The sequence below is a fragment of the Camelina sativa genome, chromosome 4 (assembly GCF_030686135.1).
Source record: "Camelina sativa cultivar CO46 ecotype springtype chromosome 4, ASM3068613v1".
NCBI classification, from domain to species: domain Eukaryota; kingdom Viridiplantae; phylum Streptophyta; class Magnoliopsida; order Brassicales; family Brassicaceae; genus Camelina; species Camelina sativa.
Window position 1 is genome coordinate 17,011,315 of NC_141883.1, and position 60,082 is coordinate 17,071,396.

A 60,082-nucleotide genomic window follows, 5' to 3' on the forward strand; every position below is an offset into this window, starting at 1 on the left:
AGAAATTGGAGACTCGAAGATTTGTTGGCCCCTGAATGAATACATAAAGGGGGAAGAAACTACAGATCTTCTTGGGCTCAACAACGAAATGCAAACTGAAAGCGTGTGGACAAGGCTAGATTTGGACTGGGGATCTCCGAAAGCATGACCAAATATCCTTGCAACAAAACTGCAAACAAAAAGGCCACTGAGTTAGCTTAACTACTAAATAGGTTTCAACATATTCAAGAGTAAGACATCCTACAAACCTTGAACTAGAGAGTTTGGTAGCCAACGGTGACGGTGCATTTTGAGCGATAGTGCAGAGTGTTTCAGCAGCATTTGCATGAACTTCAAGAGAGTTCTAATCCAACAGAAAATGAACACAAACTTTTAGAATATTCATGTCTGAACTAATCAAAATTTAAAAAAATGCAAGTCTTGTTGTTATTTGACCGAAACAATAACCACACGCAAAAAGGCTCTCTATACTGCATTCAGGAGTTTGAAAGTAGGAAATCAACAACCGCACCAATAAGATAAAACAGAGACGTGCAAGTGCAGGAGAGTCTCTCCAACTATTCTATATTGTTTTATAAGCAATCAGCTTTTCAGTAACTCTACAGTAGCAGTTACATGAAGAACCAACAGATCCCACATTTTATTTACACAATAAAAACGAGAGGAAATCAGACGTAGCTTAAATACGTCCATGGTTCCTATATTTCAATCATTGGAAGCAAAAAGAAGGGGAAGGGATGCATACACGCTTTAACAAATAATACTTACTGTTGGGCTAAGCTTATCCACGATCATTTCAAGCAGATTGCTATCAGCTAACCATTGCATCACATCTAGGTGGTTGGGATACACATGATCATCCGCACCAACCAACCGAATTAGAACCTACGCAAATCACATATAGATGAGCTTAAAAGTGACTACCAGAATCAAATTTAAGGATAGGAGAAGAAGGACGGTTTACCTCCATAATGGACGTAATCCCTATCAAATCAACCAGTTGCTGGAAAACATTCTGATGGGCCTATATATGGTATTTGAAAAGATTATTTGCTACTTTTCTATCGAGTGTACACCACATAATTCACACAGTAACAATTTTCAAAGAACAGGTGCATCTCAATGATATGTCAGTCTATTCAAGGAGTTTCTGCCACAGTATAAGTTTACATCGACTTAGTACAATTATGATTAACGGTAGGTTGAAAAGGAATTATTGAACATAGAAATTAGAAAGACAGAGCACATCCCCTTCGTACGCTTTCTACCACACAATCTCATTTTCAATCAGAAAATAGGATGATTTTCGTGCTATTTGCAAAAATTTCAAATAAATATCCAAATAAAACTTACTTTTACATAGTTCATCAGCGGGACTGTCTTCCTCAACATGAGGCATATGACAACCTTTACCCGAATGTGATAATATACATTGTTAGTAAGTAACAAACTTGTGGAGACATCAAAACTAAAAATCGTTTAAGAACTAGAATTCTAAAATGAATTATTAACAGTGTACAAACCTTGCTGAAATACCCAGCTAGCATCACACTGTGGGAACGATTTGGTTCCAAAAAGGAGAAAAGTAGGTTCATAAGCTGCAACAGGAAGTACAAACCATTAAATGAGACCAGAGGAATAGAAACATCAAACTCAAACTAACAAGGTTCCGCATTCATCACAATAAAGGAAGAAGAAAATTAGTACACTACCTCCTCCTCGTCCACTAAAGTCTTAAGAATAACATCAATTTCACAGGTCAAAACTTCAGAGGAGATGAAAGGAAACCTAATAGAAAAACATGCTTTAGAGTTAATCAATCTGGGTTCAAGATAGTTCGCAGAAATATTCTAAATCAGGTATAAAGTAAATAAGCAAAAGCAAGGGAAGTTGTCCACAATGCACATACTTGAAAGCACGCTTGCTATCAGCATCTTCAGGAGATTCTTCAACAATAAAACGTAATAACTGTTCCACTTGAGCTCTTTCTCTCAGACTGCCAATGAGCATATAAAATTAGAGCATAAAAAGCCAACATTCCAACCCCTGCTACTACTATGAGAAACTAAAACTTCCATAGTAAACCAGGGTGGTCCTGCAAAGAAAACATAAAGAAGTATGCAGTAATTCTATCTACTTTTCGTGCAATATCTGCTGGATTGCATATCTTCTCCGATCTTTTATAAGAAATGGTAAATATAAACAGAAGAAACATGTCATAGTACAAACTAAAAACATAACAAAATCTACAGATAAACAACAACAAGGTTAAAAGAAAAAGAGGGGACGCCTAAAAATGAATTTACAAATTTATGAGCCGGCTGTTCAAAGCTCTGCATTCCTGGATTATATCTTCTTCATCCAAGAGTTCTTCCAAAGTGAAGTCGTCCTTGTCTAATATGGATTCGACCTGTCAATCGCAAGTAATAAATAAGGAAAACAAAAGACTGAAAAATGAATAAGAACTCCACATTCACCGCCGAAACTTTACTGTTCCCTATCTGATTTCTCTCTTCTCTAAACTACATTACCGGCTTCCAAGAACTGTTTCCCTCAGAACCTCAATAGAAATGAATCATAATGAAGCAATAAGCAAACATTTGAAAACCGAAATCAGACATCACCATGACTATGAAAACAACAAATTCGAAGCAGTAAACTTAATCAGAAACCAAAACGGAGTAAGCAGTTACCAAAACAACTAACATCCACATCAAATCAGTTCAGAAAACGAAACGAAATCTCAAAAACAATCTCAGCCAATCTTCACTTTGAACAAAGCAGATTCAGAAACGAGAGAATCGAAGTCAGAATAACAAATTCCGAATTCATAAGTAGAGAGAACTTGTTGAACTCACCGGAGAAGCAGCAGAGAGAGCAGTCAACTTCCAGAACATGGTGAAAGAGAAAAACAAAGAGGATGATGAAGACGAAGAAGAAGAAAGAACACGGGAGCTGCTAATTAGATCTCTTTCTTCTTAGAGCCAAACTCAATCACTAAAATCTCAGGGCACTCGTGAAAAGAAAAATGAAAACTCGCCTGAAAAAACCCTAATTTGTGGTGGTGGTGGTGGTGGTGAAGAAGAAGGAGAGGCACAAATGAGAAATCACATAATTTTAGAAAGCGTCCAAAAAAAAAAAAAATTACTAATCTCGGAGAGACATGATTCACCAAAAAAATAATAATAATAAAACGATTAAGAAAAAAATATTATTATTTTGGTGTCTCATCGAATTAGATTATGATGACGACTAACTTACAATAACCGAAAAAGTCGGTTTAGTTTGCCTTCATTCCCGGTTTAAAACAGACATTAACCGAAATTTTAAAAATTATGGTTAAATTCGAATAATTCGGTTCAGTTAAATTCTCAGGTAATAGTCAAATCGATCTAAGTTTTTGAAACAAAATGATCGATTTAATTTGATATAGTCCTGTTAGTGTTGAAAACAATAACCGAGAAGTCGATGGTTTGATGGTACGATTATTATGGTTACGGTTTATTAACTACTAATTATGGCAAAACATTTTGTTTAACTTTAACCGTAACCATTTAATAAACGGTTACGGTTAAATACGATTATTTGATAATATAATACGGTTGATATTATTTGATAATATAATATAATTGATATTATTTATTTATAATTAATATATCATTTTTAGTGTACTCATATTTCTATATATCATATGATCACTTTATTAGACTACAACATAAGATAAAACACTTTTGGCATCACACAGGTAACACAACAAAAGAGAAAACAAAGATTTTGTTTTGCTTTAATAGATCAATTAGATAGGTTTGTCCTATTCTTATACTTACGAGCCCAAATGTGTTTCCCGTACAACCCAAACCTTCTTTTCTGCTCGCCATTGAGTACGCGATCTACAGTAGCAACCGAATCCAAGATAAGCCTCGCGAATATTGATTGTTCCTGCTGGCAGATGCTGATATTCACATTTGCATTATTGAAAGCGTTTATGTTGTCGTGTTGCATGATAACGCTCTCAACACAATTTTCTCCGAATTCCTTAGTGAAGAGTTCATATACCTCTGCATGAGTTACTGGAAACCCACGAGAAAACGTCAGAAACAAGGTGCGGTCATTCACAGTTGCGATGCAGTTAGCATTCCATCCCCATAGACCATGAGGGATGAAAGATAAGTTGTTGTCAAGCATTACGTTGATGCTCCCAAAAGTCGGATGAGGGAACCCAGGAATGCTAAGAGGTTGGCGAAGTCTTGTACTGCGGAAGGAAGATGATGATGAAGAAGATGGGAGAACTCGTTGAAGGATGTCAGAGAAGATTCTAGAACAAACGGTGTTCAAGAAGTTCTTGATTCCTGTGATAGCGCTATACCGATTCTTGTGGATTAGTTCGATCGATATGTCGTTTTTAAAGTATTTTGTACTGAGAGGGATTTGACTTAAGCCATTTGGGGGATCGGTAGATTCAAGGCACTGAAAGCATGAGACAGCCTCATCAGCAAGAGCCACAAGGAGTGGATCTGTGAGAGCCACGATGATTGAGAAGATGTTTTCAAACCCAAAGTCCTCAAGCCAAAGCCATGTGGCCATGACAAGAAGAGACTCAGCTGGAGGTCTTGAGTATTTCAGGACCAATTTAGAGAATATCTCTCTATCTTGAGCATGAAAAACATTGAGTTGTTCGGTGTTGAGAGAGGACAACATTGTCGAATTTGATTGTAGAAAAATTTGGAGAACGTGAAAGCAATTGGAATGAATGTATTATCTAACCATCTCGTTTTATACACATAAAAGGCTCATATTTTTTAAAGGTTATTTAAGATAACAAATGCAATGATAAAATCTCACTAGCCCCCACTAACAAGATTTTCTTCTAGTTTTGTTAACTATGCACATTGAAGCATAACGACTAAAATAAAATAAAAAGTTAATTTATAGGTTTATTATATATATATATATGTGTGTATAATACTATAATCCTATAATCTAAGATATTATTTTATCTTTAGTAAATCATTCTTAGTGTATGGGTCTCACTATAAATAGACACAAAACTTTTTTTGCTTAATTAAGTTGGTCAATGAGATTTTTTTACTCATGCCTTTGTTCACTGTATGCAATAATGCATTGTTTTTTCCATTTTGAGATAATTTTTTATATCTATAATGTACTAAAAACCCTATCTATGGTATCCTTTCCTTATATCTCACACCCCCTTTCTTTCTTTCTTTTTTGGTCTAAATGAAGAAAATATAATATTTTAATTTATATGTACTTTTATAGTGGACTATGAAAAAAATTAAAGTTGGTAAATATACTTTTAATAATTTTGAAATATAGACAAAAATATTAAAAGATTATATAATTATTTTATATACTATTTACTACCCTCTTTGGTAGATTTATTACTCTTTTTATAATTCATACTAGATGAATATCCGCGCTATGCGCGGGTTTATTATTTTATATATTATTTATTAATATTTTTGGTAGATTTATTACTCTTTTTATAATTCATACTAGATGAATATCCGTGGGCTTATTATTTTATATATTATTTACTACCCTCTTTGGTAGATTTATTACTCTTTTTATAATTCATACTAGATGAATATCCGCGCTATGCGCGGGCTTAGGCTTACCGTTTTTTATGTAGAGTTTATCTTTTATATAGACCTTATCTTTGTTTTTTATGTACAGGTTATCTTTGTTTATATTTTTAATTGTGAAAATCTTGAATAATATAATTTAATGTTGATTGTTTTAATACTTCCCATACGTTTTCTCATTTTGTAATTGAATTATTAGATATATGCATAAACAATTTTTTGAAGAGATTTAAACATTATATATTTTTTGTCTAAAACTTCAAAAAAATATATTTTAAATAAAAGTTTGATCTAAAGATGCATATTTCGTAACAAAGAGTTTTTAGTTGAATAAATTTTACATTCATTCAAAAGAAAACATAAGTATTTAGATATATTTATACTTAAGCTTCTCAACTAAATACTATGAAATACTAACATTTTCTTTTATCAATGATTGCAGCTTGGCTAACTCTTTAATAGATATAGTTAAGATAGACATCTTCCTTTCATGATAGCTCTTCAATTTTTTGAATATAACTCTAGAAGTTGGTTTTTAATAAGATTTCTTCAGTTTTTTTTTTACAACTTCTAAATATTAGAATATGAAAACCAACAGTCATGAATTTATTCAACTATATTCTTTTTTGTCTCTGAATTTTTATAAACCAACATTCTACAGTTTTATTCAACTATCTTCCATTTGATAGTGAACCAAAACCCAAATCTTCTTTATATATAAAAATTTATTTGTTTAGGGACAAACTTTCATACATTTCTTTACAATATTAATCAATATATGTATCATTTGCAACTTTTCAAACTATTGACAAAATTTTAACAATAAACCATATGCCCATATATTCATGGTTTACTGAAATGACCGCACCCAAATTTCCAATCCTCACATAGGATCCACGGGAAACGATCTCATCAGAACCCCATAATTCCGACGAGACAAACGGCGTAGAAATCGCTCCTTACAAAAACTCTCACAAGTACATGAAACCCCACCTCATATAGTTATTGAGTCGCACAACCAACTACCCCTAGCAACCGAGTAACAAGAGAGGTGGGTTGGGATATTTGATTCCGTCCAGCCACGGACAATACTTCCCTAAAAACACTCCAATTCACTATCCACTCCTCTAGTGTTGAACGTCACCCATCGCACCACTTGCGAACCAACACACATGGTGTCAATCGACACTCTCCTAGTGTCGCTTGACACCAACACCCACGACATCACTTCCACCGATCTCCCCTTATCCAAAACTAACTCCAGCTGTCCTCCTAAGATCCAAACATACAACAACATATTGGTGCCGCCTGACACCCCAACCTTACCCAAACACCGTCTATACCAGACCACAATACAAACACAAAGCTATAGCACCACGAAGCTCCCCACCAAATTTCACAATCCCACCATTGGATACTAAGCCTATAGCACTACGAAACTCCCCACCATATTTCAGCCAAATCGGACTTTGTTTCATCCTCCAAACGTTGCTCCGAAATAGCCATCTTGAACCAGTCCGCACAGCCCATCTGTAGGTGTTGGTGTCGACTAACACCACAATGGTATCAAATGACACCAACCTAGAAATCACGATCTGAGCCTCCCTTCAGGCTCCTTCTCACCGCAAAACCCTAATCTTTCACAACCATCTATTTCCTAATCGATTAAACATTAAACAACACGACTTACCTGGATAACAACCATGAGAGAGCCTCCTTGTCTATCGTAATCCACCACCAAGCTCCCATCCTTCCCCTCACACATGAAGATTATGGAACTCCCTTCTCCTCCTCTTATGCCACAAGCACAAGCTCTTCCTCTAGCATCCTTGATGCACGACGAAGAAGAAGCTCCACTCAAGCCCACTGCTTTATCTCCTCTTCTCCCTCACACCCAGACGTCCTTCCTTTTTTCGTCCATTGTCAAATCATCCCCTTTCTCCGCCATATTTCTGCTCACACAATTTTGTCTACTTGATGATTGTTGGAGTAGTTGGGGTGCGGAAAATAGAATGCATGTTAGGAAAGGAGTATCCAGCTCACTAAGTAATCTTATAATATTTTGTTTTGCAGGAAGCCTAGGTTGAGCTTGGAGTAAACACTAGGGTGCCAGATAGGAAATTTTATGTATTTTTGTAAAAATTATATCTTTCCTAATATGTATTATTGTATTCTTTGAAAAATATCTGACTATATATTTCTTGGGGTAACTTATTTGATTGTAATAATTTACTATAAGTAATAAAGATGATTTTTGGGGAACATAACAAGTGAATTTTATATTTGGCCTTGTCTGGACTAACACAACGCACCAGACCGCGAGGGATGCAATGCATAAGCAGTCTCGGTTGTGGGTGGAATTACTTCGAAGGAAAACCGGTTGGAAAGTGACAGCTTCTATCCCTCGACCGGACCTCCTAGGTGCAGTTCCCATCGTAGCATCCTGTGTTTGTCCGTTTGCTTGTCCGGTCATAGGACGGTTTGGGGGCATTACAGTTGGGGTCGAGGACGAGGACGTTCTCGACTCATACCCACACACACCACCAAAAAGTGTCCAACCAACATAGATTCCTCCCAGTCTTGCTGCCGCTTTCAGAACAATACTCGTCCAAGATCCAGTTGATGGCAATTGGTACATGGACACAGCCGCCACATCCCACCTCACGTCAAACCCAGGTCTCCTACATTCTCTTTTTGATTCGAGCTCCTCCCCATCGATTGTAGCCGATAATGGATCCTTTATTCCCACAAATTCTTTTGGTCTTTCATCTTTCTGGTCTAAAATCTGACCTTGGCATCTTAGACATGTGCTTGTTTGTCCTTTAATTATCAAAAACCTTGTCTAGGTTCGCCAATTCACTAAAGATAACTCTGTTTTTGTGGAATTTAACCTGTTTGGTTTTTGTGTTAAGGACCTTTATTCCCAGACTAGTCTTCTCCGATGTAACAGCACCGATTCTCTATACTCCACCACTCGATGTAACAAGCCATGATTTCAACAGTTTCCAACACTTTGTTGTAGCATTGTCGTCTTTGACACATGGGAAACACAACCCTTCACTCTTTTATTTCTTCTCGTTTAATAAATTGTTCTAAAACTAACATTTCTCTTTGTCATGCTTGTGAGTAGAGGAAACACATTCAATTACTATTTGATTATGTTATTTGTCATGTTTCTGAACCTTTTGAAATTGTTCATTCTGATGTTTGGACCTCAATGGTTCCCAGCATCACATGAATAACATACTACGTTATTTATCTTGACCACTTTACTCATTTTCTCTGGTTTTTTCCTCTACGAAAGAAGCCCGACATTTTCTCAACATTTTTAAAGTTCATGGTTTATGTTTCCAATCAATTTGGCCACAACATGAAAGCATTGCAATGTGATAATGGTGGTGAATATCAAAACAAAACGATTCTCAATCATCTCTCCTCTCATGGCATCATCTCTTTCTTCTCTTTTCCTCATACTTCTCGACAAAACGGCAAAGCCGAACACTTCACAACTTTACTCGTTCCATCCTTTTCCAAGCATCAATGTCATCTCCATATTGAATCGAGGCACTTATGCTGGCAACTCACCTCTTCAACATCCTCCCATCTTCCTCCATCAACAATAAAACTTCATACACCAAACTCTTTAACAAACCACTCATCTATGATCATCTTCAGATCATTGGCTACTTATATTACCCAAATCTCCATTACGTTGCACCTCATCAACTTTCTCCTCGTTCAACAGCTTGTGTCTTCCTCGGATATCAAACTAATTACAAAGGATACTGCTGTCTTGATCTTAACACACGCAAGGTAATTATTCCTCGACATAGTTCAGAGGATACACCTTTGATGAGTCAAATCTTTTTTCTCCAACATAGTTCAGAACTCTCCCTCCGTCACTCAGAACCATCCGTGTCTTTGCCGAGTTCACCCTGTAACATCCGGGAACCGGAATCCCGGTTTGAGAGGGTTTTGAATGAATTGTTCTGAATGAATTTTTCTCTTTTATTTCTTCTCTTTTAATAAATTATTCTAAAACTAACATTTCTCTTTGTCATGCTTGTCAGTAGAGGAAACACATTCAGTTACTATTTGATTATGTTATTTGTCATGTTTCTGAACTTTTTGAAATTGTTCATTCTGATGTCTAGACCTCAACGGTTCCTAGCATCACATGAATAACATGCTATGTTATTTATCTTCACCACTTTGCTCATTTTCTCTGGTTTTTCCTCTACGAAAGAAGCCCGACGTTTTCTCAACATTTTTAAAGTTCATGGTTTATGTTTCTAATCAATTTGGCCACAACATGAAAGCATTGAAATGTGATAATGGTGGTGAATATCAAAACAAAACGATTCTCAATCATCTCTCCTCTCATGGCATCGTCTCTTGCTTCTCTTTTCCTCATACTTCTCAACAAAACGGCAAAGCCGAACACTTCACAACTTTACTCGTTCCATCCTTTTCAATGCATCAATGTCATCTCCATATTGAATCGAGGCACTTATGATGGCAACTCACCTCTTCAACATCCTCCCATCTTCCTCCATCAACAATAAAACTTCATACACCAAACTCTTTAACAAACCACCCATCTACGATCATCTTCAGATCATTGGCTACTTATATTACCCAAATCTCCATTACATCGCACCTCATAAACTCTCTCCTCGTTCAACAGCTTGTGTCTTCCTCGGATATCAAATTACAAAGGATAATACTGCCTTGATCTTAACACACGTAAGGTAATTATTTCTCGACACGTTACCTTTGATGAGTCAAATTTTTTTTTCTCCAACATAGTTGAGAACTCTCCCTCCGTCACTCAGAACCATCCGTGCCTTTGCCAAGTTCATCCTGTAACATCCGGGAACTGGAATCCCGGTTTGGGAGGTGCATTGGTTGATGCACTATGTGCATCAGTCGATGCGAGGCTGGTTTGTCACGAAACGTGTTAAGTTAAACGTTGCATTCTGAGTTAGGGAAACCCTTGATGTCGAGCATAAAAGGAGGTTTGTCGTATTATGGCCGAGTTTAGCCGCTTTTGAGAGAAATGAAAGAGAGAAAAGAAGTTCTTAACTGTTCTTGAGGATTTTGGGAGTTTGGTGGCTGTTTTTGGGAGATATGAAGCTAGGATTGTTGTAGGAGCTTGCTAGGAGTGTAGATCTGTTGGTTTTGAGTCAGATTCTTCTTTGGCAAAGGTGAGTGCAGGATCATGGCTTATCTAAGCTTGAGATTTCTCTGATTTTCGTGTTTATGTGTTATGTGTATTCCATGGCTTGTTAGAGTGTTTATGTGTCACTTGAGGCTTGGAGAAGCTTCTTTGTGGCATTGGATCGTGTTTTGGTGGTTTAGGAACAAAGATCTGGCGAGGAGCTTCGGGGAAGATGATGCTCGGCATGTGCATCAATCGATGCAATGCGAAGACAACGCGATTTGACCTAGGAGCATCGGTCAATATCATGCGGTGGTTTCTATCGATGCAATTAGGGATTTTTTGAAATGTCGAGCATGCATCGGTCGATGCAGTGTTGGTGTCGGTTGATGTAGTGTTGGTGTCGGTCGATGCAACCCCAGTTGGTGTCGGTCGATGCATGGGTTGGTATCAGTCGATGCATTTTTCCTGGTTTGTTGTTTGTTTGTTGATTGTTGTTTGATGGTTAGGGATATCTCAATTGCTTGTGTGTATAGCCCAGTAGATGGAAGGATTGCCTCACTGAGTGTTTATAAATTACTCACGCATCTCATATATGTTAGGTTGTTAGAGCTGGGTCATTAAAACATTGCTATGTTGTTGGTTTGATGTTTTAAAAATTTTGTTAGTTGGTTTCCTATTGCTATTGAATTATTGGTGTATTACTTATTGGTTTAATGGTATCTTTCATTATGTTATTTATGCTGTTTGGTTTGATTGTGGTTAGATGGCTAGTGGGTATGAGACCACTAGTTAATTGTTATATTTAAAAAAAAACAGGTCGGTTGTTTCACACCCCTTCTTTGAATCATCAATACACAACCATCAGATACCTTGGAAAATCCACAGCCACCGCCCTCTCCAGAACTGGTACCCCCGGCGGCTCTGGCTCCACATGTGGCTCCTCCACCTGCGATATTTCATTCTATGATGACACATAGTAAATGAGGTATCTCCAAACCCAAAATACACTCTCTCTTCATACTACCATCCTTTCTCCTCTCCCTTCCTCTCATCTTGAAGCCTTACAGGATCCAAACTGGAATCCAGCCATGCATGAGGAGTATAGCACTCAAATTAAAAAGAGATCTTGTACCACGGTTTGAAAACATTAATATTGTGCGTTCAATGTGGCTTTTTAGGCATCAATTTGGTGCAAATGGCATTCTTTCTAGGTACAAAGCACGCTTGTTGGCGAATAGAAAATCACAAGAATCTGGTATCGATTATGACAAAACTTTCAGTCCCGTCGTCATGCCAGCCACCATCCGCCTTGTTCTCGAACTGTTTCTCTCTCGACAATGGCCAATCCACCAACTCGACGTTAAAAGCGCTTCCCTCAATGGTACCCAAGAGGAAACGGTGTACATGCATCAACCACCGGATTTTGGTGATCCAGAAAAACCTGACCATGTCTGCTTACTATGGCGATCCCTCTACAGTCTCAAACAAGCCCCAAGAGCATGGAACCAACGCTTCGCTCAGTATGAATTCCGTATTGGTTTTGTCCAAAGCATATTCGACTCGCCCCTTTTCATCTACCATCATAACACGGGCACGACATATCTTCTTCTTTATATCGACAATATTTGAAAATCCATAGCCACTGCCATCTCCAGAACTGGTACCCCCGTCGACTCCAGCTCCACATGTGGCTCCTCTACCTACGACATTTCATCCCATGATGACACGCTATAAACCAGGTATCTACAAACCCAAAAAGCCACTCTCTATTCATACTACCATCCTTTATCATCCCATTCCTCTCATCTTGAAGCCTTAGAGGATCCAAACTGGAATCCAGCCATGCATGAGAGTATAACGCTCAAATTAAATAGAGAACGTGGGATATTTTACCATGGTTCGAAAACACTAATATTGTGAATTCAATGGCTTTTAGGTATAAATTTTCGGTAGATGGCAACCTTTCTAGGTACAAAGCACGCTTGTTAGCGAATAGAAAATCACAAAAAGCTGGTATCGATTATGACAAAACTTTCAATCCCGACGTCAAGCCAGCCACCATCCGCCTTATTCTCAAACTATCTCTCTCTCGCAAATGGCCAATCCACCAGCTCAACATTAAAAACGCTTTCCTCAACATACCCACGACTAAATAGTGTACATGCATCAATCACCTGGTTTTGGTGATCTGGAAAAATCCGACCATGTCTGCTTACTACGGTGATCCATCTAGGGTCTCAAACAAGCCCTAAGAGCATTGAACCAACGCTTCGCCCAATATGCACGTCGTATTGGTTTTGTCCAAAACAAATTCGACTCGCCCCTTTTCATCTACCATCACAACAAAGGCACAGCATATCTTCTTCTTTATGTAGACAATATTGGTCTCACCGCTTCATCAGTGCAACTCTTTAACCATATCATTTCTTCCCTCAGCAAGGAATTTGAGATGACCGACCTTGGGGAACTTCACTAACTTCAAATGAAAATCATATGTCCTCTTTCTCTATCAACACAACCATGCGGCAGACATACTACATCGCGCTAACATGACACATTGTAATTCTTGCATAACCTCGGCGGATACTCGCACAAAACTCGAAGGCCGTCATTAGTCTCTCTGTTGCTAACTCCACACTCTACCGCAGCCTTGTCGGTGCCCTCCAATATTTGACCTTCACTAGACCGGACATCTCTTTTGCATCCAGCAAGTTTGCTTATTTATGCATAATCATTGTGAGATTCACTTTAAAGCACTAAAACGTATTATTTGGTATGTTAAAGGCACACTTGACTTCAGGCTCCAGATATACCCAAAAACGTCCACTGGTTTAGTCGCTTCCCAACTACCCGACGTTCCACTTCTGGCCATTGCATCGTCCATGGCGACAATCTCATTTTATGGTCTGTAAATGCTAGCACATCGTCTCCCGTTCCAGAGATGAAGCGGAGTACAGAGGTATCACCAACACTGTCGCAAAGATAATATGGCTCTATAACGTTCTTCTTGAGCTCCACCGTCAGTTGTTAAAAGCCACCTTGGTGTATTATGACAACGTCAATGCTGTGTACCTCTCTTCCAACCTAGTCCAACATCAACGCAAGAAATATGATGAGATCGATCTCTACTTTGTTCGTGAGCGTATCGTACCTCGACACCGTTAAGGTTCTACACGTTCCATCTTCACAACAATATGTTGACATCTTTGCTAAAGGGCCTACTAACAACTCTGTTCATCACAATAGTCTCAACATCATTCGAAATGAAACTAAGACTGAGGGGGAGTGATATACAAGATAATACATATTATTTACTTCTCATAGATGTATAAATATTACTTGTACAATAATTCTACTCTCGTTTGTATATTGTGATGATAATTATTACTACTATTAAAAGAGATAATTTGAGGCTTCTCCATGTGTCAACACAGCTTTTTTAACAATGCTTCTCCAGTTTGCCATGTCATCAACGCTGAAAAAACAAATACTTAAATTCTTGACTTCTCATAGTTTTTAGGGTTTTCTGAAGTTGAGCCGTTTTACGTTCCATCCATTTAATCAGTTCCTCTTGACTACATCCTCCACTCTCATCTCAAATCTAAGCCCACAAAACTTCTACTATTCCTTTCCTCAGAAAAATCAGTCTCCATGATTGATAGTATATTAGGATTTATATCTGACAGAAATATGAAACAAAAGACAACACAAATTCAGATTTTGCTTTTCTCAGATTTACATTTTTTACATACAATAATGGATATTGATCAGTTTTCTTATTCATTAGCTTATTGACTTTGTCTATTTTGGTTTAATTATATCAATCAGAAAACGAGGAGACAGATCCTACGTCGGTGAATAAAAAAGCCTGGCGATGTTGAGAATGATGATGAAGAGGAACCAAACACAGTGCATAAAAGCCTATCATAATGGTTAATATTATTAAAAATCTGCTTCTTGATTTTATTATTGTTTTCTTGTAGTGATGGGAGATGGGATGGGAGAGTTGCTTTTTCCCATATTGAGGAAGAGATTTGCTTTTTAATCCCCCCTATATGAGGAACTCACTGATCACCTTATGGAGAGACCTCAGGTAAGTGTGTAGAGGGCTTTAGTTTCTACATCTTCAAGGTTTCAGTCATTTTTGATCCACTTTTTTGGCATATGATCTCTTCATATTCCCATCTTCTATGTAAAGACTGAATACAGTCTAGGATCTCACTTTATAAACTGGGTGATTAAGTGCATGTGGTGGTCAATTTCGGTATTGTTAAAAACTGGTTATATTGTTAAGTAATCGACGCTAGGATTTTGGTATCAAAGCATTGCTAGTTCATGTATTCATGCGGGATGGAGAATTAGACACCTTGGATAATATCATTTCAGCAAAACTAAAGCGTGAGAAATTTCCATATATATATATATATATATATATATCTTTTCAAACCCAACACCTATCTATGGAAACTTAAATACCAAGGATTGGAAGATAATTAATTTATGTTGTTGAGACTCGCCATTATATGAGAATTGTGGCTGAATGGACCATGGAAAAAAATACCAGAGAAAGGAAAGCAAATGAGAAAAGATGGGAAATGGAAGTCACAAGCATGCTACTGTGATGGAAGCAAAGAAGAACAAATGTTGGCCTGAATTGTGAGTAATCATGGCTTCCTTTACAAATTTTGGTTTATATTAAATTTGCTAGATAGTATGTAAAGCCTAGACATTGCCATTAAAAGTACTATTAGATTCTTTGTTAATACTTCCAACGAAACAAGTATTAAATATTACAAGAACACTAAACTAGAAGAAAGGATGATGATGCAGTCTAGCAGGGATGATGATTTTCCACCATTGAGTGTTGGCGTTGCTCTCGAGTCCCATGTGACAAGCCATTTACTGAGACCTTTTCACAGAGAAGCCTGTGTCATCTCAAGCTGGAGACAGAACTAACATCAATGCCACTTATGTACTCAATGTTCGAAATCAAGAGTTGTCTCCAAAACACAAATGTACTTTCTTTGCTATTTGTTCATGTTTACCTGAGGAGGATACTAGGTTTACAGCCCCAGCCCACTCCAACAAATACCAGGTCCAGTTCAAAACTCTTTCTATCCAACGCTTGCTCTTAATCCCAGAGGTCGAAGACTCCTCTTGGACAGTAAATCGAAGATTGTACTAGGGTTGTATAAACTTTCAATAAGGTATCTGGTATTTGCTCTAGATGTGGTGATCTATATATCCCCCTACCTTTTGAAGTCCCTTGGTTTATTTGCTCTGAATTCTAATTGGCATCCATTTTATCATGGTCGTGGTTGGTACTCGATCAACAATCATTCCAAGTCAATTCTGACTAAGGACTTCTACCATCACCCAACTGTCAACACTCCTATCTACCGTGTTGTATCTGAGGTACCATTGATTGCCCACACCCAACTTCCAATTTCAGTTTGGCAGCTCAGGTATGATCTATCTATGCTCTTGTTGAGCCGGCTACAAATATTGTGTGGATTTCGTAATCTCCATGGCCGAGGCCCTTATGTGAGAGAGAACCCATCTAGTTTACGGCTCTACAAACTTTCTTTAAGAGTTATGAGGCTAGTTTCAATGGTTATCTCGTTAACTTCCAAGTCCCTGAAGTGTTATAGCTCTTCAGTCGAGAATGCAACTTGTCGAAGGTGTGAGCTTGGTTTTAGTGAATTCTTGACCAACAATTTCCCCTCGACTTGTCTAGCTAACTACTTCAAGCCTCATCAGTTCGTTATGAACACCTTTTCAACGTCATTAAGTTTATGCTTGACAATGACCATCATATCTACCATCGAGCTTCTCGTGGAAGACCGCTCAACAAACCTTGACCTCACATGGCAAACTGCTATCTAGCTTTTGCTTCAAAGCTCTCTTGGATTCTTTGTTGAACTTTTTATCTATCTTTGTTTGGCATTGGGGAATGTCTCTTTTATTGTATGGCTTAAACTTTGGATCTTTGCATCTTTTTCCTTGTATTTGGTTTTATGATTGAATTGAAATCAAGGGTTTGACAAGAAAAAAAAGACTCTAATTTTTTTTCCTATAGAATATTAAATTATATTGAAGAGAATATTAACTTTTTACATTAGCTAGATTTAAAAGTTTTTGCTTTTTTAGAACTGGAAATAGAGAAACAAAAAAAAGAAGCATGGTTACACCAAATAACCATGCCTCAAAGATAATTCATACCAAGTATTCTCTGTAGAAATCCTTCAATCATATGAAACAAGAAGCTTTGTAATTAAAAAAAAAAAAAACAACAACAACATTTCTAATTCAGTTTGTGCATTTGCAAACTAAGAACCAAGTTAAAATTTGTGGAACAAAACCAACGCTATTTTAAAATATGAATTACATATATACCGGACGTAGCCCGGATTATAATCTCCTAGTGTAATGAGAAAGGCATCAATATTAACATAAATAATTGTAAACAATTATTAATGTAAATTCGGGTGGGCTTTATAAGTGAGCTCTTTATCGATGGTAGGTCTTAGCCCCTATTTTAAAAATCGGTTTAAGCGGTCGTATAATCACCGATTATACGATCGGCGGCAAGAGGCCACCGCGATTTCACCATAATCGTTCAGAAAATCGGATGTATCAAAAAAAAATTTGAATTTTGAATTCTAACTATAATTATTGTTAGGGATCTATCATAAGAGGACAGAAAATATAAGAATAACAAGCTAGAACGACTAATAGTTGTAAAAAGAATGAAGAGACTGCTTAAACTAGGGTTTAGAGATCGACATTTCTGAGGTAGAAGACAAAAACATTTTGGTCATTTTACTGCATTAAAGAAAAATCGTAAAACAAAACCAAAACGAGAGTAAGCCCAGAACTTGGATTTGTGAGCTTTAATGACAAACGAAAACAACTGGACTACTCTTAAATCTTTGTAATATCTTACATATTTAACATATTATACATATTTAACATATTATACATATATATAAGGATAAAACCCCTAAAACTAGTTCCCGATTAATCCTTGATTTAAAACCGATTTTCTGATTAATCGCTAGGTCCACTCTCACCGTCCAACTAACGCCTAACGATTTTTAAAACAGGGGTCTTAGCAATGATTTATTAACAAAAAAATTTACGGCAAATAAAGTGATCGTAGTGTTTATTTATCTTTGATTTGCAATCGATTAATCTTGTGACAATCCGTCCCGTAGACCCCACTAGTCTACTCGCTAGCTTGCCCTCATAGGCCCCAATCCGTCCCGTATCAAAAATTAAATTAATACCCGATACTCTATCCTTACTCACAAATTATATAATTATAATACCTTTCACCCGACCCTAAAGCTGCGAATACCCTTTTTTGGGACGGAAACAAGCCAAGTAACGGATCGAATACGGGTAACGATACTAGTTTCTATACCTACCTATTAGTAGTTTAATATGACTCAAAACTCATCATATAGTACTATATTATATAACATGTAAATGAATGATAAAACATAATCATAATCTTAACAAATAACGAAATAAAAAAAATTCCCGTGCTACCAGTGCGGGTGATTATCTAGTTGAAATTATTATCCTTCCTCTATTTAATTTTAAATATTTCTTTGAATTATTTTTCTTAATTTTTGGTGATTACTTTTGTGTATATATATTTTCTGTTTAAACTTTTACTCAATAGCATTGCGATATCTTAAAATCTGATATATATTTTAAACAGGTTTTGCTTACAAGAATATAATTTAAATATACATATATGGAATTTATTAGTGATAAATAGTTGTAAAAGATGAAAAATAGAGTCATTAATAGTAGGTTTTAGAGACAATTGACATCTTAAAAAAAATTAATATGTCACTTGACTCTATCAAAAATAGTGTGTAGCTCACTTGACTTCTTAAAATTTTTTAATAGATCGACTTTTATTTTATTTATTTTTGTGTTTACGTTTGCATATTAACAAATAGAAAAATGTTTTTGCTACCAAAAATAAAATAATAGACCTATTACAATTTTTTCGAATATGGCCATTATTTTGATTGAGTTGAGCCGCTATGGTGGACACTTTAGAGTTTAGAAGAAGAAAAACAACTTTATTATATAATATGATGATTATGGAATTAATGAGGATCCAACAAACTTGTGAATGATCAAGGGTCAACAAGCGGCCACAAATATGACATATATATAGCTGATCAAATGATACACATCATTGGATCAACCGATTTGCAGTTTCTTAGCTTAGGTGACACATACCGGAAAGAAAAAGATAACGTAGGACAGATACAATTTACTTCATGCTTTATTTATAATTCTCTTCCAACTTGTATTGGTCACTTAATTAATCAAGACCATCTATACATTTCTAATTAATAGTCAAGACTCAAGACCATACATTATCAGCAAAACCAGTTTATGTGAAAATGGTTAGAAATACATCAAGATTTGGTTGTTATAGTGAGTACCAAAGCTTTGACGATAACATACTGTCCTGGTCATCACCTTTAAAGTTTAAACTACAACAGTTGGTCTTTCCGTATTCTAAGAGTCGATTTTTGTCCAGTGAAAATAGAAACAGAATAATACTTTATTCATCATCATTCGAAGTTAAAGCTGACATGAAGTCTATAAGTCATAAGAAACAAATTATACTACAACTACTACACTCGTTTTTAGTTTGATTTCTATGCTAATATCCACTTTGATGGTCTATGCCGAGATTGTCAATGACCTTATCGTGTGTTCGGTGGAACAACGTTCAACAATCAACATGGTGAAAACAATATAAAACGTGTATAGAAACTAGAAATTGGTCAATGGGTATATGTGAATCACTAAGATCATTAAAAAAAAAATATCAAAAGAAGGGTTTTGAAAATATCTTATGGAATTGTGTTTGTCTCTACATTCTCATTTTTACATCTTAATTAACGTATTTTAAAAGATATTTTCAATGAAAAAAAAAATCAAGCAAAGTGATATCATTCAACCATTGGATCGAATCTGTAAGAGTATACTTACAAGTCAAAATCACTTTTGTCCTCCTAGAGGCGATATTATGGCTTAGACATTCTATAATCATCAATCATTATCGTCTTTCTCGTTTGAAATAAATTAACGATCGAAAATTTTATGTATTCTTTTGTATGTGTATGTGTGAGGTCTCACTTTGTTTAGACCATTCTTATCCACTTTCATAATAAATTCGGAACTATGGATGTTCAAACTATTCAAACTATCAAATTATTGTATTACCAAAACAACAAAAAAAAAACTATCAACTTATTTTTTTTTTTTGAATTACTAAGAAGTTTTGGACTTTAAGGCAAAGACCAAAACATTTTATAAAATTTTCAAGCGCCGTCCTCGAATCCGCGAACTCTACACTTATTGGTTAATTCATTATGCTGTATGTGACTATAGGCTACGTTGTAATATATATATATATATATATATATATATATATATATATATATATATATATATATATATAATTATATGTATGTTGAAAATATATTATAATATAATTTATATGGGTTCTTACGCAGAACTTTAACACGAAAATTTAATCTTTGATTGTTAGTGAAAGTGGTTAGTAGCAACATCTAAAATTAATGATTTGTATTGTTACATTGAACATAGTTACAAAATGTTTTAAGAAAAAATTAATTTTCTTTTTGCAAACAAAAATAGAACACAAAAAAATAAAATTAGATTTTTAAATCTTAAAATAAAAAGTGGTCGAGAAGACAAAAAAAAAATTTCCTCCCAAAAATTATTTTTATGCTTTAATTAGAATATGTCAATACTAGGGAGGTACCCTTGCGTAAGCGCCGTAATAAGATTTTAAGAAAAAAGATTTTGATATTTTAGGATATGCTGCTTTTTTATATTTAATATGTAATATGTAAAATATAGTGTTTTATCTTTTGAAAAAAGATTATAATGTTTTATTTGATTGTCAATAACTTTTTGTATTTGCACATATACAAAAAGGTTTACTTTCTAAAGATTCATAATATTCTCAAGGGTTGATTATGGTATACTATCCCAACTATACTACTTCTTCAATAAACATCCTAGACTTTTTGCCGCTTTTCTAAACACATAAGCTATATTTTTCTCCATTATACATCATAAACTATACATTATCTTACAATTACAACATAACAATTCTAAATTGTGATTAGACTTAATAAACCAATAATCACGTTTTGAAAATCACATTTACATTAAGTAAACCAAAAAAACAAAGTCTACGATCAGTCTCCTTCTTCTTCATATCAAAATCCCAAAATCTTAGGGTTTATACTTCCATTAAAATTTCTTGAACGCTAACAAGTGTTCTGAAGTTGCTTTTTCAATATTAAAGTAATCTAATGTTAAGATGTATAAACGATGGTTTCAAAAAAACAAAAACTATCACCAAAATAATAAAAACTCGAAAAGGTATCTTTCATGTTTGCAACACTAAGCTAAAGGAAACGTTCATAGCTACGTTAAAAAGTTTACTCATAAACCACTATGTCGGTGATTGTTTGCGATGGTTGCGTGAGAAAAGAAGGAGAATGATCGTGGACTCTGTTTTTTTGGTTCACTTAATGTAAACATGGTTTTCAAAACGTGATTATTGATTTATTATAAGTCTAATAAAATTTTAGAATTGTTATGTTGTAATTAGAAGATAATGTAACGTTTATGATGTATAATTGAGAAAAATATAGCTTATAGTGTTTAGAAAAGAGGCAAAAAGTTTAGGATGTTTATTGAAGAAGTAGTATAGTTGGGGTAGTATACTAGAGCCAACCCTATTCTCAATGTAAAATATTAATTAAGTCTTATAAATAAACAATTAAACTGTAGTAAATAGATATTAAGATTCAATAAGTAAATTCATAAAAAATTTAAGCGTAAGCAAATTCTAAAAGATCAAATATTATAATGTGTTATCTCAGTTACAAAATAAAGATGAAAGTAATCAATATTTAGATTTCAAGTAGCGGTTTAGTTCAAACATTCAGAACTTTTTAGACATTCAGATATACAAAAAAAAAATCTTCAAGGCTCCATTCTTTACATCTGAGTTCCTGAGCTTTCACCTTGATGCTCCATCACATGATTTATGTAATAACATCCAACGAATTTAGACCTGTAAATATATAAAGTGTAATAAACAATTTTTCTTTAACATCATAGACAATTTTACATAATAACATCTTACATAGCCTTGTGATGCTCCAGTCCTTCGAACTCTGGTTTTATAAAGATTTTTGAAGAGACTAATGTGTTTTCAATACATAGTGCACCTATAGACATATACAATTTGAAGTGAATATATTGGTTACCTTTTGATGATTATATCAGAACTATTATATGTTACATACCTTCATATTCTCCCATATTCATAAACTGCATTACACAAAACACAAGTACTGATTTATATATGAGATGACAACCATTTGATTCCCATGAATACATGTATTCAGAAGCGTAGTTGTATTTGGCACGACACTTCAAAGTTTCATTCCTACACGTTTAACAAATTTTTAAAATCTTAACAAAGACCACTTGAAAATGTAAGTGTCTTATAGATAGAGTAAATGTCCTTTACCTGCCATTTAACAGCGTGATGACAATTTTACTATTATTGGCACTCTCATGTTTTCTTTTGTCTTCCACATCTATTATACACCCACAAACATCTAATTCGAGAAGAAGACAGAATTTAGCTTTCCAAAGTGTTGCATATCTATTTTTGGTAAAAGTTTAATTTGTACTTTCATATGGAAGGGACCAATACACAAAGTTACAAAATACCTAAAAAGATTAAAGATTTCCGAACACAAAGATACAATTAACTATATTCACGGATTGGAGCAGCTTCATCTTGGTATCATCCGTAAATTTACTAAAGAAACACTTACCAAAAGAGATGGGATGACTTATTCTTCCACGATATATATCAACCAAATCCTCGAATCGAAAGTAATTATTTGGATTCAATGGTTGGAGCAGCTTCATCTTGGTATCATCCGTAAATTTAATTTGATAAGGATGATGAGTATTCCTCTCCTTTAGGGTTGGATTGATTAGTTTGAAACTTCTAATATCATACCTGTAGTGACCCTCACTACGAGATAAAATTTCTTAAAGAATTTACCCGGAAAGGACTCAAAAGGGGAGAGAAGAGGATTGTGAGACATGCCGACCAGTTGGCTAGCGAACGTGCGTACAGGTATGCGCGGTACGCGCAGGACTGGAACGGACAAGGGGACGTCCATACAGATAGTACCGAGAACCAGAAAGGTTACGGGAAACGGGAAGGAACCCGCTAAAATAATATTTTAATTCCCAGGAAGTTAGTGGAATTTAAATATTATTTTAAATAAACATTAGTGGATCTTGCACTGAGTGTTTATTTAATCGCCCAAGAGAGAAGTGGAGAGGAATATTCCTCTTCCACTCGTTTTTGTCTCTTGAGTGAGTGGAGGATTTTTTTATTTGGTTAAGAGTGAAGTGGGGAGGAATATTCCCCCACTCACGCATGGGAGAAAGAGCGAGGGAGTGACACCTCAACACTTTGGGCAAGTGTTCACTTGGAGAAATGTGGTGATGACACCTCATGAAGGAGGCTACTCGCCCACACCCCCTATAAATAAGTCTCTCATTTCTCACTTGGAGAGAAAAAGAGAGTGCTACGCCCAAAGGCTGTTGGCGAAGAGAGTGAAGAAGAAAAGAGAGAATTTCTTCTAAGTGTGAGAAGAGAGAGTTGTGTGTGCTTCGTCTACGGGAAGAGATCTTGAAGCAAGGAAGAGATCAAGCTTGGGAAGTTGAAGATCTGTGAAAATCAGTGAGTTTCAGGGAGCATATCTTCGATCTAGCTTGGTGTTGGTAGACCCAAGCTAGGATCGATTTGCATTTGCATATAGTTGCATTCTTCTTGATTTCTTGTTAGTTTTCTTGAAGTTTTGCATGTGGGGTTAAGGGATTCCATGTTGGATCTTAAGCGTTGATGGGATATCCGCTTGATTGATGTGTTGCATGTGAGGTTCCATGGTAGATCTCAAGCGTTGATGGGGATATCCGCTTGATTGATCTATTGTATGTGAGGAATTCCCTTGTTAGATCTCAAGTGTTGATGGGGAAATCCGCTTGAATGACGTGTTGCATGTGAGGTTGTCCATGTAAAATCTCAAGCGTTGATGGGAAATCCGCTTGATTGATTGTTGCATGTGAGGTTGTCAATGTAAAATCTCAAGCGTTGATGGGAAATCTGCTTGATTGATTGTTTCATTTGAATTTTGTGTTGTTGCATGTTGTTTGTTGAGGTTTATGATTCTTTAAGATCATAAACTTATAACTTTAATTGTTGGAGTGGTCTTAGTGCGTGACGTTCATGACGGGGAGGTCCGGGCAGCCATAGGTGCACTAAGAATGGAGATATGTCCGTCCATACCTGTAAAGCCGTTTCAACATGCAAACTAAAATAGTCTTGCATGTAGTTGCGAGGAGCTCGATGTTGGCTCGCTACCTTGATCGATGCTATACACGACGATGTATTGGAGTTTTTATTCTGGTTGCATGCCTTTGTGGTTGTATTCAGAGATAAAAAGGGAGAGGAATGGGAGACGGAATGTCTGGGCCCTAGTAAATCTTGTTTAAAACTTCTTTTTATTCAAGTTTTGCATGTTGCATTGTTTGCTTGTGTGTGTTTGTTGCTTTGCTTACTTCCGCATGCTTGCTCTGATTGCTTGATTGATTGTTATGTGTGGTGATTGATTGATTCCTTGTGATTTGGGGTGGGGTTGAGAATCTAATCTTCTGTAGGAGCCCCTGAGACTCACTAAGTAATCTTAGATTACTTATGATAAAATTGTGTTGCAGGTAACCATTAGAGGGACTAGAGTCGTGTTGTTCGATAGGAGCCCGAGTAGATTTATTTTGTGCCTTTGTGTAAAAAGAAGAAGTATGTTTCTTTTGTTAAAAATTATTGTAAGATCTTTGTGGCAATAGGCATGGCCACAAACATTATAAGTTTTGTCTTGTGACATATTAATATTAAATAATATTCGGTTTTATATTCGAAAGCGAGTTATGTCTGAAGTGGCCTAGTCCGGGTTGGCTCAACACTTGGATGTCTCGAGGGTTGAAAAGCCTAAGTGATGGCTAAAGTGGTGGAAATATCATTGATGGACTGGCTAGGGTTCAGAATGTGTTTTAGAACCTCAGATGGATCGTTGGTGAATATTTCTTAATGTAGCGTCCGGAAATGTTCTGGCCGGGATGGCTTAGGAATGGTTCAGGGGCGTTACAATACCACTCACCATTGTCGATATATTTTCGGAGTTTAGCGAGTGTATTTGGTAGAAATGCAGCTTCAATTGTATCACCCTTCACAGTTATATACAATTGTGTAAGAAGCCTTATATATAATTAAGAACTGTTAAATTTTGAAATTTAAGTAAAACATCTTGTTCAATTTACGACACTAACCTTTTCATCCACAAGAAGCAGAACTCGTTTCGTGAAGAACTCGTTGATTCTCCAAGAATGTAAGACCTTAGTGTGGATACACCAATTAGTTCTTCCAGGACGAAGATCAGCAATATAATCGAATCTCATGATTTTCTCAAACTAGGTTTTTTCTTGTTTCTTCTCTGTTATCGAAAAAGAAAAACGGAATTGAGATTTGTAAGAATACAAAGAGTCACGATTAAACATTGCGTCTTAATCGTTTTAGTGTCTCAAATTTGGTCTGACTATTAAATTGTTAAAGATTATATAAATAAATACAGTTTTAATATAAGGTTTGTCACCCTTGCATGTCCAACATAAAATTTGAGCTAACATATTGAAGATGTTTTCACGTTTTCATTTTTTAAAATTTAAGACTTAGATATAGATATGAAAAAGATAATATTATTAAGAAAAAAAAAACTCTGATAATCGGATAACAAATGTATGAAATGAAACGTTATAGTAGATATTAGATGCTTAAAACAAAATCATATATTTTCAAATACTTCTTTGAAAACCACATTAAGAGTTTTGTTTTGACATTTCCCTTCTTCATCTGTAATCAAAATCTTCAATCCTTTTCTGCTTGTCACTCTAGAGAATGCAACGTATAGTTGTCCATATGTAAATACGGGTTTGGGTAGAAACAATCCAACATGTTCCAACGTCTGACCTTGGCTTTTGTTTATAGTGATCGCAAATGCAAGAGCAACGGAAAACTGACGACGCCTCATACGAAAGGGAAACTTTGCATCCGGTGGAGACACAAACATCCTAGTGATAAGAACTTAATCGTTAACGTTTCTTTTACCTGTTACAATCCTTGCTTCAATAACACGATTAGCCACTTGAGTGACAATCAATCTCATACCATTGCATAAACCTCCCTTAGGATTTATATTCCTAAGCAACATGATAGATGCTCCCTTTTTCAACGTCATAACATGGTTAGGTAATCCAGAAACGTGAATATTGTTTAAGCATTCCTGAGTGTCGATCATATCGTCGTGAAGTCTCAATACTATCTAAACTCAAAGATTCTCTCTCTTCCCTTGGATATAATAAAACCAAAATAAGAAAACGTTTATATTGAATTTTGTATACAAAAATAAACTCTAAATATACCTGGAACTTGTGAGAGCATATATTGATTTATTTTATCAACGTCATCATTTCTTAGACTAAGAATAACTCTTTCGCAAAAGATTTTTGCATCGGTTCTTCTTGCAAACTAATTACCGTAGATCTCATTAACAATTGCTTGTACAGGATCGTCACATCCCATAATTAATAAATCCATGGGTATTTCAATTTTGACTTCTCCATTGTTAGGCTCGTTGATTTTGCCATCCCCAATATTGAGTAGCCATTTTGAAAACGTAGAGAGAGCATCCGCATCTTGACTATTAACTGCCCTACAAAGTCTCATGTTTTGTGTAAGCTGAAGTACTCTACAACTATCCCAAAACAACAATGAGTTTATAGAGGCTAAAATTGTCCTAACTCTACCAGCCTCTGACACAACCGATAGAATCTGTCTAAAATCACCCCTTAAACAAAAATATTACCTCCAAAAACTCGATCACACTTCATAATATCTCGCATACTCCTATCCAACATTTCGAAACAAAATCTGTTCATCATTGGAGCCTCATCCAATATAATGAGCTTTGCTTCTCTAATTAACTCGGTGAGATGGGATTGACCATCTATTGAACACGTTGTATATTCGTCCACATTGATGGGTATACTAAATCTAGAATGAGTTGTCCGACCACCTTCCATAAGTAAAGCAGCTATACCACTTGATGCAACATTAAGAACAATATCATCCCTAGATCGAGAAGCATATTCTCATTATTATCTATCAAAGAATTGTCTGGTTTAGGCATATTCACAATAGTTGACTGATTGGTTGAACCAAGTTGGAGAGATTTTTCTTCCCATAAACACAAGATTCTAACCCGGATTTTTCATTCGTATTTTGAAGGATTCAAACGTGAAACCCGATCAGTTGGAGAATACATGACCATAATATAACCTGCACTAAACAAATCAAGTAATTATATTCAAAATTAGATTGTCAAACATATAAAAGCATTGAATGAAGAGAAATTTTTAAGAACCTTACAATATATTCGAGAGTTGGATATTAATCATATACTCTGACCGATGTCTATATATATAACCTTAGAGATTGCTATATATTCCTAAATTTATAAAATTAATTAATAATATAAAATTTATGTATTTATAATAATAGATATGTGTAAATATATAACATATATATCTCTAATATATGTTAACTTACTTATTTAAAAAATTCTTATTTACATCTTAATCGTATCGATTATGTAAAATTCTGATAAATATATTTTTATTTTATTTTTAAAGATAACCAAAATATTTCCATTTTCATCTTTATCATTTTAAGTTCATAATAAATATACTCATGAAGATAATCATCCATTTAAGTAATTATATATAACATATATATGTATATATATATATATATATTATTTGAGATATGTTAATTTTTTTTCAAACAATAATTATTTCCATCTTTATCATTTCAAATTTGTAAACTTTTAGTAAATCGTAAGTTTTATCCTTTGCGAGTATGGTTTTTACAAATAAAGGTACATAATAAAACGTTCTTATATTATTGGTCATTTTTGATTTAGGAAATTACATAAGTTTGAAGATATACACTGTCATTCATTTATGTATCATTTATTAATCTATTATAAAATAAATTAAAATTTTATCAGAAACATTTATGAATAAATATTTTCACAAACTCAATATTTATTAAAAATTGACGATTCTATTATACTAAAGTCATAAAAAGTGTAATATTTTTAAAGATCAAAGATCAATTTATTAATAATTAGATTATTGTTACATTTAAATAAAGAAAAATTAAATTAAAGGAAAAAATGTTGTAGGAATATTGTCTTCTCTTTGATCTTGGCTTCCATATCATCTCTTTATGACAATAGACGGATCGAATTGGAATTTCAGCATATGTATTTTTTTGGCTTTAGGAGCTTGTGTATTGAATATAATCCAATCCAAAAATTTAGTTCTTTTAGTCCTCGAAGGAATCATAACATCATCCTCAGGACCAGCGTCATTGTAGTATTCTTTAGGTATATCCTGTTCAATATATATATATTAAAAAGTAATAATTAAAACATGTAATTATTTCAAATAGTTATATAACATGATTATTTAAATAATTTGAATGAAATTAAACAATTTTGTTTCCACATACCCGAAAATATGCATGGCTATTAACGATCACAGTTTTCCTGCAAATATGGCAATCCAAGTAAAATCAATTATGATAAAAGAAATTATAAAGATTAGAAATAATTTAACACGTCGATCATTCCGATTATATAAAATAATACCTGATACTAATTAGTAATTAGAAACAAATTTGTTGATTGATTCATCTGATCCATGATCTTTACGTCAAATAGTTATTATCTATTATATATACAGGAAAATAAAAGAATAATAAGATTCTTATGCAATATCTCTCTTTAAAAATATGGAAGATAATTATAAGAATATAATATAAATATTCGATTGAAAAAAAATTCTATTTTTTAAAATGTTAATATAAATATAAGAACATAATAAAATAATTAAATTTAAAATCTCATCAAAAAGCATAATTATTATACTTTTTCTGAAAGGTGAACCAACAACAACCAAAGCTTTATGATTTATGAATCTTGCTTTCTATTTATGGATCTTGCTTTCCAAGAAACCACTATACGAACAAGTAAATAAAAAGAATCAGTCGATTAATCATAAAAATAGAAAATTAGAATACAAAAAAGCGTTTCATGAATTTGAGAACATGATTAAAGAATTAATGTAAAATCTCAACCAAAAAACAACAATATTATACTTTTTTTGAAAGATGAACCAACAACAACCAAAGCGTTATGATTTGTGGATCTTGCTTTCCAAGAAACCACTAGATGAACAGAAAAAATAGGATTAGTCGATGAGTCATAAAAAACAGTAAGATAGGAATACAAATATAAATTTGAGAACATGATGAAAGAATTATTGAAATTGATAAAACTATAAATTCAAGAGAAGAGAGTTATTTTTTCTTTCTTTGTTGAGTTATGGTGAAAGCAAATGATAGCATTGTATTTATAGTTGTAAATGACCTATTTTTTTAGGGTTTCCAGTAAGGAGGTGTATTGTCGTCGGTTTTTTTTTTCCTCCAGAAGCCCATTAATTTTTAGATTAACGTCAATCTATCTATAAACAATCTAAGCCCATTAATTATCTCAAATATGTAGAATAGTATAAAACAGAACCATAATTGTAAAGAGGGTGCTTTCCAAAAAATATAGGGATATATCTAGCAAATTCTAGTTTTGTAAATATTTTTTTGTGTAAATAGATTATTTCTGTCAATTTTTTTGATTTAATTTTAATGCAGAAAATATGGAAATTTACGTTCAGGGGCAAAATATTTCAATGCTAGGGGTATATTTCATTAATGGCAAAACGGTAATCTGTGTCTGAAAGTGAATGTTGGACGTTTTTTTCTGCTTTAATATAATAGATGACTAAATGGAAATCGAGTTTCTTAAAAAATATTTGAGTTCTAAGTCTTATTTTCTCTAGATAAATTTAATTGAAAGAAAATTTTATATGTTGTTTTTATAATATTATATTATATACCTCTACAATTGTTTTGTAAATCATTTTATTTTCAAGAATTATTAAGGAATTTCAAGTTAATTTGTATTCTTCTTCGTTTTAGCTATCTATTATATTTTAAAACAACTAGCTTGAATATTTTCTAATGTAATCATAATAATCCTACAAATTTTTAGCAAAAAAGAAAAAAAAATCCTCAAATTCACATAAATTGCATTTCCCTTTGCTAACTCAACAACAAAACCCTTCACATCATTTGCATTCCACAACTTCAAGTCAAATATCATTTACATCCACACTTCAAAACAAATTTATCAATTACGAATTACATATCTAAAACTATTAAAAAAAAACATATATGCATAGACAGAGGATTATTAGTCCTCTGTCAGCAAGGTATTTCCTCTATTTTTGTTTTGGTTGGTTTTGATGTGGGTGTAGTTAATAGTGCCATGTCCGCTTTTACTCTAGGGGAATAGAGTGGTCACAGACGGAGGATTATTAATCCTCATGTCCGAAAAGGTGTTAGTGGCTCTAGGATAGCTTCTTTGGCTTTGGCTTCTCCAGGGAAACGTTTCTTAGCTAAGGCTTTGTCTAAACCTGCAGATGAAGGGAATAAACAGAAAATGGTGAGGAAACAGGCCAATTCTACAATGAACGGTAAACCATCGGATGGTGGTCGTCAAGGCAAGAAAGAGATGGTGGCTCTCGCGAAACCACCGGCGAAACCGAGAAAAATTTTAAGTTGAAACTGTCAAGACATAGGAGCTGACCTGACAGAGGATTACTTGGGAGATTTGTGGAAGAAACATTGGTTCCTTTCGTGTTGATCTTTGGTTTATGATTGGCGATTTTAATAAACTTGTTGGGAATCATGAGAAAAGGGGTGGATATCTACGTCCAGCCTCTTGCTTTGTGCCTTTTACATCAATGATTCGACATTGTGGCATGCTCGAGTTCCCTTGTTACAGGAGCAATTATCCCAGAAAGGTAATCGATGTAATAATCTGGTTGTGCAGTGTCGTCTAGATCATATTTTAGGCAATGAGGATTGGCATGGTTTTTTCCCAAACTCGAAGGTAGATTTTTCGGAGATGGTTAGTTCTGATCATTGTCCAATTTTGGCAACTTGCCTGAAAACAGTTCTGCGACGGAATAGGCAATTCTGTTTTGATAAGCGTTGGTTGGGGAAGGATGGTTTATCAGGAGCGGTCGAGTCAGGGTGGAGTCGCACTAAAAATTTTGGATACCGGGTTTTGTGGAAAAGATAACGAATTGTAGGAATTCGATTTCTTGGTGGCGAAAGAATACTATTTGTTCCGGTCCCTCACTTATTTCTTCCTTGAAGGCGGCTTTGTAGGAGGCGAAAATGGATGATTCGATTTCTCAAGAAGAAATTTGGGGCATCGAGTGGAAATTAAAAGATGCTTATCGGGATGAGGATTTTTTTCATGCTTCTACTAAGCAGCGAAGGGCGAGAAGTAGGATTGTTGGTTTATTTGGTTCAGATAATGTCTGAGATGAATCGGTTTCGGGTATGGAAAAAATTGCCTCAACATATTTTGAGGACCTTTTTAAGAAATCTAATGTGAGTGGTATCTCAGAGATGATTCAGGAGATTTCTCCAGTCATTACGAATAATATGAATAGAGCTCTAACTAGGGAAATTTTGGAGTCGGAAGTTTGAAAAGCTTTGTTTGCTATGCACTCCGAGAAAGCCCCAGGACCCGATGGATTGACGGCTTTGTTTTTTTTTAACGGTTTTGGCCCTCTTTAAAAGGGGATTTAGTGGCCTTGGTTTAAGAGTTCTTTCAAAAATGAGACGAAGATTTGTCTCATCCCTAAAATTAACCGACCACAGCGTTTGGCGGAATTTCGGTCGATCAATCTTTGTAATGTAAGTTATAAAATTATTTCAAAAGTTCTGTACTTTAGGCTTAAGCAGTTTTTGCTATCTTTAGTCTCTGAAACTCAATCGGCTTTTGTTTTGGATCGCTTGATTACAAACAATATCCTTGTCGCTCATGAAATGTTTTATGGGCTTAATACTAACAGACGTTGTAATTCGAAGTTTCTGGCTTTCAAAACGGATATGAGTAAAGCGTATGATCGTGTTGAATGAGATTTTCTGGAAGCGGTTATGCTTAAGTTAAGATTTGATATGAATTGGATTTCATGGATCATGTGGTGTGTCTCCTCTGTGTCGTACCAAGTCCTTAGGAATGGTCAGCCTCGGGGTTCGATTTTACCGCAGAGGGGCTTACGTCAGGGAGACCCTCTCTCTCCGTATTTATTTATAATCTGTACAGAGGTTTTAATAGCGAATATTAAAAAGGTGGAACGGGAGAAGAAACTCACAGATATCACGATTGCTCGGGATAGCCCCATGATCTTGCAATTGTTGTTCGCGGATGACAGTCTATTTTTTTGTAAAGCAAAGGCAACTGAATGTAGAACGGTAATGGAAATAATAGGTAATTATGGAAAAGCTTCAGGACAAGAGGTTAATTTGGAGAAATTTTATATTATTTTTGGTAAAAAAGTCCCGTCAGATATAAGAGCTCAATTGAAATCAGTTATTGGTATTTCTAAAGAAGGCGGTATGGGTTCTTATTTGGGTATTCCTGAAAGTCTTCAGGGTTTGCGAACTAAAGTTTTTAGTTATGTGAATGATCATCTGGATGAGCGAGTCAATGGTTGGTCAACAAAATATTTCTTGAAAGGGGTAAGGAAATTATGATTAAATCAGTCGCGTTGGCTCTCCCGACCTATGTTATGTCATGTTATAGACTGCCGCAGGAGCTAAACTTACGAGTGCTATATCAAAATTCTGGTGGAAGTCTAATGATAAGGCACGAGGCATGCATTGTGTTGCTTGGGATAAAATGTGTAATGACAAATGTGAAGGAGGATTGGGATTTCGTACTCTGGAGCAATTTAATGACGCGATGCTGGCTAAGCAGTATTGGCGGTTCATTATCCGACATCCTTAATGGCTCGAGTGATTCGTGGTCGATATTTCATGAATAAACATCCTTTATTGGCCAAAAAACCATATTCCCCTTCGTTCGCTTGGAGGAGTATTTATTCAACTAAAGGACTAGTGGAGCAAGGGGCAAGGTGGGCGGTAGGTTCTGGCTCTAATATCTTGGTATGGAGTGATCCCTGGATACCGGATCATCAACCACGACCAGCTAATGGTAGGGGGCGGTTATTACATCCTAATTTGATGGTTAATCATTCAATTAATCCAGTTACGAGGGAATGGTATTTGCCTATTCTTGAGGAGTTTATGGATCTAGTGGATATTGCGCTTATTCGGAGTTTGACGATTAGTAAATTAATTAAACTGGATCGCTAGATTTGGCATTATACTAAATCTGGGAAGTATTCAGTCAGATCGGGATATCGATTAGCACGGGAATTGCTCATGGAAGTTGAATACGGCCCGTCGTGCACGGCTCTTCGGGCAAAAGCTTGGAAGCTTGAGGTCCCTCCGAAGGTGCAATTCTTTTTATGGAAGATTGCGTCTAGTACCCAACTTGTGATGGACCAACTTGCTCACTGGGGGGTCAGATGCGATGTTATGTGTAAACGGTGTGGATCACAGGTGAAGACTATAAATCTCGCTCTTTTTGAGTGTCTCCGCTCGCGGCAGGTATGGGAATCGTCTATGATTTTGTTAATTCCGGATGGATTCCCCTACGGCTTAGTGTACTCGAACTTGGATTTCATTTTTTTGGCGGGCATCCTCCTAGTCCGGGACTTCGGACATAAATTACCACCTACCTTAGATTTTATGGTCAATTTGGAAGGACAAGAATAAAAAAGTTTTTCAGGGAATAGAGGTAGAGCCAATTGATATTATAAATCATGCGGCAAATGATAAAGCACTGTGGGAGGAGGCCAAGTCCTTCTCTGCGAGATACTTGGATTCACCGCCAACTTTGGAGGTATGGATTCGTTCTCCCTGATGTAAAGTTGATGGTTCCTGAAAGGTTCAGATCCCCTCGTGGGTCTGGAGTGGTGGTATTGTAGCAGTGAATATACACACTACTCCTAGGAGCACAAAGTCTCAGGCGTAGCCCTACACCACTACACTCGGAGTTACAAGCATTGATTTGAGTTATGGAATCCCTCTTGGCGACTAGTGTTGATTGTCAATTTTTTGAGTCGGATTGTTTAGAGTTAGTCGCGATGATGCATTCTTCCAATGATTAGCCCACCTTTTCGAATTTGCTGGACGATTTTAATTCTCTCAGATTGTCCTTTCCCTCCTTCACTCTTATCGAGATTCTACGGGCGTCGAATGTGAGCGCCAATTATCTTACTTGTTTTTTATAATCTTTAGTTTCTAAAATTTTCTTTGTAAAATTTTATTTTTTGGTTTGGACAATCAATCTTGAAATCTTAGAAGGCATTTTTTAGTTAACATTTAGTTGAAAGAAAAAAAAAAAAAAACATATATGCAAAATTGAACAAAATTGTCAAATACATCTTAAATGCATAACTCACTCGTGGACACACACATGTCAAACGAACAAACTTTGATGGAATTGTCCATTCTAACTTAATTATTTTCTCGGTCCAATTCTTTGTGTGCAAAAAAAATAAATAAATAAAATTGTTCACTTTCATGTAATTTGTAACCTCTACTTTTCTCACCAACCCACATCAAACCCATAAACCCCACCAATAATAATAATTCTGTTTTCCCCTATTTCCTATTATATTCGTTTTTTTACCCCTACAAAAATTTTATGTTCAACAAGTACCCTCAACTTTATCTCGTACGAATTTTCCCGATTTGGAAATTTCTGGTACAATTATAATCTCAGTACCGTACTTACTTACAACCCTTCTTTGCTTGGAAAATAAAATACAAATCTCATAATCTCAAAAATACTCAACATTGAAAACTTTAAAATATTCAGAAAATTACAATAAAATAAAAGAAGGCATAATCTAGAAATATTATATGCCTTCTTCTTCTCATCAAGTTATTTAGTAAAAAAAAAGTTTAACAAAAGTAGAAAAAAAAATTATCATCAAAATTCTCCAAAGAAAAAAAAAAAGAGAGAACCTTATACTCATAAGAAATTAATCCAAGAACCCAGTCTTTTCCAAAATTGCATTTCTAACCCTACTCATATCTCTCCCTTTCAAAGTCCTCCCAACACCTTCATGCACAGAGAACGAAGCCATTCTCGTCTTCGCCAAATACTCATGCGGCGGCAATAACTCTCCTCCGCCGCCGTCTTCGTCGTTTTCGATGCTTCTTCTCCTGACATGACGATTATGATTCTCTTTCCCTAGAATCTTAGACCAATCCGGCACGTTCACCGGAAGCGACGAAGCTACTACCGTAGTAGTGGTTTTCACGGTCGCCGGAGACGGAGACGATCTACGGTTCGATGATGAGAAGAGTTTACGACGAAAATCAGGTGGATCGGACGAGCGGGTGGAGTAGAGATCAGACTCGTCGAACTCGAATTCTGAATCGTTGTGAGAAGACCGATCTGTTTGAAGGAAGCGATGACTCGGCCTTTGGTAATAGCTCTTACGCGTCGCCATTGATGAAGATTGAAGAAGAAGAACCTTTTTTTTGGTTATGAGAGAAGTCTCTCTTTTGCTTTTATAAATGCTTTTGAGCTTTTGTGTTAACTCACAAGTTTTGGTTTGTGGTCGAAGAATATTTAGATTTACATGCGGCAATGTATAATGGTTTAATTTTGTGGAAAAAATGGAAAAAAAAAAAGACTTTTGTGTTAACTCACAAGTTTTAGTTTGTGGTGGAAGAATATTACATTTACATGCGGCAATGTATAATGGTTTAATTTTGTGGCATATTCTCTCAAAAACCTTTTTGTAAGTAAATGTCATTTTTTTGTTCTTTAAAGCTTAAAAGGTGTAGTAAAATTATCTACCTAAATAATCGTTTTTATCATTTTTTTTAGATTCTTAAAGAATAAGAATATGGAGGATATTCTAGGTTAATATAAGTTTACTAGGTATCAACCCGCACTATGTAAATCAATTTAAATAAAATATTATGAGTAAATTATTACTTGAAATTTAAGATTCGTTCGTATAAAAAAAATAGGTAATTAAAGTTTTTTTCGTTTATTCAAATTTACGTTTATTTTCTGTAAAATACGTTTCACCCGTGAAATATTTGAACTTGGAAAAGAATTTTGAGGTGGTGTAGAAAGTTTTGATGTCTTTTTGTATTTCTACATATCAAATTCACATATTTTATGTTTCAAATTATTGTCTATATCACTATACCATTAAATAGATAAAGCAATATTTTTAAACTAATTGATTTAATTTAAACTAATCATAAGTTTAAAAGTGCAATGAGAAAAACGATAAAAGTGATAAATAAATGAATAGTTTTTTTTCTTGTTTGTGAAATGTAATTTACTTTTGATAAGTAAATAAGTTATGAAAATGATAATTAAATACATTTTCGAATTTAATAGTTGATAAAATCTTTCATATTTAAAAACTAATAGAATTAAATATTGGCTCATAATATTTCAATGGCATGTTTATGGAAATAACAATAAAAGTAAGAACATTTATTGAAAAAGGTATAGGAGCTCTGTGAGCGCGACACATCAGCTTTTTTTGTAAGAGTGCTTCTCTTTTAATATAAAGGGTATTTTTTGGTTTAAGATTTGTTTCTTAAACTTCGGCGCAGTTTATTCTTACTTTCTCGTATATGGTACTGGCTACCTTTGATAACGTGAGACTAAAATGTATGAAATTTATAACAAAAGAAGGATATCATTCAAAACCTGAAATTATACATTACTATGTAGATTTCTAATGTAAAAAAACTGTTTTTTTTTTTTTTTTTCACTACGGTTCTTTTACAGGTACCGTACTTCACATTAGTAACATCTTTACTTTTCAATTTCACTAAACATGTAAGTCGCAAAAATATTGGTTAGTTAAGATCCTAATTTCATTTAACGTAACCAAAATGTAGAACCCAACCCATTTAGTTAATAATTAAAACCCAAATCAGATATATATGGGGTTAAGGGTAAATTTCAACCCGTACTATTTCAAAAGTGTAAATTCCTATCCAGACAACAGATTCGTGTGTTTTTTCTACCTAAACTCTTACATAATTCAAATTTACTATCTAGACTTTGAATCGTTACCCATATTCCTATATTGACTCAAACAGCGTTAGTCAACCGTTAAATGTTTTGATCAATTTGACACGTAAGCGATGATATGTCAAGGTTATTGGGCTCGAAACCTTAAAACGACGTTGTTTTCAATTAAGATCTTTCCCCCAATTCAAAACACGTTGTTTTAACTTTTCATTATGAACGACGTCGTTTGCAATTAAGATCTTTCCCCCAATTCAAAACACGTTATTTTAACCTTTCATTGCAAACGACGTCGTTTTAAGGTTCCGAGCTCAACGACCTTGACACATCATCACTTAAGTGACAAATTGATCAAAACATTTAACGGTTGACTAAACGTTGTATGAGTCATATGGGTAACGATTCGAAGTCTAGGTAGTAAATTTGAATTATGTAAGGTTTTAGGTTGAAAAACACACAGATATATTGTTTGGGTAGGAATTTACACTTTCGAAATAATATGGGTTTAAATTTACCTTTTTCCCGATATATATCATACCTGTTGTACCCCTATCAGAATGGTTAATGAAGATAATTTGTAGTAGACTAGGCATGTGTGGGTGTGTTTTTGAATTTTTGGATACTCGTTACGTACTTCAATCTGATTGATGTATTGGTAGCACGATTTAAAGTTGGCCTAAACCGAGCTGAACAGTAAAATGCAGTGGCTGTTTTACAAACCAAATTCAGTGGATTATACACACAAAATACAACAAATCAGTTCGATTAGTGTTTTGAAGGATCAAGAACTTGACCCATGAACAAAATCACTCCACTCTTCTCTTCTCTCACTGTGAATAGAAATGGATGGTCAGCTACAAAATTTCCCATCAACAACATGTCTTTTGTCATGGAAGCAACAGAAACGGCTGCAGCTTCAGTTCCCTCTTCATCCACCTCAATGAAAGCTTTGTGGATAATTTTTGAGACGTGCATATTCTCAGCAATATTGGTAGGTGATTCAACCATCTCGGTTAGACTACCATGTGTAAATGGTAAAGTCAGCCCCATGTCCTTCAAAACATCCGAAGCGTTAAACTCGAAAGAGAACTTAAACTTTGGAATTCTGAAATCTTCAACTAATATACGTTGGCGTGGAATATGGTTATCAAGAAATCCCGGTTTGGAGGCTATTTCCTCAAGCAGAGTAGGTAATCCATCTTTATCATTAGGAAGATAAATGTACATGGCGAATTGACGTTGATCCTCTACATAAGGAAGACGCAAAACTTTGAAACCATCATAATATTCTAGGTATTGCTTCTTGTAATTGGTCATGAAGGGGACTTTCACAGTGGTGCCGTCAAGAAGATGGAAATCGTTACTCTTTGTTAACTTTGCATCAAATTTTTTGCTCCAAGCTCCTTTGAAGTAGACTGCATTTGCAAGTATTAGCGTACTTTCACGGATACTTTTGATAGAATCTTGTGAAAGGATCTGCTTGATGAGTCCATTAGTGTGGAGTTCAGCCCATGTATTCACTTCATCAATCACTTCAGCAGGCTTCAACATAAGTGAACAATAAATTAACCAAACATTCCAAAAATCCAGTGTAACAAAAAATACGATGGTACCTATACAAAATATGTTGTTCTATGTCGTACGTCATTAGGAAATTTTTGGTTATATAACTCAATTCAAATGACACCTCAATTCAAATGACTCATTTGCAATAACAAAAAAAAAACTACAACAAGTATCTGATACACATTACTACATTAGAGACGGAAGATAAGTTGATATACATTGCACCTAATTTGTTAGCAAACACTAACTGACGGGTATTGTAGTAATTAATATCCTACAACAAAGTGACCACATTACTCATAGCAAAATTCTAACAAATTGCTAATTAATTTCAAGTTGGAAACTCATGAAACATTGATATTACCCAAGAATTTGAGGCAAAAAAGTTTAAAAGGAATTACAAAAAAAGCATAGAGAAGTTACCTTGGTTGCGAAGTCAACTTGACTACAAGTAGCCTTATAGGAGTTCTCCAAAAGCTCTTTAAAGGAAGGCTTGAAGGAGAAAGATTTGTCGATCCAGACACCATAAGCCGTAGATAAGTGCAAGTCACTTCTATTCATTCCATTAGCGAAGGCAACAGATACGGTCTTGGCCAAGACTGTGTTGAGGTGATTCGATGTAGGCGACATGAGGAATGATAGGATTTCTTGTTTTGTAACGCAGTTGGAACCAGCGGCAATAAGGCAGAGCAAAATGTTGATTGACATTGGTGAGAAGACAAGGTTGGAGCCGTTGGCAACCGTGGCAATGACATGCTTTGCTAGTAATATCGCAACGTTGTTTTGATTCTCCATTTGATGTCCCCAAATCTATGTGAGAGAGACGAAGGGTACTATATAGGCAGAGGTGATAAATATGGTATCTTGTTTCAAAGAAAATTAGAAACTTTGAACAGTCAACGACTCATCACCTTAGCACGATTACAGAGTAATTCTTATTTTAAATATCTTATGAAAATGTCTACATATTAACTTAATACTAAGTCAGAAAACTATTCAAGTCACAAATTCAAAACTGGAAAAATATCATAAAAAGCCTGAACTTTGCAAAAGTGGTGGAAAAAAACATCAACTTTGTATATGTTGAAATAAAGTTCTAATTTTGATTGACTTTCTAGTTTAATCCTAAACTTTTGTTGATTTTGCCAAATAAGGCACGTCGTTAAATCATCTGACAGAATAAGTTAGATTTTTGATAAGAGATTCCGTTAAATAGCAAAACGACAGTTAAATAGCAAAACGACGTCGTTTTGTGTTTTAAAAAAAATAACAAAGAAGGGGCTCGAACAGCTTACCTTCAAGGCTCTATCTTGAAAAGACGTGAAATAACCAGCGGAGCTAAATTGTTTTATTGACTTTTTTTTACAAACGCATATAATTATTTCTATCGTGTGTCGCTTGAGTCCTCTTCTCCACCATTGGAAGTCACCGTAATCTCCATTGGTACGGTGAAAGGAGCACTCAATAATGTTTCGGTTTCAATCTCTTTGCATAATCGATTCACTTTGTTCGTCGTACTCGTCTTTGTTAAAAGTTTCGATCTTTATTTCAGATGAAACCCTAATTCGATTTGGATCTGAAATTTAGGTTGTTCTAAGTACTTTTGTGTAGTCGAAGATTTACTTTTGATTTCTCCATCTCCGACCTCGAGAGAAGCAAAAAAAATGGCAGAAGAATCGAATATGAATATTGAGATCTGGGATTTGAGTCAGCTCGGTGAATACGACCATGAATTTGAAGAAAAAGACTCTAGGAAACATACGAATAAGTATATGTGTTTGTGTACTAAAGTCAATAAAATGGTTTAGCTCAATTGGTTAAAAGTTAAAACATGTACGCCTCTGCTTAGAGGTAAATTGATCGAGCCCCCTTTTGTTATTTTTTAAAAAACACAAAATGACGTCGTTTTGAGATGTAACGGAATCTCTTTTCAAAAATTTAATGCCATTAACTTATTCCGTCAGACAATTTAACAACATGCCTTATTTGGTAAAATCAACAAAAGTTTATGATTAAATTAGAAAGTCAATCAAAATTAAAACTTCGTTCAACATATACAAAGTTGATGCTTTTTTTCACCACTTTTGCAAAGTTCGGTTTTCTTACGACATTTTTTTTAATTGAAAACTAAGAGTTGAGTTAGTATATTATAACTCTAAAAATGGTTCTTCCAAATCAAAAAGATGAAAAATATTTAAAATAAATCAACTAGTGCTAATGTATGCAGTAACTTGTTTCAAGAAATAAATCAACTAGTGCTAATGTATTAATATTTGATGATAATGATCGAACCAATTGAACTAATCTTGATTTGAATACTTCAAATATATATAATAAGACCGTTTGACAAATCTCTCATTTGATGAGATGGAGTGTGGAACTCGGTCTCAGCATGCACGTGGGGTGAGAGACTTTGTCTAAAACCATTTTGACTCGAGATTGATTGTCGAAAAATATTGAAAAAAAAATAGTAATATAAGCTAATATTGAAACCAAATTTTCACATTTGCTCTGGCAAAGTTTGCCGATAAATTCCTTTATTAATTAACTGACTTACTTGATGGGCTATATATATATATGAACCATAGTCTTCCTTGTCAGGATGAGCTACTTTGTAATTTTCTTTTAAGAAAGCTGATCAGAATGTCAGAGAAGATGCATCGTGCCCAATTATATGGGCTCCGGTTGCCTATATATCATATATGAACCATAGTCTTTGAACCCTCTGGTTGTGCTTGGTTACGAGGGACGTTTCTTGATATTAATGAGAGAACTGAAGCAATATGAACTAACAAAGAGATAACACACAATAGATTTATACATCTTAGCTATATTTGATTCCCAATACAGTTTCATCACTATCTTTGGCATCACGAACGGACAATTTTGTTAAGTTTCTTCCTTAGCTCTGGTTAGCTTGAACGTCCAAACAAAGTTTTTATTTTTTGTGATTTTCTTACAATTTTTTTTTTTGTTGCTTAATTACTTCTCTTGCAAAATACATGCTGAGTGCCGGTGACTAAAGATAAGGTTACGTGAGGGGGGGTCAGCTCTTCACGTGAACCCCACGTGCCCATTTCACGCATCAGCTCTCGCTACCGTTCACAATTTACGCGAATTTTTAAATAAATTAAATTAGAAACTACCATGATCTGTGATCCAGTGTTTCGCTCCTTTCTCTACTCCTATACGTATCCTACGTGTCACAATCTGGTTAGTCGTACACTTTTCGTAGCCGCAAATCTAGCGATCACAATAATAGTATTATTTCTCTCATTCTCTCACTCACAAAACTAACTTCTCCAGATCTCTCTTCCTCTTCTTCTTTACTTACTCATCATCATCAGAGAAGATCTGAGGAAATACAAAAATGAAGCTCGGAATCATCATTGTTGCTATGACGCTAATGCTCGTACTCGTCTCCGGTGAGATTTCAACTAAATCTTCACCAGCTCCGTCACCGGATCTAGCCGTAAACCCAGCAGATTCGCCTATGAGTCACCGCGCACATCCGCCGGAACTCGGATCTCCTCCTTCTCCGGCGCAATCTCCAATTGAATACTCTTCTCCTCCAGAACCTGAAACGACACACTCTCCTTCTCCTTCTCCTTCTCCGTCGATCTCTCCGCCATTACCGAATGATTCTCAATCTCCTTCGTCGTCTTCGTCTCCGTCTCCGTCGCAGGAAGCTAGTGATATCAACCACAGCGATATGACTGGGATCGAAGGGAAAAAATCACCGTCGTCCGGAGGAGGAGGAATGAGTGGAGGGAAGAAGGTAGGGGTAGCTTTCGGAGTGATTGCGGCGGTGTGTGTGGTTGGAGTCGCCGGATTTGTGTACAAGAAAAGGCAAGAGAATATCCGCAGATCTCGTTACGGTTACGCCGCCAATGAGATTCTGTAGAGAGAGAGAGAGAGTGATCCGGCGAGAGGATAGGTTGAATTAAATTTTTGAATTTTTTGATTTGGTAACTTTTTAAAATTTGAACTCGAAAACATTTATTGGTATTTTTTTTTGTCGTTCGTGTTATTTGTATAATCTCTGAAGTTATATAACTTTCGGGATGATTAGGTTGCGAAAATCATACTATGTGATAATTTTATAATTATGTGATGTTTAATAATGCAATATACACAACACTTTTAATAATTTTTTAAAATATTCTGAAGTAAATAATTATCATCGAATTCAAAAAAAAAACTTTGAAATTATTATTATGTTTAACTTTACCCCCACACAAAGAATTTAAAATTAACATCATTGTTTTATACAAATGATTATTACATTTCAATCACCCAAAAACATGTTTCCTTTATAACAAACACACAAAAAAAAAAAAAAAAAGTGAAGAGAGCAAACAGAAAAATCAGACGATCAAGAGCCTCAAAGATGATGATGGTATTGAGTAAAAAATGCCACAAAGAACTATTACAACCCAACGCAACATATGATTGCCTTTGCCATGTTCAAGTATACTGGTCCTAGCCTTTTTAGCTACCTTTTCAATCCCATTATGCTGTTTCCTCTTCTCCAGCTTTGCGTTTACACCAACACAAGTATTCCGAAATAGCCCCGTCTTCTCCAGTAACCCATGGATGCTCCGCAACAGCTTTCAACGTCATCCTCTGGTTTGGATCTGCCACAAGTGAATATCGTGAGCCACATTGTACACAAAAGGTGATACCTTTAATCTACAAACGGTAACTTTATTTTGATCACAACGGTTCATTATGTTTTTTTGCAAAACAACTGATAAGAACTCACCTTTGCAAAGGAGACCTTCAATCAAGTCCCTCAGTTGAGGATTCAGTTCATCCGGGATAATTGACGGGTTGTGAACAATCTGAAATATTAGTAGAAAATAAAAAACCATTAGACATCTTGTTTCTAGGAGATGTCTCTAAACGAAAATACAAATCAGTGGAGCGTGAGAGGCGGAACCTTGTCATAAGTATCCTGAAGTGTATCACCAAGAAACGGGTATAGTCCTAATATCATACGATACAAAGTAACTCCCACTGCCCATGTGTCTGCAGATTTGCCACCGTATGTTATACCTAAACAACATTCCGGGGCAGTAAAGACAGGAGTCCCGGGAGATCTACGGAGTTGATCATCATCATCCTGCATCAAACGTATACTTTTATGTTTGATCAGGTCAACTACAAATTAAAGAAACTAATCAGGAAGAAAAACAAGACTGAAATTGAGATTTATCAGTACCTTGAATACTTGGCTGACACTGAAATCTCCTATTTTCACTCTCCCCGTACTAGTAACAAACAAATTGTCTGGTTTGATGTCCCCATGAATTACATTCTATTTCATCCAAACCAAAAAGAGAAAATCATAATGAGTGAATCATAGTAACTTTAGTGTCGATTAAGAAGTAGTTGACGGTGCAGAACATACATGAGCATGAAGATACATGAGGCCAGCAACTACATCCCGCAAGTACTTTCTAGCAGTATTTTCTCCGAGAGCACCAGAATCATCATAAGCCCATTTTCCATCAACATATTCCAGAACTAGACAAAGAAACAATGCATCAGTATTATATGGCAGAACACTCACCAAAGAGAGACTTGAGGTAAAAGTATACAAAAGAAAAGAGAAAGAAATACCCATGTAAAATTCATCAAACTCAGGGTCGTCAATCACCTCAATGAGATTAACGATATTAGGATGCTCCAGGATTTTCATAATCATAACCTACGACCATTAGATTAAAAAGACATATACATAACTTTTCTGAAATGAATCCTATTCCAAAACTATCGGCATCGTATCATGATACCTCACGAAGAACATCCCCCATAGCAGTTTCTGAAGGTGCAACCCGTAGCCTTAATAAATGTGACTTGTGAAAAGCCTTGAAATCCAAAAAAATTATAATCACCACTATGTTAAGAAAGTTTTAATCCCATCAACTAAGGATATATTAATATAATCTGCTCTATGGTGATAAAATTTCAAATGAGACTAGCAAAACAAAATTAGTTTTCAAGTGGTGCCATGGAAATAAAAACAAGAGCATACCTTAATAGCATAATACTTGTCATCCACAGTGCTTCGATATAGAACCTGTTATATATACAAACAACAATCTTATAAGAATCTATAACCCTTGTTTAAGAGGTTCTCAGGAGTGACTAACTTTGTTTTCACAACTTACCACTTTCCCATAACTACCAGCTCCAATTTTACGCTCACGAACAAACTCATTTATTGTCTTCTTTCCATCTTCATCCTGTAAATCAAATAAGAAACAAAGTGGTATAAGAACACCATTCGACAAGCACATTAGACACGGGCACAAGAAGTCGCATACCTCTCCGCGTACAAGTTTGTTAGTTTCCTTAACTGGAAACTGCCTGCATATTAATCCATTTTGTAATTTACATATCAAAATCTCTTCAGATCGTTTCGAACGGCTCAGCTCCTCCACTTCCTCTTCTTCATCTCCTCCTCCCGCATTACTGGTTTCATCACCACTTCCTCTATCATCATCATCATCATCATCATCGTACGGATTTGGTGATGGTCTTGATCTCTCAGAGCAACCAAAACAACCAAAACAACCCATCGCTTGGGCAACAAATGAAAAACTATCACGAAACATTATCTAACTCCAACAACCTATAAAACTCTCAAGTACTGACTCGCGCTACCTACAAAGAAACATTATAGACAATTATCAAAAACCTGACTCAAGAGTAACAAACCTACTTACCTAAAGATCAATTCAAAACAATATAAAATAAAAAAAAAGTCTTACAAAGGGGCTTCAAAGCCCGAGTAAGCTTCGTTATTCCAAAGGATGCCATTCAGCAAGATGAATAAAACAGCTTGAGATATCGAAACCACTACAACTGAAATGCAACATGTTGAAGCTCCACTTTATTATACTGAAGATATCAATTGATCTCAACTCTTCCCCCAACAGAGTAAGTATATCCCCAAAATCTTTAATAACTATTAGATAGAGATATCAATATGAACTCCAAAGCTTCTGCAAAAAAAAAAAAAAAAGTCAACAAAACAACATTAAAGATCACAAATTTGAGGTAAAAGATCAAATTTTTCATGAGAAAGGGATAAACTTTGCCAAACCCATATGACCAATTCACATGACACAAAAGAGAACCGATGAAAAAAATCCTTAAAAGACGAGACTTTTAAGAAACCCAGAAAAATCTTCAAAGATAGAAATCTTACAATTCAAATTGATTTGGTAATTAGAATTCGAAATCAACCAAAAGGGAACAAGAAGAAGCAATAAGAAAAAGGGATTTGCCGCGGAAGCTAGGGCTCCCTCTCTCTCTCTCTCTCTCTCTCTCTGTCACAGAGGGCGTCGTGCGTGAGACTTGACACCACCCCAACGGGATTTGTATTATTATTATTCTGTTATTTTATATTTATTTTATTGTTTTTGACAACTTATTATTTTAACGAAAAAAAAGCTAAAAAATACATTATCTATTATCTATTATGAATAATTATATTATTGTATGAATGTCCATTATCGACCCATTAATATAAACCATACAGTTAATATTGTATCCTTATATATATATGTTGTATTCTATAGAATAGAGAATAATACAAAAGAACAATTCCCTAAACCTCTTTTTATAACACATTATCAACACGAAAGAAAGTAAATGACTAAAAGTCTATAAGAGAATATATACAAACAATTTAATTCCACTTATAACCAAGATTATAATAGAAGATAATATCATTGTTTGAAATATATTAGAGAAAATATATTCTACTTGTCACAAAATATTGTTGTCATGTAAGTGAAAAATATATTTTTAAAATATTATAATCTTATTTTTTTGTGATTGTGTAAAATTATGAAATGTTGATGTAATTCACATCCTATTGTCTTGGTCTATTCATTGAACTGAACATGACTTTCTACAAAGAAAAAGGAAAATACCACATCAGTAATAAGAAAGTTGCTACAAAAGTGATTATAAATATGGGTATGATATATATATATATATAAGGTCGCGGTTAAGTCGACTAGTATCTCCACTATAAGTGAATAGTGAATAATAAGTACATGAAGTACTTATCTCATCAATATATGATGATGATGATGAAAGAAATTAGTGTGAGACAATTTCCACTATTCTACTACAATAATGAGAAGTAGTAGAAAAAGTATTGAAAGCTCTTGAAAAGTATATATATTATTGCCTATGGGAACATAATTTGATAATTATGTGTTATAATCTCCCAATTAGTCTCAAAGTTAAAAGGGTCTAAGATATAATACATTACCCAATTTGAGAATGTTATTGATTACAAAGTGGAATTCAAATCGAGATTGATAGACATGAAGTGTCATCATCTCGAGGGGGAGAATTAAGGAATCCCACATATAGAGTTGATGGAACAAATGTAAGATTATGTTCACACTAATCACTCATATGAAAGAGCAAATCTTGAGGATTTGAAGCGTAATCATGTTGAGACAATAAGCGAAAAAAATACTTTGAAATCATAAATATTACCCAAGGCAATTAAAGTATTTTAGAGATTACATGCATTATCTAGAAGATAAAATGCTTTGTGAAAATCTCATTGTTTGGCATGACCGGTTAAGCCATTCCGGTTCAGTAGTGATGCGAAAGAATAATCAGAAATTTCTGAAAAGATTCATTAGAGAACCTAAAGAGTTTTCCTAGTGTTATGTGTACTGCTTTACAAAGCAAACCGAGATTATATGGCTTTCACCGATCCCATGAATTTGGATAATGTCAATTTTCTGGTATGTATTCAAAAGAGATATTGTGGACTGATCATCCACTATATATGTTTGTTATTATAACTTGCAACATGGAGTTTGCGAGAGTATTTGGTTAATTGACAATGGTGGTGAAACCATGATATGTGATTGACAAAAATGACTCTATATGTCAATAAGTTCACATCATGCCAACGAATAATCATGAGTACTTCTCATTACAATTGGTTTGGGTCAGAAACAAGATATATTCCATCTAAATGTATTATACATGTTAAGTTGCTCCACCAAAGTGATTAAGATAAAATTTGAAAGAATGTTGGAAATATGTTGGATATAAATCCCTCTTGATGATTGAATATCTCGAGATGCAGAGACTGTTGGTTCAGTGAGTCAGTCTTTCTAACATGAGGGGGAGAAAATAAACAGCTGGTAAATAAATATATTGTAAGAAATTATCTTGATCTTCGTATTAAGAAATGTGCGCAATAATTTCAAAAGATAATTTATTGGCAAAGTTTGAAAAGATGCTAAAAGCATGCAAGAACCATTCTCTGACCATGATTGAGTGACAAAGTCACATATACCAGCTGTGCTCCAATTGAAATTAATATCCTAGAAGGATAAGATCAACTGCTAGTAAGTCTAAAGATTGCATGAAGTGTGATAGACTTATGGTTCCAAATATAAGCATCCTCGTAAAAGAAAAGGAGCATAAATTAATATGGCACCGAGGAAACAAAGAGTTATAAAAAATCTCTAGAAGAGATGTAGACATGAGTAAGAAAGAGATTCAAGTACCTGAGAATCATAATGAAAAGAAATCTCAACAAGTTGAGTCATGTCTAGAATGAAAAGGAACCAAAAAGGCAAATCGACGTCGTAAATATGTTTGCATGCAGTGTTGCAATTGATGATATTATGGATAAAAATTGAGGATAAACCGCGGTTAATAGAAAAAGTTTTATTGCAAAGTGTACACAAAGAATGATTGGTTAATCATTGAAAGAAGTAACTATGAAATAGTTCAAGTCTCTTAAAAAGATAATATTTACACTTGAAAGTGTAAAATGAGTGACCATAAGTGGATATGTATGAGAAATTAAGTACGTGTAGTAGTATAATGATTCTCAGAAAATACTTATGAGAGATGTACTCTCTTTTGGTTGAAGCAACTATTTTAGATCCCTTATGAGTTTTGATAATAAGAGTAAGACTTGATTCAGTCTATCTCTTGAAGTGATTATATTGCTAGAAGCAATATTTTATAGTTCTCAAGAACATTGTAAAATTGAGAAAAAGTTTTGTAGACTTTTGACACCTTTGGAAAGAAAAGGGTGAGTTTATCTCTATGAGAGAATCCTTGGTGTAGATCATTATTGATCTTAGGGATCTCATAGTGGGTTGAGAATAAATTGGGAACAAGCTAAGAGAATATCTTAGGGTTGTGTAATTTCGAGATTGAGCACTAATTGTAATTGTGTTCAAGAAGAATTTTCAACAAAGTTTGAGGAAGTAGGCCTTTGCTGAACCTCGTTAAAAGAAAATTTATGTGTCTTTTGTCTCTTTACCAAGTGGTTCTTGTTATCTGATCTCTAGTAGAGATTTCATATACCAAGGAATATATGGAGAAATAATCAGTGATGAAATATTACTCCTGAAAGATGGAGAAATTAGATTGTATAAGATCAGATATTTCATGAAATTTCTTGAGATTACAGATTTGACATCTGATGAAAGAGATGTTATCTCAAGATGCTTACATCATCTTACATAAAAAATGGTCTTGTAGTACCATACTAAGAAGAAAAGTTGAAACAGAAAGTTTTACAAGAAGAGTGTGAATAACTCTTATGCATAAGATGATTGTTTGGAAGATTGCATGTAAAATAATATTTGGGCTTGAAGTTCAAATAAATCTTCTATCTGAAAGGGGTGCAAATGACTTGAAGTCCAATTACCCGAGAGAATATATGAGTTCTGTTTATAACAGTTCAGAAAAGATGATATATATGATCATAATGCATAACCTGAAGATGATGCTTTCAGGGGGATAAATATGATTATGTGTGTGGTTGTACTCTTTTTCTCTTATCATGATTTTTATCCCATTGGGGTTTTCCATGAAAGGTTTTTAACGAGACAACAAAAGAACACACGAAAGATAAACACCTGAAGAAGAATATTATGATTCCAATGGTGAAAGACTATCATCTTCAAAGTCTTTGAAATACATTGATGAGATTGTGAGAAACAAAGATAATGATAAAGATGAGTCATTTGCGAGGTCCATTACCAATTGAAGAATGGTGATGCACGTGTACTATAATTCAAGTGAAGATTTGGAGGACATATTTACCAAGACGCTTCAAGCCACTACTATCAAGGAGTTAGTTCATCATATTGAATTGCGTCATTTTGAAGATTTCAAGTGATGTATTTAAGAGGGGGAGTAAAAGCGCGGTGCACTCTTTTTTCCTTAACCGTGGTATTTCTCACTGGGTTTTTAATGATGCAGCATCTCATACGCGCATTTAGGACTATATTTTTATAATGGTCATCCAAGGGGGAGTATTATGAATAATTATATTGTTGTATGGATGCCCATTATCAGTCCATTAGTGTAAACCCTACACCTAATATTGTATTCCTATATATATGTTGTATATTATGTAAGAGAACAATTCCCTAAACCTCTTGTTATAACATCATATATTTTTTATTTGGAACTTTAATACCTGATTTTTTTTTGTTGGAAGAATAATACACAATTTAATAAAAACATGTAATTTAATACTAAAATATTAAATATTGTCATTTTCATACCTATGATATCTTAACAAAATAAAAATTCCAGTTTTACCCTTATTCATTTCTATTAATTATTAACTTATAAATAACATTAAATTAATTTTGATTTTATTTGAATAAAAAATAATTGTTATTAATATTTCATTTTATCATTATTGTATTTCTTTAATTATCATTAATATTACATTTTATTCTCTACCAAAAAAAATTACATTTTATTACCATTTGAAAAAAATCAAATAAAATAATTAGAAGAACAAAGATGATTGATTGTTCAGAATCGTAATCAACTTTTTTCTTTTTCTTTTTTCCTTTCTTTTGAGAAGTTTTGTTTATTCAACGAAATCTCACAGTGATTCCCAAGCATTAACGAGATGCAAGATTCTGATTTTTTAAAAAATCTAAATCCAAAATTTTAAAATTGAGATGTACAAAAACAAAATAAGTTGTTTTGCGATGTATGTCACGGGCGGTGGAAGCTGTGATGCGGCTGGACCGATGAAGCTGTATGAATCTTTGAATTGATTTGTGATGCGTTGGTGATGGAGATAACCCACCTTTGCCACACTGTTGCTCTGATCAAATTTGGGCGATTGCGGCTGAAATACGACTGGACCAACAGCAAAACTGAAGGCTCGTTGCTCAATAGAAGTTGAAGATGAAACACATCGAATTATAACAATTGTTTGGATGAGAGACAGAAGAAAGAGAGAGATGAGTGAGAGAAGAGACCTGTGTAGGGATCTTAACCTTGTTTGGATGATCAGAAAACAATTTGAGAAACTGAGTGGGAAAAGAAGGTGACGAGAGAAAGAGACAGATTGGTAGAGAAAAAGGGATAATGGGGATTGGGTTTTGTTCTTCTGCGTATTTGGATTCTTCGGTGTGTTTCTTTGTGGGAAGAGATAAGAGTGAAGAGTGTGTATGTGAGAGATGAATTGAGGGAGATGATAAGTTCTCGTCGTTTTTCTTCTCTCACACAGTTTCAGTTTTAGGGTTTATGTGTATTTGGGGATTTAAACATCAATCGGATCGAAATTTGGTTTGTTTTAATAAGAATTGGCTTTACTTTATTTATTCATCTGAAAATATTGATTTATGTTCCGGACTTTTTTTTTTTTTGCACTAATGTTTAAGAATTTTATGACATTTTTTTTTTAAATTTTGGAGAAAAATAAAATATCAAAAATTAATTTCATATCGTTTATAAATTAATAATTAATAAAAATAAGGGTAAAACTGGAATTTTTATTTTGTTAAGAGATCGTAGATATAAAAATGACAATATTTAATATTTTGAGTATTAAATTATACGTTTTTATTAAATTGTGTATTATTCTTTCAACAAAAAAAGATCACGTATTAAACTTCCAAATAAAAAATAGATAAGATATGTTTTTTGGCTTTTTCTTTATTTTAATGGTTTAAAAAAAATGAAGACAGTTAAAAAGGAGACTAGTAGAGTATCAAACAAACATAACCCAACTAATGTGAGTTCGTCCCTTCATTATTTTTCGGTTTTTTCTATATCTTTTTCTTTTTTATAGCTCTAATTTGGTGAATTATAAACTGATAATGTAAACAATAAACATATTTTTTTCTAGCTAAATCATGTTAAACTGGTGAACAGAATCAGGTTGGATAAAGAGCAATAAAACAAATTTGGAGATAATTTTTTTAAAAAAGTTAACATTGAATGAAATTGAAAAAGATAATAATCGATAAATTAAAAACATGGAAAATGTCGGGTGTGGTTGGTGGTGACATAAATTACCATATTTTAAAATTGATTTATGGATATCGCCACTACAAAAAATGTGTTGTATTAAATCATTTATTTTTTATATTTGGATCAGATTTAAATGATGTAAATATAATTTGTATCATTTTAAAAAATGATTTACTATTTGTCGATGCAAATAATTTACATCGATTTATTTCAAACTGATGTTATTATATCAGCTATAACAAATGATTTTAAATTATTGTGTCAGTTTTTATAAATGATTTTAAAATTTGGTGTCATTTATCAATAACTGATACTAATAAAAGATTTCTTGTTTTAATAATAATAACAGATTCATTTATTTAAAATATTTTCGAAATTACTTTAATATGCAAAAATTGTCTTTGATATCTATGAAAATATTTTCGAATCTGTACTAACATCTTTTATTAAAATTGTTATTTAAAAAATAAATAAAAAACATAAATACAATGCATTTAATTTAATATAGATTCAACAAAAAGAAAAAAAAAATGATATGAACTGATCAAACCATACATTCAACGTTGAATTACAAACAAAAAAAAACTGATATGAACTCAAATATAAAATTTATGACTGAGCTTTTTTTCTTATTGCTGAAGTGTCATATGTATCTTCATAAGTGTTATATGAAACACATATTGCTTTTGTTCCCTCCCTTTTTTTTCTATTGTCTTCATAACATTGTTGTTTCATCTAGATTTTCTGAGTACATAAACAAAAATAACAGAGGAACAATTAGAATTCTACATTTGATCATCAAAAAAACTTGATATAAAATAGGGAGAAGAAAAGAAGATTTACTTTTAAATGTTTTTACAACATAATTTGATTTTCCAGTGGTTGTGTTGTTGACATTCAAAGAAGAACTTCTACAAAAGTTGTTATTTTGATCACTCTCAATTTTTTTTTGCTTATATAGATGGAGAAGCACTTTACCCTTAAATAATCAGAAAGATTTTTTTTAACTACTTACAACGATCATGAGTAGTGTAAAAAGTGGAAAAAAAATTCTGTTTTTTTAAACAGCTTTAATACAAATATAAAAAATCCCCCAATATTTTCAGTAAAAGCAAGAAAAGTTGAGAAAATTTAAAAATAAAAGAAAACAGGTTACGATATCCAAACAGATCTGTTTTTTATTTATTTTTATTATTATTATTTATGGAAAATATTTGTGATAATATTGATTTTTTAACATTTGTGATAATATTGATTAATTGTTAAAAAATTATTAATTATGGAAATATTTGTGAAATAATGATTAATTATTTTGAAAATAAAATATTTTTTCAGGTTTGTTAGGTGGAGAACGTAATTATTATATTTACATAAATAAAATAAAATAAAATAAAATAAAAGAAACGTAATTTATATTTTTAAAAATATTATTTTCGTATCTTTAAAATAATTAATAATAGAATTTTATAAAACTTTTTTTGGGAAATAGTAATATATGTTTGATTTTTTATGGAAAAATAAATTTATCCTTGGAGAATAAAAAAAAAGATAAATATTGAATATTTTGAGTTTTGACACATGTAAATAAATATTGACTTGCATCAGTTATATGCAACTGATATAATAAATTTTGAAATACATATATTTATTTAATTTAAATCGAATGTGTGTGAATTAACATCATTTTATTATTGATATCAGTTTTGTATCATTTATTTAATTGATATCTAATTTGTATCATTATATTAAGTGATGTAAATTATATTTTCTGTTAAATATTTTTAAATTGATGCAAATTTAAATAAAATTATGTCATTTTTATTGAACTGATGTCAAATTATTCGATTACGACATCAATAATAATAATTGATGCGAAACACATAATCATGCATCATTTATTAATAAGTAATTTAAATTGATATCATTTACTTTTGTGATACTATTTAAGTGATGCAATCAACCATTTTTTTTGTAGTGCGCTCATACTTCATGTTTTAAAAATCTCCGCATAGCACCGATTACGCCCCGCAAAATTGTTAGACCCATTTTCTTCGTCTTGATTAATGACTAATTCCCGCCTAACATCAATTGTTTGATTATACCTGTTTAATTTAATTATAATCTGTCTAATCCGATTGTTTTCCACTTAATTTTGTGTATAACGATTATTTTTGGAACTAAATATAAATTAGACATATATATTTTTGTTATTTCGACATTTAAATTAAGAGTTTATGATGTTTTATAATAATTAATGTATAAAATTTTAATAAAAAATCATAATTTTAAAGACAATACATAGTTTTATACTTTTCTTTTAACATAAACAGAATTATACATATATTTAGTATAATATATTTTAATTTTATTACTAATTTAATAAAATAACCTTAAAACTAGTCCCTGATTAATCCCTGTTTAATATTTGATTTTTTCGCTAGGCGCTAGGTCTACCCCGACCGCCCGACTAGCGCCTAGCGATTTCTAAAACAGGGCTCATACGTAACACACTAAAAGAAATCATAAATCTAAAGTTTATATAACTCTAAGCTTTCATTCTTATTTGACCAAAGTAAAAAACCAAAGGCAGATGAAGAAAACTAATTAATTCATCTTTAATGTGTTCAGATTCATATATGGGTATATTAACAATGAAAGTGAATATGTTACTTAAAGTCTTAAACAATAGTGCTCTTATATATTATGATTTGTTTCATATATATCTTTATGGGTAATATTAGTAACTACCATGAAATTCAAAAGAAATTAAGAAAATACCATTGTGTCAGAAAATTTAGGTAACTACCATTTTTAAGAGAAGGGAAAACTCAAAACTGCCCTTAAACAAACCAAAAAAAGTACAACAACGTATTGATATTTGTGGAAAAACGTATCAGTTAATAAAAATATCATTATATACTAAAAGAAAAAGCGTATTATTTATAAAAACAATGTGTTTTTATATTAAAAATTGTGTTTTCAAAAGAAATCACACGTAATCTTAATAGATAACGTGTAATTTAAGAAAATAATTTATTAAAGAGAGATATCATGTTATCAAGTGTAATTTGATAAAGTTGAGTGTTACAAAACAAAATGCTATGAATTAAATAATAAAAAACACTACGACAGAGATTCCAACAAAAATTGAAATCCAAAGAGATAAATTGAGATATCTTCTGCAATTTGAAGGAGAGAAACCGAAAAGTAAGAATTGATGTTGTTTGATATATTTATAACAAAAGAAATAATGATATCTCATGGTGAGAAGAAGAACCGAAGAAGAAAGAGGAGAATAAAACAAATCTTAGTAATTTTATTACCTTTATGACAAAAGCACTATGGACAAATGGTATTTTCTTAATTATTTTCCATTTTTGTGCTATCTACTACCTATCTTTAGTAGTTTTAAAAACTCTAGATTTTACGATTTGACAAATTATAAAGAAATACTATATTTCACAAATTTTATACTTTTTTTATTACAACTCAGATTCAAGTATTAAAATATTTCAAAGCACCAAATGACAACTACACTGATACATCGATCATAATTTCCTTGAGAAATTTTCATAGAAATATCTTTCTTTAGTATTCCAAATTAAATGAACACAAGAGAATAGAGAAGAAGCTTAGACTGTATTGAAACACAAACTCCTCATCAATCATAGTTTCAGCATCGTCTCTTCGAGTCCAACAATGTGGACTCCACACACGCTAGAGTGCCTTCGAAAACTTAGGAGTTCCATGAAGATGATAGACTCTTCTTTCATCGTACGACCGACCAATTGTAGAGTAAGCTTCTTGAGGACTGTTGAATTAATTCTCGAGGAAATACTTTATTAGTTCTATTTCTACTCCAATTCCACCAATTGGCGTTCTCATCTCGACACTCTCCAGGCTTGACAACAAGCACCAAGGCACGTATGAGAAACTAATTTCCTCTTTCCTTTTAGTAGAACCTTTAAGCTCCTGAAAATATACCACAAAATAAACAAATATTACGATGGATAGGATGATATTTATATATGAACGAATCTAACACACAAGACCAAGAAAAACCAGTACCAAGATGAGCGTTTTAAGATTGGGGCAGCTCCACAGAAGGTTGGGCAACATTTCCAAATCTGCAAAAAAGATTTTAGCATGCAACTGGGACATGATTTTGAACTGACGTAGGGATTCTAGTTTCGAGTATTGATGAACCAAATTAACGTTCCCATGTTTGATTCATTGACATTATATAGTATAGTATATACCTTAAGAGTATGGCAACATATGATCATATCCTGGACACTTGAGATCTTGTACGTTGAGGAAATAACCAATGCTATTTCTCTTTTCATAGTCATTTGGATCCAGCACACTTTTTACATTGAAATCAACAGCGATATCTACCTTGGCAGATGAACACAAATTGTATTTGGTGAAACTTGAGGATTTGTTATCTTTAAGACTCAAATCCTTGAGTTTAGGGGAATAATCTCAACTTTCCACTTTTCAGTATCCTGATGGTTAGTAACAGTATAATCACGAACCAGACTCAAACTATTTATTGTTTTGAGAGAACACATGTATCACCTTCAAATGATCTTGAACTATGCTCAAATCCTCAAGAACCGGACAAGACGCGATAAGGGTCTCTAGAGCCGCATGGTTGGTGGACCAAACTTTGGTCTCTCTTAGAAATAAGCTTTAGCTTTGCAATGGGTGAGTCAGAAGAGAACTTAACGAAACTATCGATAAAATTCACAAAGGAACTATAATCCGAGAATTCATCGTCATCAATATCTAACCCGGGAACCAAACGCCAAACTGATCTCCATCTAGTTGACAAAACACTTGTCTTAACAACATCTTTTGTAGTAAGCTTATTCGATCTTCCCTACCAGTGATACGATATCTTCTTTTATCATTCTTTTGAATCTCTTTTGAGAAAAGAAACATCTTTCACAACACCTTTTCTGAAAATTGTGCAACAAAAAAGTCAACTCAACAATAATTGTGTGTCGCAACTCGCAAGAATCGGGAGTGACGGAGTGTGCTAGTAACCAGATGGGTGCAAAAATACTGATTTTTTTTTTATAATCTACAGTAATAAAAAATTTCAATAAATAATTTCTATGGTTGCCAATAACCACACACAATACTTTCGATAAAAATTTCAATAATCCCCTATATAATAAAACGGAAGTACACAATATTTTTTTAGACTATATAATAGATTTTTTTGGTTATAAACTTGTGACATAGGTGTATCATAATATACATGTTAGTCTGTTTTTTGGTAAGTAAGGATAATATGGATTTAGTTAATTATAGTAACATATAAATCAATTATAGGTAACATTTAAAAGATAAAGAAATCTCTCAACCTAATTAAAACAAAAATATGTGATTTTTCTTTATTTTATTTTATTTTATATTTAAATTATTTTAAATTTTTATCTAATATATTTAGTTAATAAAATTTATGATTTTTTCTTCATATGATGTAATTTAAATTTTTTAAAACAGATATATATTGCTCAACAGATAAATAAAAAAAATATACAAAATGCGCTACATCACCTAAGAAAACTAGGCAAAGATTCAAAGTCATATTAATAAAAAAGAGACCAAAATGATTCTGAATACGAATGAGCAGAAACTTTGATTTATCAGACATTGAAATTAAAAATTTTATGCATTTTATTATGGTTCTTTATTTTAAAGAATTTCAACTTTTAATAACTTTAAAAATTCAAATGTATAACTTTTTCAAATTTTTAAAGATTATTAATATTTCAATTATTAAAACATTTATCTTTTGATAAAATGTTTAAGATATGAATAATATATAAACTTTATAAGAAGTTCAAATATTATAAGTATTTCAATTTCTAAAATAATAAAATTTATTTAAACATTTTAAATTTTAATAATATATACGAATTAAAATATTGCATGACGGGTTATATGGCATGACATGTTTGAGTTCATATTAATAGAAAATTAAAATGTCATTAATTCGGTGCTACACGGGTAAAATATCATCTCATTATTTTGTGAACTTTTTAAAAAATTTAAAGATTATTAATATTTCAATTATTAAAACATTTAATTTTTATAACTGTTTAAGATATTAATAATAATTAAACTTTATAAGAAGTTCAAATATTATAAGTAGTTCAATTTCTAAAAAAGGAAACTTTATTAAAACATTTTAAGTTTTAAAAATATATTTAGATTTTTATGAAGTTTTTTCTGCGGTGTACAACGAATTAAAATATCACACGACGGGTTATATGGCTAGACATGTTTGAGTAGATATTAATAGAAACTTAAAACATCATTAATTCGGTGCTACATGGATAAAATATCATCTAATTATTTTGTTAACAATATGAATATTAGATTAATAGACGTATCCAATTAAATCGATTAATTAATACTGTAACAAAATAATTAATATACTGTATAGTGTAGGTTAAGTCATATAATTAACAATCAAAATACAATATATAATTTTAAAAACTAAACAAATCAAATAAAACTAACAAACAGAAATTAATATTTTTATCAAATAACTTAAACTGCAGTGTACCGCATGCCAAAATCTAGATGTACTAGAATAGATTTTACAAAATAGATGTTATTTTCATAAGTTATATTCAATATATGATTTTATGACATAGTGTTTGAGCAAAAAAAAATTAAAACAAATAAAACAATCATATATATAACACTTTAAATAAAAATTACAAAATAAATAAAATAAATGTTAACCCGTGCTCTAGCACGGGTCCAATTCTAGTCTACAATATTTTAGAGAATAGGATTTTGTATAATTAGATGTTTTTACAAACTACAAATTGAAGTAAGGTATCTCGGCTTCAACAATGAGTCAGTCAAAAACTGCAGTTGAACAACCAAAACATCCGATCAATTCCACGAGCTTTTGTATATATTTATATGTTTTACTTGGAAGAGAGGAAGAGAGTATCAACAAATGTTCCTATACTTTGGATTTAGTGTATTTATATCCAAAAATATTTTGTTAACATAACAATATTCAAATTCTGAAGTCAAAGAAATGAAAGATAATCTTATATTTTTCGATAATACATTTAAAAAAAATCATAAAATTAAATTCAAATATTTTGTTGTTTTACCTAGTTTCAAATTTGGCGTGTTATTTATTGTTATTAATAAGTTATAAGTTATTTGGCGCTATTTACTTTTGTTAACAAGTTAGTAATCATTAAATAGTATTGATTTTTTAAGTTGAAGATGTAAAGTATACATTCTTTCCTAAAAATTATAGGAGAAGTTGAAGATGTAAATATAGAATGTTTGGCATGCTAGACGCATACATCTTTGCATAATTTTTTATATGTAAACAATTTCTCATCCAATTAGCTCATTTTTTTTTGTGAAAAGGAGACAAAACCTCCTTGAATTTATTAAAATGAAAACTTAAAGTTACAAACGAACAGAACGAGGGAACGCAGTCCCACTAACATCCTCCATGAAAATCGAAACAATAGAAGAGGGACAAACCTCTAATAACTGCAACCCTAATGATATGCTCAAATTAAATCCTAGAGCTATTCTCTCAAATTAAGAGGTCACTGCAGTACTTAGGGGTGGAATTCCACAAAGACTCAAGATTACACTATAAATTATAGAGTTTTATGATTACACTAAAAAAGTTGATTTAAATAAGAAAAGCACTGCAAAATATTAAATAAAAGCTGTGAAAATTCAAGGGATTAAAAAGCTAGGTCTAAGGAATTTCTCAGGAAATTATGGAATATCAAATCAATAAATTAATTAGGATTCAAGCAATTAAAAATCAGATCTAGAACTCTAAACTCTTTTGTAAAATAAATCAGTTCTCACTGCAAATATTATCAAAATTTAAAACTAGAAAATCCAAATCTCTTTGTAAAATTTTAGGTTAAAAATCAGCTTTAAAAACAGGTTTAGATTGTTCACAAAATTACTAAATCAAATCTTTTTGCAAGAAGTAATTTTGCTCATCAAAACGTTTTATCAGGAAAATCAATTATATTCTCAGATCAATTTATTTTCCTAGGTTATTTATTCTA

The 60,082-nt window shown here is 33.3% G+C and overlaps 5 protein-coding genes and 1 pseudogene across 6 annotated transcripts in view; 1 reads left to right on the top strand and 5 right to left on the bottom strand.

The window, feature by feature from the left end:
• The window catches only part of LOC104780369 (uncharacterized), a 6,944-nt gene extending 3,667 nt beyond the window's left edge, over window positions 1-3,277 (bottom strand). Inside the window, exons 1-10 of the mRNA XM_010504866.3 lie at window positions 2,859-3,277; window positions 2,307-2,410; window positions 1,910-1,996; window positions 1,713-1,788; window positions 1,524-1,598; window positions 1,354-1,407; window positions 965-1,024; window positions 769-885; window positions 249-343; window positions 1-169 (exon numbers count right to left, since the gene is read on the bottom strand). The exon at window positions 1-169 is cut by the window's left edge and continues 40 nt beyond it. Coding sequence (XP_010503168.2) covers window positions 1-169; window positions 249-343; window positions 769-885; window positions 965-1,024; window positions 1,354-1,407; window positions 1,524-1,598; window positions 1,713-1,788; window positions 1,910-1,996; window positions 2,307-2,410; window positions 2,859-2,897 — 876 coding nt within the window. The 5' untranslated portion in view covers window positions 2,898-3,277. The remainder of the gene's footprint in view (window positions 170-248; window positions 344-768; window positions 886-964; window positions 1,025-1,353; window positions 1,408-1,523; window positions 1,599-1,712; window positions 1,789-1,909; window positions 1,997-2,306; window positions 2,411-2,858) is intronic.
• Window positions 3,278-3,616: 339 nt separating this feature from the next.
• Window positions 3,617-4,739, bottom strand: LOC104783786 (uncharacterized). Its single transcript, XM_010508896.2, has one exon. It carries the CDS (start codon window positions 4,696-4,698, stop codon window positions 3,793-3,795), a length of 906 nt encoding a protein of 301 aa, XP_010507198.2. The 5' UTR covers window positions 4,699-4,739; the 3' UTR covers window positions 3,617-3,792.
• Window positions 4,740-34,877: 30,138 nt separating this feature from the next.
• Window positions 34,878-35,780, bottom strand: LOC104780370 (protein S40-4 pseudogene; annotated as a pseudogene). The gene has a single exon (XR_015596786.1). The product of XR_015596786.1 is annotated as a protein S40-4 pseudogene (transcript).
• A 2,106-nt stretch (window positions 35,781-37,886) lies between these two features.
• On the bottom strand, window positions 37,887-39,482 carry LOC104780371 (serpin-Z4). The gene is made up of 2 exons (XM_010504868.2): window positions 39,111-39,482; window positions 37,887-38,663 (listed from the first exon to the last, which is right to left on the bottom strand). Exons 1-2 carry the CDS (start codon window positions 39,480-39,482, stop codon window positions 37,887-37,889), a joined length of 1,149 nt encoding a protein of 382 aa, XP_010503170.2.
• A 2,319-nt stretch (window positions 39,483-41,801) lies between these two features.
• On the top strand, window positions 41,802-42,837 carry LOC104780374 (uncharacterized). Its single transcript, XM_010504869.3, has one exon. It carries the CDS (start codon window positions 42,058-42,060, stop codon window positions 42,589-42,591), a length of 534 nt encoding a protein of 177 aa, XP_010503171.1. The 5' UTR covers window positions 41,802-42,057; the 3' UTR covers window positions 42,592-42,837.
• A 38-nt stretch (window positions 42,838-42,875) lies between these two features.
• Window positions 42,876-46,102, bottom strand: LOC104780375 (serine/threonine-protein kinase GRIK1). The gene is given in 13 exon segments (XM_010504870.2): window positions 42,876-43,207; window positions 43,209-43,324; window positions 43,453-43,531; window positions 43,630-43,812; window positions 43,912-44,007; window positions 44,101-44,216; window positions 44,313-44,400; window positions 44,486-44,560; window positions 44,728-44,772; window positions 44,864-44,938; window positions 45,020-45,359; window positions 45,467-45,700; window positions 45,907-46,102. Coding segments are annotated over 11 exon segments (1,317 nt in total). The 5' UTR covers window positions 45,311-45,359; window positions 45,467-45,700; window positions 45,907-46,102; the 3' UTR covers window positions 42,876-43,054.
• Window positions 46,103-60,082: the final 13,980 nt, after the last annotated feature.

Coding starts and splice junctions, on each gene's coding strand:
- LOC104780374 (XM_010504869.3), top strand. CDS start 42,058: ATGAAGCTCGGAATCATCATTGTTGCTATGACGCTAATGCTCGTACTC.
- LOC104780371 (XM_010504868.2), bottom strand. CDS start 39,482: ATGGAGAATCAAAACAACGTTGCGATATTACTAGCAAAGCATGTCATT. Junction 38,664..39,110: donor AAGTTGACTTCGCAACCAAG/GTAACTTCTCTA, acceptor CTTATGTTGAAG/CCTGCTGAAGTGATTGATGA.
- LOC104783786 (XM_010508896.2), bottom strand. CDS start 4,698: ATGTTGTCCTCTCTCAACACCGAACAACTCAATGTTTTTCATGCTCAA.